Source organism: Ctenopharyngodon idella, chromosome 1 (assembly GCF_019924925.1).
Source record: "Ctenopharyngodon idella isolate HZGC_01 chromosome 1, HZGC01, whole genome shotgun sequence".
In the NCBI taxonomy this organism is placed as follows: Eukaryota; Metazoa; Chordata; class Actinopteri; order Cypriniformes; family Xenocyprididae; genus Ctenopharyngodon; species Ctenopharyngodon idella.
In genome coordinates, this window is record NC_067220.1 from 1 (window position 1) to 72089 (window position 72089).

Genomic DNA, 72089 nt, shown 5'->3' on the forward strand with positions numbered 1-72089 from the left:
CTCTGAGCAGAGTTGATTTAACTCTGGGGATTTTGCTGTGTACCAGTTACTATGAAACAAGTAATGATTAATTATTAATTATAATAAAAGTAGCCTATCATTAATTTAAAAGAAGGTATAATAGGCAGCACCCCCAAACTATTGGTATCGGTATCGGCAGATATCACTCTGAATAACTGGCTATCGGTATCGGTCGAGAAATTTAGTATCAGTGCATCTCTAATTATTATTATATGTACATGTAAAGACTAAGGCTGCACAATATTGAAAAAAAAAAAAAAAACTGACTTTGTGACATTTTGCTTTTCTACAAAATGAAAAATACAGGAAATATGACTTGAATAGCTATATTTGAAAAGAATTGATAATTCTATAATGATTGGGGTGATTTTGTTGGGGAGTGCAGCTGTATAGAAAATTTAAATAAATACATAAATAAAAAAGCCAAAACATTAAAGTGAAAAGTCCTTTTAGGACTGAATGATTTTGGAAAAACTTTTGGTGTGCATACTTGGGTTTATTCTTTATGAGAACCAACTTTAAAAAAAATTAAATAAAAAAGTCTTTCCACTTTTCATAGACCACATTCATACTTTTTTTGACCAATTCAGTATGACTATAAAATAATAATAATTATCTTTTTTTGTGATTATTATTAAATATATTAAACAAAATAAGAAATATTGTAATAATACTATTGTACTGTAAAATAAAAATACTTTAAAATTACAATACTAATATTTACTTCTTAATTTCTTTATTTTTCATACGTTGTACATCAAGTTTTTATTTTGATGGATTGCCGCATTAATTTGATAGTGAAGCTGCATTTACATGTGCACAGCTCACAGTATATGATTGACAGTAAATGAAGATGCGTAAACACTGTATCATGAATTACATGCATGACGCGCTTCACTCTGAAACCACTAGCGCGTATATTTACTTGATTAAATCGCTACTTGCGTGATTCGACAATCGTAAAAGCCATTTTGCAAATTTGCGATATAATTTTTTTCTGATATATTGTGCAGTCTTAGTAAAAACACAATTTATTACATTAAACATGTATGAATATTAATTTTTTTTTAATGCATTTATTATTTAAAATGTATTTATTTTAATATTTATAATTTCTTTATTTTGTTTTATCTTATTTTAATTAACTATGTATTAATTTATTTTAGAGTTTTTCCACTGTTTATCTGTAAACTTGTCGATGGACCCCTAAATCCCTGAACCCGTTCTGAAACCCCTGATCTAGATCACATGTGCGGGAAAATAATCTAAACCAATAGCCAAACAGTTACCTGGGCATTATTAGGCTACTGATGTAGGTCGTTTTTTGCAAATAGTTGATGTAGTAACTAATGCTGGTTAATGTAATGCAAATGACAGCAATAATATCCATTCTGGTATGCAACATCCACTTTTCACAATCTACTGATTGATAAAATCCCAGCTGAATATCAAAAATGATGTCACATCATGTGTTGTGGATGTTGTTTCATGTTGACTTTAATATGTTGGCTCAACGCTTTTACTCTTCTGCTGCACAGGAACAGCATGCTGCTAATGAACTTAGGAAGGGGTTAAATGTCAATATCTCAGCCAAAAGCAGGACTGAAGACATGAGGAGGGAAATTTCAGGAACATCAGCTACTAACCGAGAACAAACTCACCGTCCTCTCCTCGTTCCTCAAACCCTTCTCGTTTCCTTTCTGATGCCTCGAATCAATGGATCCCGTGCAATTAGATCCGGCACTGATTGTAACCGAGCTCCTCCATGTGCCTGTCTCACCGACAGTCCCACAATGCACTGGGGCTGGCGCCTCACTTCCTGCTTGGATCTCAGGAGCGCCACCCACAGGAACCCGCATAGCCAATTAAAACTCACGGTGTCTGTCTGAGAGGACCAGGACAGACGGGCGTGTTTATAATCGCTACAGACTCCATGTGAGTCGATGCTGAATTATCCGATGCTGTTATTTCCTCCACTCAGAAGTGATTCAAGATCAAGTACCAGCTTTACTGTTAATCACTGCTAATGAGTATGCCATCCAGTCTGTCCTAGTGAAGGAGAACCAGGTTAATCGTTTAATCTACTATGAGTTAAATGGTATATATCAAAGACACAAATAAATGAATGTTATTCACTTTTAACGCTAATTTTTCTTTCCCTCAGCTCTCAGAAAGAGTGTGTCTCGTGTCCAGCAGAGGTCGCTCTTTTTAAATCAGCGGTATTTGTTTTATGAACATAAATCAACATTTCCGTAATGTACCGTAAACTGAAGGGGTTTGATATTCAGATAAGCTGCCTTTCCAATATCTCCAGCAAACGACGCACCGGAAGTCGTTCATTTCCAGTGGAGATCTGTGTGTAGTTCCGATCATTAATGCAGAATTCTCGGATCTGATTTGAGCTTCGGATGTTGAAATATTTGAACTGTTGCCAGCTGACTGAATATGATGAATTGTAATAACTATTAGCGAGAGGCGATGATAACCAATATTTTCCCACTAAAACGTTATTCTTTAAACAGTATTTCTGTAGAATGGACGGTTATGAATAATTACAACAATTATTTTATAGTTGATAAAGAATTACTTTGATTAAGGCTAGAATACCTTCTATGCTTTTCTTTCAGACGTCTTGGCAGGCATTTGTTTTGGTTGTATATATTCATACGTTCATTATTCCTTCATTTTACCATGGTGAATAAGCGGAGGGATTTGAAAGTTTTATCCGACTGCCACTAGAGGGCGAAACGCGACAACCATGGTGGAAAGGTGGCTTAACTGTAATAATACATGGACCATATGCACAGACGTTCTTACGAGATTCCTCAATATAATATAAGCCAGCAGGAAAACTTCCAGTGAAATGTCACTTATTGGTGTGTCAGTATCTTCAATGTCCTGAGGTAGCTTTAAAGGATTAGTTCACTTTCAAATGAAAATTAGCTCAAGCTTTACTCACCCTCAAGCCATCCTAGGTGTATATGACTTTCTTCTTTCTGATGAACACAATCAGAGTTATATTAATAAAGATGGCAGTGAATGGGACCCACGAGTATGAGCTGAAGAAAATGCCTCCATCCACATCCATCCATCATGAACGTACTCCACACGGCTCCGGGGGTTAATAAAGGCCTTCTGAAGTGAATCGATGCGTTTGTGTAAAAAAATATCCACATTAAACAAGTTATGAAGTAAAATATCTAGCTTCCGCCAGATCGCCTTCCGTATTCAACTTACAAAGAAAGTGTAAAACTCTCACAGTTCAAAATGCTTAAACTAGGTCCTATGCCTTCCCTATTCAACTTATGAAACAAGTATCAGTTACGCTTTTTTATAAGTTGAATACGGAAGGCAGTCTGGCGGAAGCTAGTTATTTTACTTTATAACGTGTTAAATATGGATATTTTTCTTACTCGTTGGACCTACTTAGTGTCATTATAAAGCTCGGATGTGTCAGGATATTTATTAATATAACTCTGATTGTGTTCATCAGAAAGAAGAAAGTCATATACACCTAGGATGGCTTGAGGGTGAGTAAAGCTTGGGCTAATATTCATTTGAAAGTGAAACAATCCTTTACCAGCATCAGTAGTGTAATACTTAGTTTATTATTTAGTAATAATAATGTAATTAATGTAATACTTAGTTTATAATTTATTAATCAGAATATAGTCACTTAAATAGTCAGGCCTAGCGTTAATTTAGTTATTCAAACATAAGACGACATAAAAAAAAAAAATGCATCCGAGTGTTCCTCCTCTGCAAAACCATCAGTTTTGACACTTTCTTTTGGAAAAAAAGCTGTAAATTGAAGATTTGTTGTGCACTTTAATAAAATAAAATTTAATAAAATGTGAGTGCACTGACAGCTTCAGTCAGTGATAATAAAGGGAGAGGTGGTGCTCGCTTTCTGTGTAATTCATTCACAAGAAAAGTTATTGTTTTTCATGAGACTTTGTGAGTACTTCATACTTCACCTTCACAACATTTATTTTTAAACCTAGTGATTTTATAATGTCATAATATTTATTCAAAAGCGAAACAGAGAAAAACTTAAAGGAAATGGCTAACATATCAGCCAATGAATGCTCCTCTGCCGCCACCTGCTGGTTATAATTAATGTCTAAAGTGTTTTCTATCAAATATTGGATTTGCTACATCTTGAAACGTTCTGTTTTACAAATGGGGACAATCTCAGAAGGATGAACAAATAATGTTTGTGGTCATCACATTAAAAATAACATTTGAAGTGCTGGAAAAATGTTGCTTGTCTAATTACAGACACTGCGTTTCTTATTCAAACGTTCGCAGTAGCACCAAGTTTATTGAAATCAATAAAACTGGTTTATTGGCAGATTAGGCAAGTGTGATAACTGCATTAAAATATGAATACAACATTAAAAAGTCAACCACTGATGGTTTTGTGTCGATGTACAACGAGTACAGAATGATCAGCTAAAAATTAACCGGAAATGCCCAAGCTGGCTTAATGACAACCAGGAAGTAACTGTGCATATGGTCAAATCTATTGTGACTGTAAAAGCCATTAAGTCATTTAGATCTGTAAGACCTCTGAAACGTGTGTGTGTGTGTGTGAAAGACAGACAGGTTAAACGGTGTCCCTGATCTCACATGTCTGAACCTGCAGCTTTTTCAATATGACTGCACTTTTTTAGCGGTTTAGCAGGTTTCAGATGCACCTGCTTCACTCAGTGTGCGTCACTGGCACAAACCGTCTTGCTTTGGTGTACAGATATTGTAGAAGTTAAGGCTTATGTTTCAGTGATCTTCAGACAGGTTTGTACGACTAAGATATGAAGTGTTTGTGGACTCAAATAATAACAAGTAATTTCAAACCAGTTTTTTAGTATTTATTTTACAAATGTCAGCATGAAAATCTCATGAAACAAAAAAAAAAAAAAAATGCAGTGTTTTACAAATATAAATATGATTCAGTGCTTCACATGATGGTTATATAGTCGGTTATATAAAATAGTCTCATTTACAGGCTTTTTTTGACATTTCTGTGGTGATTTTCTGACGGCGAATTCTCTTCCTCAGATTGTGTTTGCTGCTCGTCTGTTTTCTCTTCATGTTGTGTTTTCCGTGTCTTTTTGTCCGTGTTTGACGCGCATCACTTGACGAGGAGGCGGAGACTTCAGTGGTGGAAGGGGCGGGGCATTCTACATCTGTATCTGATTTAACATCTGGAGAAGTGGAAGCTGTTTGCGTGAGCTCCATGTGATCACTCCGTTCAGACACGGGATTCTGGACTGAGGTGGGAAAGTTTGTTATTTGCTCATGAGAGACGTTTGAATCAGAGTAACTGCTGTTTGAGTTTCTGCGGAGGTCTGAAACACCGGACTGGGCCAGCTGACAGAGAGCAAACGCGGCCGTCTTCTCTACTGATAAATGATCATCCTCTTGTGATGTCACAGCACCCATAATTCCCTCAGTCATCAAGCAGCTCTGTGATTGGCTGTCTGATGGAGCTGTAGACATCTTAATTGACAGGTTCAGAGGACTGTCTCTTCTGGAGAGATTGAGAGGGACCAAAGTATCATCATCAAATCTTTCATTTTTACTGTCATTTCCCCCTCTCTCCATCTCCGACAACCTGCGCACAGAAACAAGAAATGAGTGAATATACATTATACATAGGATTATATATTTTATTTATTTTTATTTTTTATATATAATAAATTGTAAAATTAATTCTATGACATCAGGGGGTTAATTTTAATTTAATCTTTTGTAAAATTATCAATATTAATTTGTAAAATTATGTAAAAGTATGTATTACACTTATAAATTATAATACATTTTAAAATTAATAATTGATTAAATAATTAGCATGTAGAAGATCTGACCTTAAGGGGATTGTTTTATATATATATATATATATATATATATATATATATATAAAATTTTAATTTTATAATTGTTTTATAATTTAATTTTACAATTATCAAAAATAATTTGTATAATTATAATTTTATATGATAAATAAATTACAATAAATGTTCAAATTAATCTTTTTTTTTTTTTTTTAAATGGCCTAATGGAGCATTTTTTAAAGTAATTTAATTTAATAATTTGTAAAATTATTTTTTTAAATACATAATTATAATATATGATTAATTATAATAAATTAATCATTATAATAATAAATGATTAATTATAATAAATTAATCATTAATAAATTAATCATTTATTAAATAATTAGTATGTAGAAGATCTGACTTTAAAGGAGATTATTTTGTAAAATTATCCATAATAATTTGTAAAATGAGAAATATGTAGAATATCTGATCTCAGGGAGATTTGATTTAATAATTTGTCAATTTATCATATAATTATATATTATAATATAAATGTTATAATGAATCATTTAATAAATAATTGTACTTGGATCTCATGGAGATTTTTCATTTTAATTTAATAATTTGTAAAATTATATATTATATAAATAAATTATAATAAATTAAATGAATTTAATCAATGATTAATTTGTAGTGGATCCGTCCTCATGAATATCATTATTGTTTTAATTTAATTTGGGTGTTCTGACCTCTCAGGGGGGCTCTTGTCCTCTTGTGGCTGTGTGGCCACACCCCTCTCTTCTAATTGGCTGGCTGGTACTGCATCCCCCCCATGTGGTGGCTGCTGGGAATGATCAAAGCCGTCAGGTCTGTCAGGTGATCCAGCAGCGGAGTGTCCTGTCTGCGGACTCACCTGAACCTCCTTCCCCTTCAGATTCATTACGAGCGCAGCATACGGGTTATACAAGTGCTGCGGCGGTACTGCAAAAGCAGAGCTGACGTCCATCACCGGCCGGAATGAATACGGTGGATGGTAGCTGGGAGTCGGGATTGTGTAGTAGTACCTGAAATACTCCTCTGGCATCGGAGACATGGATGTCACTGGGAACAGCATCTGTGGAAACAGTCCACGAGTGTCCAGGACGTAAGGGTGAGGGACAGGCTCGTAGATGTAAGGGTTATAATGAGGATGGAGAGGTAAATGAAACCCCGGATGGTACGAAAAGTCCTCCGTTCGTTCCTGCAGGTGTGGCTTGTTGTTTTCGGTGGGAGTGAACGAGACCGGAGGCCTCCAGACGGACCCAGGACTGTGAGGACGGAGCGCTTCTGGTTTGCGTATAGTTAAGGCTGCTTCCTCACAATTTTCCAACGATGATGACACCGCTGGAGGATCTGACGGTTCAGACTCCACTTGGATCTCTGCGGGACGTGTTGCAAGGACGTCCACATCCTCCTCTGAAGACGCGTCTTCATCCACATGCGGTGAGAGGTTGGCGGAGCTGCGTCTGCTGTGTCTGGAGCTGATGGAGATGGAGACGTCGCACAGGTTGTACTTCATGTGGTTGAACAGGTGGGATTTCTGGTTGCAGGTGAAGGGACACTGGAAGCACTGGTATTTGAATGGCTTCCCGGCCGGACGAGGGACGTAGTGAGGCTTCTTCGGTTTGCGTTCTTTCACAGGGATGCTCATTGTGGCGATGGGGAAACTTGTGATAAAGTCGTGATCCTACGATGATCTTGTTTGCAGAGAAGGATAATGGTTGTTTTTCAACCCAGCACACATAAATTACCCTATAAAGAGAATGATTTAATCAATTAATAGACACCCGGGTAAAAAAACTGTGCAGTTTGTGGTTCATTGGGGCAATAATAACAACAAACAATCTTTAGTCTATTATATACTATTTCAAATGGTTGAGATTCACTGTAAAAAAATTGCCATGAATTTACAGGATTAAAGAGTATTATTTTACAATAAATTAATGTAGTCAGAAATTTATAGTGAAATTAATGCATGCTGGGGCATTTTCTTACGAATTACTGTTAATCAACAGCAAAATGATGCTGACAGTAATTTACTGCTATTGTTTTATTGTAAATTCACATTATAAAGTTGTCTTTAACCATGCCACTGTAAGAAATTATATTGCTTACTACTGTAATTGTTTTGAAGTCACCATAATGGCGATCAGTGTTCCCTTTGCTTGAAACAATCAGTACATTTACATGGACAATATCCCGATATTAACCCGATTAAGACAATACTCTGATTAAGAAACTACCATGTAAAGAGCGATTTTGATTACCTTAATCCAACTACAGTCATACTCGAAGTAAACGAATTAAGACATGTGGAGTATTCCTTTTTTTAGTCACATTATCGAAGTGCATTACAGACATGTACACACCTTGATCGCACTATTACCGTCATGTGGGAGTTTTCGCCACATTTTGCGACAACACAAATCTTCTTTCAGACGAACACAATCAGAGATATATTTAAAAAAAATATCCTTAGCCCTCCAAGGTTTATAATGGTTGTGAATGTGGTTGTGAAAAGTAATCCATATGACTCCAGGGGGTTAATAAAGGCCTTCTGAAGCGAAGCGATGCATTTTTGTAAGAAAAATATCCATACACTCTAAAAAAAAAAAAGTGCTATATAGCACTAAAAGTGGTTCTTGGCTCGTAATCATAGGGGAACCACTTTTGGTGCTATGTAGCACCATATCTTTAAAGGTGCTCTACGTACAGCACCTTTGTCAAATGGTGCTATGGCACCTCTTATGGGTTCTACATATCACATTTTATTTTTTCAACAAAAATGGTGCTAAGCAGCACCAACAGTGGTTCTTTGGCTCGTAAAGAACCTTTAAAAGGCCTTAACAGGTTCTATGTACGGCAGTGGTGCTATATAGCACCTTAACCACCCTAAAGAACCACTGAAGAACCATACAGGGGCTTAACCAGTTCTGTATACTGTAGCGGTGCTATATAGCACCTCAGTCATCCCAAAGAACCAGTGAAGACCTGCTGAAGAACCACTGAAGCACCAAGATTTGGTGCTATACAGCACTTAAAGTGGTTCCCCTATGATTACGAGCCAAAGAACCACTTTTAGTGCTATATAGAACCATTTTTTTAGAGTGTATTTAAATTCAAATAACTAGCTTCCACCAGACGACCGTTCGCAGAATGCACAAGTCGACTTGCACCAAATGAGTAACCTGTGATGCGATGTATGATGCAGAGTGTAGGAGTATCATAAGTTTAGACGCCTAAACTATATCGAAATCCTCCGACATTTCTCTTTAAAAATTATCATTTTAGACTTTTAATCCGTGGCCGGTTTTGCTCTATCCTCTGTGCCTCTGTGTTTGTCATTACGTTGTGCGTCAGGTCAAAGGATACTCTTCCGTCGCAAATCAACTTACACATTCTGCATACGGTCGTCCACTGGAAGCTAGTTATTTGAATTTGTAAAGTTTTAAATGTGGATATTTTTTTCCACTGGAGTCGTATGGATTACTTTTTTTTATGGATGGATGCATTATTTTTTACTTGAAAATGTGTCGAACGCCCCCCATGCACAACCATTATAAACCTTAGAGGCTAAGGATATTTTTAAAAATATTCACCTAGGATGGCCCTTACCTAGGAAGTAGTGACAATCTAGAATATAAAATAAACTAATTGGCAGATTTTAAAGTTGGCAAAACTATACTAATATTACCGTTATTTCAACATGAAGATTTACCATTATCCTAATTCAAATTCATAGCTGTTTGTAGATTGATATTTCACAATAGTAAAGCAGATTTATCTCTGAAATCTTGCAAAACAAGATTTGTTTCACCTAATGATGCACAGACATCAATACTCGACGTACAAAACACAACAACGGTGACACTCAACAAATAATAATAATAATAATAATACAGATAAATTCTGAACATTACGAAACAAACAAACAACACAAATTGCTAGAAGTGAACCAAAAATAAGTTCAGCAGCACAGATAAAACCAACAAGAATCAAGAAACTTCATAATCTATTCATGCCGCACTGCATGCTGGGTACCTTCATAATACATATGCACTGTATTGTTTGTTTACAGTAATATTTTGAGAGTGCAGTTAAGAAGTCCTACTGTGAAAGTCATGCGATTATTAACCTGGAATATACTGTAATTTCACATTAACAGTGTTTGCATTAATTGTAAAAGTACTTTTTTTTTTTCTTTTCAATTCTGCTTCGACATCCATTCGACAAACGTCTCTTTTAATTGACACATGCTGTGTTGGATCTTCATATGCTACCATTTTCTATGTGAAAACATTTTAAAATGTAGCCTAATGTATGTGCTTCATACCCAACAGGCCAGAAAACATCACTCGATGTGCTCTTCCTTCAGCGGGTCATTTGAATAACAGCAGTGCCGTCTTTAAAGTTCAGTCATGTTTGAATAAACGCTGTAAGCAGTCATGAAACTCTAGCCTGAGGTGAGTGAGTCTGAATCAACTCAGCTCTATGGAAATCAAGCGCGCGCTTCTTTTGCATCGCGCTAGTCATGCTAGTTTGCATGAGCTTCCGTCCAGACGCTGGACACAGGACACTTTATTTTACTTTTCCGTCTTATCTTTCCACTCTTTCCTCTTTTAAACCAGACTTAACTTCCAAAAACTCGTCCTGGGTCCCACCCGTCTGTCGCAACATGTCGTCGTTCAGGTTTCGCTGGTTGTGTGAGTCGATGTCACTCATTTTCTTAGTTCGTCGCAGGCGCGTGAAATGAGACTGACATGCACGGTTAATCTATTTTTGTATATTTAACTACTTTTACTACTGCTTAAACATATGTTACATATATATAGAGCACGTGCTTGAATAAATCGCAAAACAGTTTGAAAACGGCACTGTGAGGATTTACCGTGGTAAATAATTCAAAATAATTTCAAATAGTTACCGCAGTAAAATCACGATATAGCTTTAATAATACGGGATCTTCATCAAAACGATGTCTAAAACTATCAGATTATTTTTGTCATTTTGCTTGTTTATTTATTTATGACAGCAAATGCTTCATTTTGTATTAAAAGCATGCATAAACTGTAATTTAAACTAATCTGTTTTGCTTATTTTCACTAATAAATGTTGAAATGTAATTTCAGTTAAATATTAAGGGGGTTTTGTTCTTACCTGTCACTGGGTCCGGCAGCAGAAGCTCCTTCGTTCTGCTCTTGTCCTGTAACAGGTGTTTAGGGCGCGTGAAGTCTGCTGAAGAACGCGTCTGTCTGTCAGACCGGCTCGACCCGTCCGCTGGGGTCACGTGTGAAGGGGGCGGGGCTCCGCATCTGTTTGAGGAGCCCTGAGGATACGCCAACACACGCGCGCCTGCAGCTACACTGAAAAACACTCGGTGTTTTCACTCAGAAATCGCTAGTTAATTTCACAAACATCTAAAGAAACGGAAAGTAACACACATTGAATTAAACGTGAAGTTTTGAAGTGACAGCGATGCCATAGATGAAGCAGTTTTTTTTTTTTCACCCTTTTTTTAAACCTTCCAGTAAACAGTTCTTAAAAGAACCTTTTTTTTTTCTTAGTGTAAAGAAGATTTGAATAATCTAAAGAAGTATTCCATAAATGTTGAAGGTTATACGTGGTTTTATTTATTTTAATATCTTATATTTTATTTTATTACAGGTAAACCCAGAGATGTGTGTCTTTGTCTTGTTGACAGGTTGGCATGATCAAAATGTGGTTGATGGAGATCTTTCTCTGTCTGTAGGGCACAGACATCGGTGTGTGACCTCAGGTGATGTTCTCTCTCTCTCTCTCTCTGTGTGTGTGTGTGTGTGTGTGTGTGTGTGTGTGTGTGTGTGTGTGGTGAAGGTTTGAGGTGTGGCAGTTTCACTGATCCTTCAGCTCATCGTGTCACACACACTGTCACTCGACCGTAAACAGGTGTTGTGAAGTGAACAGGTGAGGACAGATGCAGGCAGGTCTGCACAGGGGAGCAGCTCAACAGGATTATTGCTGCAATAATGGCTCTATTGTTTATATTTATTTGTTTTATTTAATATTTATTTGTTTGTATAATGTTTTTTATTTAATATGTATTTATATAAATGTATGATTTTATGTAATTATTTAGTTTTTTATTCGGTTAATGAGTAATTATTAATATTTTTTTTTTATGTAATACTTGTCGACATGGTCACGTGTGGCTTTGCCGCAACACCCGTCCAATCACAGCTGCGCTCGCTGACTGACAGCGGTTCAGTCCAAGCAAAAGCCCGTCCGCGTTTTCTCTCAGCCAATCATCTCACTGCTCCCGCCCTGACGCGGAAGTGATCAGCGCGTCTGCGCTCATCCACACACGCGCGAGAGTGACTGAAGAACCAAAACAAAGCCGATCTCAACTTATCACGGGCTCTGCGAGAGCGGAATGGGTTCAGGTTCAACATCATCTGTGTGAGCACACATACGCGTGTGTTTGAGAGATGAGCGGCGCACAGGGGTGCAGCGGAGAGTCCGAGCACGAGGCAAAGCGGCTGTGCACGCGGAACGAGTCACATGACCGCAGTGAACCAGCAGAGGGCGGCAGCGCTGCAGTGGTGAGTTACTCAAACAGCGATTCAGTTTATGACATCACACAGCAAAATATCAATAGCAACGACGAGCAGCAATACAGTAATATCAAGCAATATCAAGCAATATCATGTACTGTAATATGTGTCTGAGCTAACTTTCTGTAAAAGCAAACCATCTGACACACATCCAGCGGTTAGTTAGGCATTAAAAGAACCATACAATATTCAAAGAATAAATCTGGTACTGGAAAAAAAAAAAAAAAAAAAAACATTTACATGTTACTTTTGTGATACGTTAGTGGAACATGTTCACACCTTTAAGTGTTTAATAATGCTAATTCATGTGTCAGAATTAACATTCCATTCTGCTCTGTTATATTCTGTTCTGATGTGCTGAATTCTATTCTGATACACTGTATTCTATTGTAGTCATTTGTGTTCTTTTAAATTCTATTCTATATCTTTGTGCTCTATTCTGTTGTATTCTATTCTTTTGTGCAATTTTCTATTCAACTCTACGTTGTGCTGTATTCTATTCTATTATGCGCTCTTTATATTCTGTTTTATTCCATTCCTTTGAACTTTATTCTAAGTATTCTATGCTGTTGTGCTCTATTCTGTTCTATTCTGATATGCTGTTCTATTCCTTTGCTCTTTTCTATTCTATTCTATTCTTTTGCGCTCTATTCTGTTGAATTCTATTCTTTTGTGCTGTTTTCTGTTCTACTCTACTCTACTCCATTGTGCTCTTATGTTGTGCTGTATTCTGTTGTGTTGTGTCCTATTCTGTTGTGCTCTCTTCTGTTATATTCTATTCTGTTGTGCTCTATTATGTTCTATTTGATTCTGGTGTATTCTATAATCTGTTGTGCACTATTATATTCTGTTGTGCTGTATTCTATTTTATTCTTTTGTGCTCTTTTCTATTCTATTCCATTGTGCTGTATTCTGTTCTGTTGTGCTCTTTTCTGTTCTGTTGTATTCTTTTGCATTCTATACTCTGCTCTGCTCTATTCTTTTGTGTTCTGTTCTGTTGTGCTCTATTCTATTTGGTTATATTCTATTTTGTTGTGCTCTATTATGTTCTATTTTATTCTGTTCTGTTGTATTCTATAATCTTGTGTATTTCTGTTCTGGTGTTATGTATTCTGTTGCGCTGTATTCTATTTTATTCTTTTGTGCTCTTTTCTATTCTGTTTTATTCCTATGTGCTCTATTCTGTTGAATTCTATTCTTTTGTGCTCCTTTCTATTTGATTCTGTTCTATTTAAGTCCATTGTGCTATATTTTATTGTATTATGCGCTATTCTATTCTATTTTATTCTATTCTATTCCATTGTATTCTATACTTTGTGCTCTATTCTATTCTGTTTTGCTGTGTTCTATTCTTTTGTGCTCTTTTCTATTCTATTCTATTCTATTCTACTCTGTTGTGCTCTTGTTTTGTGCTGTATTCTATTGTATTTTTGTGCTGTATTCTATTCCATTCCATTGTATTCTATACTTTGTGCTCTATTCTATTCTGTTTCACTGTATTCTATTCTTTTGTGCTCTTTTCTATTCTATTCTACTCTGTTGTGCTCTTGTGTTGTGCTGTATTATATTGTATTTTTGTGCTGTATTCTATTCTCTTTGTAGTGTTCTGTTCTGATTTGTTGTGTTGAATTCTGTTGTTCTCTGTTCTATTCTGTTCTGAGTTGTAGTGTTCTATTTCATTCCATTCTCTTCTCTTCTCTTCTGTTGTGTGTGTGTGTGTTTCAGTCAGTGATCATGCCCGTGTTTAATGCGTCTGATTGGCTGGACGAGTGTCTGCAGGCGATACTGGAGCAGGATTTCCCGGGCCGTATGGAGCTGTCCGTGTATGACGACGGCAGTACGGTACACACACACACACACACACACACACACACACACACTCAAAATGAGTATCAGTGTGAAGAAGAATATGTTCAAACAGCGTGTCGTGTGTGTCAGGATAACTCCAGAGAACTGATCGAGGGATGGAGGCAGAGGTTCGAGGACAGAGGCCTTTCCATGGTGATCTCCGGCCACAGCTCACCCAGTCCACGAGGAGGTGTGTGTGTGTGTGTGTGTGTGTGTGTGTCTGCTCTTATTCCTGGAGAGCTCAAGGACTCTGTCTTCACATTCACCTGGTTATCATGACACACATGTGTTGAACTCACGCGACATTAAACAGACACACACACTCTGTTCATGCGCTTCAGAAATCAAAAGAAGTTTCTTATCGGTGTTTAGTTGGTGTCAGGAGCTCAAAGCATCTCCGTGTTCTGCATACCGAGCTTTCAGCAACACACACACACACACCTGTAGACGAACACGTCAAGCACACACTGAGATCTGTTTGAGAGAGCGCAGGCCGTCTCAACCGGATTAACTTAACTAATGTAACCGATCCTAAGCAGAAACAGACAATGAGTGTGACAGCAGCCTGTCACCCATGACACTGTGTGTGTGTGAATATTTGGGTTGACAGCCAGAAGATTCATTGGTACTCATTTTGATTGACTCAGAATGATTCAGTCAGATTCCATACACTGAACACTGATTCGATTCAGTAAGTGTTTCAAATGCATTGAAAGTAAAATACATGGCTGCAAAATTAATCGAAATTAAACCGCATGCAATTTGTCAAAGGCTGCGATTTTTTTTTAAATTTTTTTTATTTTTATGCGCAGCTTCTCAGTGCAGCATGGCTCTGTGATCAGTAGTAAATGCTGCTTCATCTGAAAGCCAGAGGGCGCTCTCGCTCAGAATCATACTATCACTGTAGCTGAATAAACAGAAGATTGAAACACTTTGATTAAACATGATTATTAACACACGACTATGACAATATATCTATAAGTTCTTCGAGCCTTCTGGGGTATTTTCATGATAATGAAGTGTATTTATAATGCAATGCTATTCAACATAGCCTTTATCACTGTATATAATACTGTGAAATAATATGTTGAGTAAAAACATTATTAAATGTTGTCTTTTGTTGCACAAGAGGTTCTTAATTGTTTCTCATTTTCAGAAAGATGTTTGATTCGTGTTGCTTTTTAAATGCACATTATATGCGACTCAAACTCGCAGTGCTTTCAGATGGAGCAGCATTTCCTACTGATCACAGAGCCGTGCTTCACTGACAAGCTGTGCATGAAAAATAATCACAGTCTTTGCGATTTCATAATCGCACGAAGCCAAATCACTTTAAGCCCAATTTCATGTTAATTGTGAATTTATTGTGCAGCCCTGTTAAAATACTTCCCATAAAGTCTCTGAAATCGGAAAGAAAAACATTGTCAGCATTTCTTCTGTCATAAGTCGCACGGGTATATTTGTAGCAATAGCCAACAATACATTGTATGGGTCAAAATTATCGATTTTTCTTTTATGCCAAAAATCACTAGGCAATTAAGTAAAGATCATGTTCCATGAAGATATTTTGTAAATTTCCTACCGTAAATATATCAAAAATGTATTTTTGTGAGTAAATATACATTGCTAAGGGCTTCATTTAGACAACTTTGATTTTTTGCACCCTCAGATTTCAGATTTCCAAATAGTTGTATCTCGGCCAAATATTGTCCTAATAAACCATACATCAATGGCTTATTTATTCAGCTTTCAGATGTTGTATAAATCTCAATTTCAAAAAAATTTACCCTTTTATTTATTTATTTATTTTTGAGGTAAAATCCCTAGGCCACATTTTGCCCCAAAATCAAAAGAAAAAATTTTATTACATTTTACATTAAGAAAATATAGCCTATTTTTAGGACCATTCTAGTACATTATTTAGATTTATTAGTTTTTACAAATAAATTTAATATATAAAAATAACAACTACTCTATACTACTATAAATGAATACTTGATAATTTTATTAATTTATTTATTAATTAAGCTTTTTTTTACAGTAATGTAATGGGAAATTTGTAGGGTACTATACTTTGTTTTCATGAAAATAATATTACAATGCAAACTAACAGATTTATTTTTTTCTATGCAGAGAATATACTGTATTTATATTATTTTTTTTTATGTTTTGAATATGTGAGTGTGAAGACATTTGAGGCATTTTAATTAATACTGCTCCAACTCACTCATCACATTTAATTGTTGATATTTTACTAAATCAATATTAGTATGTCAGTATTCTAAGCTATTTTTACAAATGTTTATTTAATGAATCATTAGACCTCTAGTGGACAAATCATATTTGTTTATGATTGTTGTTTTTGTTTGTTTTTAGTTGGATTTGCTAAAAACCAGGCAGTGTGTCAGAGCTCTGGACGATTCCTCTGCTTTCAGGACGCGGTGAGTTTGTGTGTGTGTGTGTGTGTGTGTGTGTGTGTGTGTGTGTGTGTGTGTGTGCGTGTGTGTGTGCGTGTTTTTGTGACATGTCAGGACACAAATTTGTATAATGACATGGGTATGACAGGTATTACAAGGAGAGGGTGACTTATGAGGACATTACCCCATGTCCCCATTTTTCAAAAGGCTTATAAATCATACAGAATGACTTTTTGTGAGAAAGTAAAAATGTGCAGTTTTCTGTGATGGGTAGGTTTAGGTGTAGGGGTGGTGTAGGGCGATAGAAAATACGGTTTGTACAGTATAAAAACCATTACGCCTGTGGAATGTCCCCACAATTCACAAAAACAAACCTGTGTGTATGTAAGTGTGTGTGTGTGTGTGTAACATGTACCACCTGTGATGTAAATACGCTCCCAGCGCCACCGTGTGTTTGACAGGCCTGTCAGAGGAACTCGACTAATGACTGAAACGTGTGTGTGTGAAGGTAAAATAAGTTCATGTATGCCTGTAAATCTCATTCTGCACCCAAACTCTGTTCCAGTGTGTGTGTTTGAGAGCTCAGCATCATGACATCTGCCGTGTTTCATGTCGACTGTGATATTCAGTACAGAAACACATGCTTCAGATTCAGTGCTGTGAGTGTAAACCTCCCCTGCGGTGTGTGAAAGGCCTCAACGGGCTTCAGATCATGGGAAATTCACACACGCTTTTGTTTTTCTGTCATAATAGAGATTTTCCATTGACTTCTGCTGTTTTTATACTGAATCTTGTGCTGCCAGGGCAGGTTTTAATAATGAACTGAAACTCAAATCTATACGCTTGTGTTTTCGATTTAGTGTTGTAATATCCTGCAGTATCGTGCCCTCTGGCACATTGATGTGTCGCTCTCAGTGATGTTGTGTAATCAGATCCGTGATGGAGACGCTGATGTTTCTGTGAGAGTCTCTCCTGCGGAGCCGCTGGAGCCGCTCGAGTCCAAGTCTGTCGCAAGAAAGAGCGTGAGACCCGAAACACAGCGCAAACACGCCTCGCCTCGCTCTGCTTGACAGCATGAGAAAAACACTGTTGTTTATAGAAAATAATACAGAAACATCACTCTTTCTCCATCATATGAGCTCGGAGAGAAGAGTTGCATTATCATTATGGGAAATGTAGTTTGTGTGTTCAGCTGAAGCCTCAAAGCTCCTCCTGTGGCTGTAGATTCACTTCCTGTTTTGTAAGTGTGTGTCAAAGACATCTCATGTTTAACTGAAGCAAAACCTATAGTAACATGTTGATAAAGCTATCCATTAGCATCTCAACAGCAGTTGATTTTAGGAGGCAACAGATATGAGCCATCTGATAAATTCAATGATTTATGCAGCTACTTTTGAATGGCCATGGAGAAAGATGCTCTCTGGCAGCAGGTTATTGTAGTTACAACATCAACCAGCAGGAGTGAACAGATGAAACTAACCTGACAAACCTTGAACTGAACATCTAATGAGGAAATGATATACGTATGTCACAATTTGGGTCCATAAAGATGACAAGGAGAAGAATGAGAGTTCAAATAACAGCAAAGCTTTAATAACTGAGATATCCATGTGACAGTGTGTGCTAAAACACAACCGACACAATGAACACAGAGAACTGAAGGTCTTAAATACACAAGATAACCAACTCAAATGAAAGAAGGTGTGCACTAATTAAATAACGTAATGAATAACCATGACAACAAATGATGAGCGGGAACACAGGACACAAAAGTGTTTGAAAACCAAACCAAAACAGACTAAACTTGACAATATACACTTTAATAACTACAGACATACATGCACATACTACTACTACTACTAATAATAATAACAACTAATTTGTCCATTAAACTGCAGAATCTTCATGATGAGACATTCAGCTCTAAAAAATAATACATTTATTATACTTATATTATCCATAATCATGAAAATCAGCTGTAAACATATCAGCATCAACTGTAAAACTGCAGCAACAATGATAATCACAATAAAAAAGCATATTATATTATATTATAGTCACAGATGGCTGTAGTAGATAGCTCACAAATACAAGGGATCCTTGAAACTCACAGGGCTACACAGGAGAAAGAAACACAACCAACTAAACTCTCACGACAAACAACGCAGAACAAGAAACCAACTGAAACTGAGGGCTTAAATAGACAGAACTGAGGAGAACTAATTAACAAACCACACCTGAACCAAACGAACACAATCAATTATAAACCAGAGAAACAAACAGAGAGAGACCGAGGGAGGACTGAACTAATAAACAGACTATAACTATATTATAGTTTATGAACCACAGCTGTAAAATACAGTTGTTTCTGTGTCTCTGTCCTCTGGATTACAGTGACGTCCAGCGTCGCTGATCTACAGTCACAGGAAACATTAAGTTAGTTAACAGAGAAAATAACTCTATTTACAGTTTTAACACACAAATATAATCATTCACACACAATCTGCTGGAGATTCAATGTCAAAGTACTGAAGATCAGTAAAAACAGTCTCTGTTTCAGTGTCATTACAGTGTTGAGCCAGAATTAAAATCTGTGTTTCAGAGAAACTGCTAACAAAATTACTGCTGTAAAACACCTTGAGTTCAATAAATAACTACGATCGTCAGTTTCTGATGCCTCACCTGTTCATAAAACTCTGGATTAAACTCTTCCACGGACGACAGCAGACCTGTGAAATAGATCAATGTTAGATACTCACTTCTTCAATAATCATATAGCTTATAATTATAAGATCCTTTATTTCAGTGCTCACGCATGTCATGCCAAACCCATCCAAATATTTAGTGTAAAATATTACCTTTAGTCTTATTTTTCATTCGTACAGCCACTATAATCAGTGGAACTGCTATCAGGAGTAAAACCAAAGCCTCCGCAGTGACGATAATCACAACTAAACCTGAAAAACACAAGAGGAAACAGTCAGAGGAATCAGAAAATCACAGAATCAAAATAAAAAAAACAAAAATTAGTGACTAAATCAAAGACTATTGCATGAAAAAGACAGATATGAGGCTTATTGAAAGTCACGTTGCCATGACAACCATCTGCCAGACCTTTCACTTCCTGTTCTGACGGACGGTGAGATGTGGAGAGACGTTCACCTGTGTCCGGTGAGGAAATAACAGACATCATCCAGATATAAAGAATATTAAATTATTAAAAGATGTTGACAGAGGAAGGGTATGAGAAAGAGATGAAGTGACCTGTTGAGGAGATCTGATGGTCTGTGATTCTGCTGGACGGATTCATTTCTGATTCACTCCTGACTGAAAATGAGCTGATAATTGAAGCTTCAGTGGCCTTTTCATCTGAAGGTTGAAAGGAGGTCAAAAGTTATTACATTTATATATTAGTACACTCATCTGAAATCTGCATATAACCATGAATTAAGCAGTTTATTGGCCACTATATAATAACATAAAGCTGCTGACAGTTTTACATCTACATTACTACTATAGATACATTTGTATGTCACATGAATCACTTACCATGTTTAACCTTCAACAAAATCTCTGAATAGACATCAGTTAAAGGTAAAGTCCTCTTCACAGCACACCAGTATTGTCCTTCATCCTCTGTTCTCAGATCAGTGATGGTGACGGTGAAAACTCTGTTCGTCGTGTTGTCAGTCAGAGAGAATCTCTCGTCTTTAGCTGGAGATCCTGATTTAACCATGATGTTTTTATTTCCAGTCATACACTCACCTTTACAAAAATACTTTGAATTTGATTCATATCTAGATTCATATGAGCATCTGATCTCAACTCTCTCTCCTCTGTGTCCTGTAACTGTAACTGGAGCTCCTACAACAACAGCTGAAACACAAATATCATTATATAGAGCTGTTATGTGTGAGTAAGAGACATCAGCAGGTCAGAATAATAATTTACAAATATCATCCATATGAGTCTGATGATCATGTGATAACAGTGGAAAATCAAGAGATCATGTCAAACTGTGTGTAAAAGAGCTCAGAGTCTCAAACTCACCTGTACAGATGCTGGAAAAGAGCAGCAGAACGTCCCACATGATGAACTTTGACAAGCGTTTCACTAAAATAAAAGACCAAATTCTGTGTGACAAACATTACTGTCGTTCTCTTCCGTACTGAGTGAACAATGTGGCATCAGCAACTAATATGAACACTTCCTTCCCCTTTCTGTATCTCTAACCACATCATCTCTACATGACATCTTAAGAGAGCACAATTGTGATGTTTCACTAGTATCATACACAGGTCAGTCGTGGTACAGTGTTCCTCTCATGTTCAATCAACAGTAAACTCAATACAATCGCCTCAAATATTTAAAAATACATGCATTGTTTTTTCCACACTTGATCAAACTGCATGCACTGAAAATAATATTTTTAGATCTCTTTTGGTCTCTTTCATTACATTGAGTGTCAAAAGGCCTACACTAGACAGAATGGTAAATCTAAATGAACTGGCTTTATTCAAGTCTAAATTATTATTATTATAAAATATTAACATTACTGAATCAAGCTGAATACATTAATTGAAACTTTTCTGGGTTAAATCTAGTAGAAACAGCTCTTAAAGTATAGAGTACCTCAGAATGAAAAATGTCTAAAACAGTGGAAACAAACAACCAAACAAAGAAACAAACAAATTTGTGTCTTGAGGATGTAAAGCAACTGATTCCTTTGACTTCTGATGGACAACATGAGAAAATGAACCAATATTACTTCATCTTTATTGCATCGCTGAGGATACAGAAACAAACAAGATAATGGCGCAGTGATGCACGACTGTCAAGACTTCATAATGACCGATATGACAGACTAAGTACATGTATAGCTGTTTCTATCCAAAGTTGTGAATTTACTCGCGCACAAAACTGGAATATCACATAAAACACTTGTGAATAAAGCAGCGTTTTCATCAGTGAGACGAAGAGAGTGTGTGTGTGTGTGTGTGTGGTGAGTTACACCGGCCTCCTGAAAACCCCCTCACACTCTTCCACAAGTAATTCCATTAGTTCAGTTGACTTTACTCAGATACTGGCTTGTTTTATGGCTGCTGTCTGCGGGTCGGGTATTTCGGAGGGATTTTTCCGTGTGCTGGTTTCCAGAGGGCCAGAATCAGCCCTCCTTGAGGTTTACAGGAACGCCAGGAATTCTGCTCAAGCTGCCGTGACTGTGAACGCAGAGACACAGTGCTTCATTCTTTGAGACGTGACCAGCAAAATGACTGAATACATGTTTTTATGCTGCTGGAGATTATTTTATAGTCATGAACCGAATGTGTTACACTGCTGTTAAAATCACTGAATGTTTAAATGTGAGGAAGTACAGCCATCTTGATGAATATATTCAGTTAATATGCCAGTATCATATTTAGGTTGTTGATCTGAAGTAGAGTTTAATTCATATTTGTTATGTTTTGCATAAAAGATCAGTTGTGATGATGTCATTGTGTTTCAGGATGATGTCATGAGGCCTCAGAGAGTTCGGCTACAGCATGAAGCTGCCGCAGTCAATCCCACCGCCGTGAGTCCGGACACTTTTAACACTTTCATTTGCACATTAAATTGAACAAAAGTGACATTTATATTGTTTCAAAAGATTTCTGTTTCAAATAAATGCTGTTCTTTTGAATTTTCTGTTCATCAAAGAATCCTGAAAAACAAAATGTAAATCAGTTTCCACAATAATAACTGTTTTCAACATTGATAATATTCAGAAATGTTTCTTGATCATCAAATCAGCATATTAGAATGATTTCTGAAGGATCATGTGACACTGAAGGCTGGAGTAATGATGCTGAAAATTCAGCTTTGATCACAGGAATAAATTACAATTTACATCATATTCACATAGAAACAGTTATTTTAAATTGTAATAATATTTCATAATATTTGAAAAATGTACCACATTCATAGAACACAGTTTAATGTTATTTTTCATATGCAGCAGCAGTTATTTTTACAGTCAGTGTTCTGTGAGGGTTTGGTTTGTTGCTTTGACCTCTGACCTCGGGTCACAGCGGGCGTAACGGCATCAGACTGAAGACCTGCGGCGCTAAATAAACAGAAACACAGAGCTGAGATTAGACGAGCACGAGTCAAGCGCTGCCGCAGAGACGCCCACTGTCTGATCACGACAGAGAGGAAATGAGACGAGTGTGTGTGTGTGTTGTCTTATGTGTGTAACTTGAGTTGTGATCAGCCCTATCACTGCTGTAATGATGATTCCTGTCTGTAATTCATCTTAAACACACTTGTATGTGTATGAAACATTTACAGTATATCTTGTATCATATTTTACATATTGTCAGATGGTCAACATAAACACTAATGTCTTGTGTGTTTTGTCAGATTGTTGGTTGTAAAGTGTGTCGAGTTCCTGAAGGCTCCACTGAGCGCTACACCCGGTGGATCAACTCTCTGAGTCCAGAGCAGCTCCTCACACAGGTGACACACACGCACACACACACTTGTGTATGTGGTTTACGGGGACTCTCCATAGACGTAATGGTTTTTATACTATACAAACTGTATATTCTGTCCCCCTACACTATCCCTAAACCTACCCATCACAGGAAACTGTCTGCATTTTTTTTTAATTTAAAAAAAAAACACACTTTAGTTTGTTTTTTAAGCCATTTGGTTTACGAGGACACATGAAGTGTCCTCATAAACCTTGTACACAAGAACACACACACACTCACATACACATCAGAGAGATTAAAGTTGGCACGAAGAGCAAATTCACTCTCTTTCGCTCTCTTTTATAAATGCATCTTATTGTGCACGTTTCATTAATCCAAATATCATAAGTGGATCTTCCAGTTAAATTGCAGACTCTTTGGCCACATTTACACTGCAGGTCTTGATGCTCAATTACGATTTGTAATCGTATTTTTTTTTTTTTTGACAACCAGCTTACATCGTCTTTTAAAAGTGACCCATATCCAAAATCTCCATTTACACTATACAAAACAACCCAAGGTAGACGTACTGAAAAAAAAAAGCTTAGGCCAAAAAGGAAGTAAAAAAACTGCATGATTTGCAGTAGACACAGACAAGATGATAAAACAAGCTTCTACTTTCCGCACCATCTTTAAAGGTCAGAAAACATTAAAATTTCCTGATAATTTACTCACCCACATGTCATCCCAGATGTTCATGTCTTTCTTTCTTCAGTTGAAAAGAAATTAAGGTTTTTGAGGAAAACGTTCCAGGATTTTCTCCATATAGTGGACTTCAATGGGGTTCAATGGGTTGAAGGTCCAAATGTCAGTTTCAGTGCAGCTTCAAAGGGCTCTACACGATCCCAGACGAGGAAAAAGGGTCTTATCTAGCGAAACGATCTTCTAAAAAAAAAAAAAAAATTATATACTTGTTAACCACAAAATTTCCTCTGCGATGTGCCACGCATGACATGATCATTTTGGAAAGGTCACATGTGACGTAGCCGGTGAAGTGGGAGAAGATTAGAGTAAATGTTATAGTTACCTACACAATGTGTATCTGATATGAATAAAGCACCTTGTCAATTTATAATTGAATGGATTGTTATTGCCGCTTCCATAGACATCATTGTGTATTTTACAAACTCTAAATGTATTGTTTTACTAGTAATTATGTGTGTTTAAATGTCTGAAACCTAAAATAAACCTCATGTGGTTGAAATCACTGAATAGTGGTCATATATCTCAAGTGCTGAGAGCGTGCGTCTCTGGTTCAGCGCCAGCAAACTCGCTAAAGCACATTTAATTTTTAGCAGTTGATCACGTGATGCACTGAACGTTCTAATCACACCGGTGTCATCGTACACAGGGTTAAAACTTCTTGTCAAGACAACTATAGAATGATTAGCATTTAGCAATGGAGCAGCTACAATCCTTGTTTTTTCATTGCCATGTTTGATTTTCAAAAATAACGTCATGGCATGAACATTGTTTGAAATGAAAAGTGTAGATAACAATGAAAACATTGGTGCTGTCCTGTTCCGGTCTCCATAGGAACACATTGTTAAAATGTGGTTAAAAGAGCGACTGAATTAATTAAACAGAAACTTTCTGAACGTTACTTCGTCAGTACCATCAGTGTCCGACTCCGGTTTGAACAATGTAAGGCTGAACACCGTTACTGACAATCCTCATTTTGGCTGCGTGAGATAGTGCACTTTATTAGGGAAGTAAAGAGGGTTGATCTGGATTTGAAGAATGAGTGTGTGCGTGTGTGTGTCTGTCTCTTTTATGACAGTCTGTTTGATCTCTCTCAGCGTGTGTGTCGGCAGGATGTGTGTGTAGGTGTGTGACAGGAAAGGCGAGGCGTGTTGTGTTTTGAGGGGTCGCGTGCCTCGCGGTCAGTAGGTCGCCACAGAAACAGGATGTGTACCTGAAGACAGATATTTCCACGGAAACGGTAAGCGTAGCGCATCCACACGCGCTGGCGGGAAACGGATCCCGAGGGTCGTGAGGTCAGAGTGATGCGTGGAACGTTCCAGACGCCCAAATCATCCAAAAACACTCACATTGTTAACCAAGAGAGAGAGAGTTATGAGTGGTGTTTTCTAAGGCCACTTCAAATTCTAGTAAGCCCCTAGCAACACCCTAGCAACCCCTCACAACAGTAACCATCCTTAAAATCATTACAACTGCCTAGCAGCGCTCTAGCACTGGGCACACATCATGTCAGTAAACACTCCTTTAATGTGTTTCCTGATGGATTTCTGCTCTGATTTTCTCCTCCATATGTTCTTGTTCATTGAGAAGGGAGTTGTGTTTCTCTTGGGTGTGTTTGTGCATTCCAGCCGAGGTTATCCAGTGAAACACACACACACATCCAGTGGGCAACATCTCTGAGCCATTACGACACACTCGACCAGCTCAGTGTCAGTCTGAACACACACACTCACGCACACGTGACCTTTGAATCTGGATTAGTGAGATCAACAGGTTTTAGTAAGAATATTTGTACCTTGTGATGTGATTTTAGGCTTCACTGACAGGGAAGCAAGTACACACTGATCTCGGCGCTCTGCTTAGTTTCTTTGCTCTGTGAAATATCACTGATTTCGTCCCTTTTGCCATCTTTGAAATATTCCTCTCTTTCCTCACTCCAGCATTTTCAAACAGAACGACAGTGAGGGAGTGTGTGTGTGTGTGTGTGTGTGTGTGTGTGTCTCGCCCTGATCTTTAACTCTCAGACGAGCACAAGCAGCCAAAGTAAACTCATTAGAGCAGTGTGTGTGATTAGAGAGTGTTGAGAACATGTTAATGCTTTTTATCTTAACCAGACGCTGATGTGTGACGGGATTCGGTCTGATTTGTCCATCTAAACTGGAAGCAAAAATGCTGAATAACATAATCCCATCATTAATGTTTAATACACATGTTTATTTTACTTATTTATTTCAAAAAGGGACAGTGTACATTAATCAACATTCATGAGGGTAAATGTACCCAAATCAGCCTGAAGGCTAGTTTTCATTAAGTAGTCCCTTTGCCAGATGTTATCAGGCCTAAAAACTAGAGAAAAGAAACAAAATAGAAAAAAATAACAACATGATACAATCAAAAATTATAAACAGCCTTTTAGAAAAGAACATACGAACTGTTTTTGACACGTTTAATTTCAGATAACACTGATTGAGCCACGATGTGACTTTTGCCATAACATCTGTTAACTTATTTGCAACCTCTTCTGCATTTTTACCATGTGTGAAAATGACTGTATCGTCTTGCATACATTATGATATTACATTGTTGACACACCAATCATTAATATACATGCTAAAGAGAACTGGGCCCAATATGGAGCCTTGTGGAACACCAGTTGATTGTGGAGCAGGATTTTGCACCAGTGAGATATAAGGGACAGTTCACCCAAAAAAAATAGCATTTGAAGAATGTTGGAAATCAATCAGTTGACTTCCATAGTAGGAAAAAAATGTGGAAAAATAATATGTCTACCGTCAACTGTCTGGTTGCCAACATTCTTCAAATGAACTTTTTTGGTGTTCGACAGAAGAAAGAAACTCATTTGGGTTTAGAACAAATTAAGGGTGAGTAAATGATCACAGAATTTTCATTTGTGGGTGATCTAACCCTTTAATAGAGACCAAACGATTGATTTTTATCTTTTTGTTGTTGTTTTATCATGTTGTGCTGTGTTTGTTTGTTTTCAATAGTGTGTCTGCATCAACATTTGTGTTGTTCACTTGGTTTCAGTTTTATATACAGTGGGCTGTAGCTCCGCCCACAGTGAAATCTCATTGGTCTAAAAACACTCTCCACATAACTGTATATTAAACATAAAACATGCTCTGATTGGCTCTGATTGTAAAATTACCTTTTAAAGGATTTAATGGGGACCTATTGTGCCCCTTTCACAACATGTAATATAAGTCTCTGGTGTCTCCAGAATGTGTCTGTGAAGCTTCAGCTCAAAATACCCCACAGATCATTTATTATACCATGTTGTAAATGCCCATTTTTAGTGCGTGCAAAAGCATGCTGTTTTTGTGTATGTGCCTTTAAATGCAAATGAGCTGCTGCTCTCCGCCCCCCTTTCCAGAAGAGGGCAGAGCCTGTACCGCTTATGCCCTGGATACTGTGCCCTTTATAACTAACAAAACATCTGCTTGGTGTTCATTATCATCTATATCGCTGCCACGCTCTTCATCTTGAAAGTCTGCATGCGTTTTGAAGCTAAATCAGTCTAAATTTATCATTTTCTGAGCGACACACCTGAAGCACGCGCACAGAAAGCTGACTGTCAGACGGCGCATCCTGTGAGTATTACCCTACTCTTTCATGTCTTATTGTGTTTAAACTGTCAAAAAAACACAAAGTTCACAAACACAGTGGGTTATGTCTGTGAATGTAAACAGCAGGGACAGAAATCACATGTGTATATTAGATCTGTGGCTCATTTGCTTCAAAAATAAAACTAATCCACTGCGCCTTCAGCGGCTCTGATGTCGGGAGTAAATGAAGACTGTTATGTTCTCTCTTGCATCCAACAACAAAACACCTAAATTGCTTACGGGACATTCTTGTCGCTACGGAGGCAATGACGGACTGTGTACAACTCACTCAGGGCGGGTCTATGCTAATACCGCATTGTCCATCAGCAGTCATGGGCGGGGCCTGTGCAAAGTGACGTCACATTGCACAGAAAATGAAAATGGCTTGTTCTTTGAGACTCTTGAGGTTTTATGGGGATTAAAAAAGATATTTTTTTATCACTATAGGGTGGTTGTGTTCAAACACTACCAACACCATGTAAAAGTGAATTTTGCATAATAGGTGCTCTTGAATGTGTCCTTGCTGAATAGAAGCCTTCATTTCTTTCAAAGGTGTACACCTCTCACGGGCCGACGGTCATCATGCCCACCTGGTTCTGCTCCCGCGACTGGTTCCAGACAGTCGGTCGGTTTGACGAGGGAGGAAAGGTGAGGCTCTTCTGCTGAAACACACGTACAGCCCTCGAGCCGCCGCTAATCTGAACTCTCTCTCTCAGGGCGTTCCTGAGGATCTGCTCTTCTTCTACCAGAGTCTTCGTCGCGGGGGGACTGTGGTCCGAGTGGACGAGTGTTTGCTGGTTTATCGATATCATGAACATGCGGCAACACATTCTGTGCTGGAGTGAGTCTCTTACAATCCCTGATTATCAGTCAGTAAATGCTGCTTTTGTTTTAGGGCTGTCAATCAATGAAAGACTTTAATTTTACAGATATGCAGTGAAATTGATTTAGGATGTTCTTCTGCTCATGTGTTTTATAACAATTTCAGCTGAAATCTTACATGTGTTAATGGAATTTATTAGTGAAAAAAAAAATGTCAAGATACTCATATTCTCACAGGTCTCTTCAGTGTGTGTGTGTGTGTGTGTGTGTTATCTGTCTCTCTGTGGAATGACTGGCATCTTCCCGCTCCGTGTGTCTGGAATTCCACAGATTTTCACGCCGTCTGTCCAACAGGCCACAGCTGGATGTCAAACCCCAGCGTCCTCTCATTACGTGTGTGTGTGTGTGTTCAGGGTTGATTTATGTGTTTTAGTGTTTTATAATGCTCTCAGTTGAAGGACGTATGCAGAATGAATGGAAAGAATGCTCTTTAAATAACTCAAAACCACAGTTTCTCCTTCATCCATTGTCCCTGAAGTCATGGATAGATGATCTTCATCACGCTCATCCTCACGTTTATTAACCATCTCTGTCCTCCTGCTCTCAGAGACACTATCTGGGATCTCCGCGTGGACTTCCTGCAGGAGCGAGTGCTCAGCCAATGGGAATCGTTCACTATATGGAACGCTGGAAAACAGGGACGGAAACTGTACCGCAGCTTGAGTCTTACCAATCAGAAGAAGGTGATGGCTCAAAACATTCAAAATAATAATAATAATAATAATAATAATTATTATTATTATTATTATTTTTATTAGTATTATTAGTAATACACTATTATTAAACTATTTATTAACTAATTAATAATATAATAATGATTACTTATACTAAAAAGCTTTAAAACATACTAAAATAAATATAATGAAAAAAATAATTAAAATAAATAATTAATACATTGAAGGGACATAAAAATACTAAATAAATAATCATATTGAAGTTATGATAATAAAAATAAACAATCATATTGAAATAATGATAATAATTGGTTAAAATACTAAAAGCAGGTAAAAATACTTAAATAATAATTAATTACAAAATAATTAAAATAAACGAATAATTAAAATTATTATTAGTTAAAATACATAAGGGTCTTAAAATACTTAAATAATATTAATTAAAAATAATTAAAGTAAAGAAATTATTAGTAGTATTTAGTTAAAATACTAAATGAACTTAAAATAAAAAATATATATATAATAAATAACCAATAATAACTAATTAAAAAAAATATCAGAAATGTATAGTAATTGTTATTAATCAGGTAAATACTAAAATACATAATTACAAATAAATAAAATGAATAATTAAAATGATTATTATTCATTAAAATACTGAAGGGACTTAAAAATACTAAAATATAAATCAATTATAATAAATCAATAATAATAATAATTAATTTAATTAAAATAAATGAATTATTTAGTTAAAATACTGAAGCGACCTAAAAAAAAATCATAACTAATTAAAAATAATCAAAATCAATTATTGTTGTTTTTGTTGATAATCCATTAAATACTAAAATAATAATCATAAAGTCATCACTTTCAATTCTAGTAACCCCTTATCAACTGCCTAATAACACTCTAGCAACTACCCAGAACACCCTTGTAACCACCAAACAACTGAGCTGCAGTGATTGTAAGTTAATTAATATGTGAAATATTGAAGAGGTGGTGCTGCATCGGTTGATGTGTGTGTGTGTGTGTGTGTGTGTGTGTGTGTGTGTGTGTGTGTGTGTGTGCAGGTGAAAGCGTTCTGTGATGTGGATGAAAACAAAATTCAGAAGGGCTTTTACACATACGAGGAGTCAAAGGTGAGAGACGCGATGTGTCACTTCAGAACTCAATATAGATTATAATAGTATATCTGTTTATATCTGTTTCTAATAATAGATCTGTTTATACCATCATGAAACACTACAGAAGCATTACAGTCATAGTGTAATATAGGAATATATAGGCGTAAAATGAAGTACATCATGAATGACTGGCAGTAGTAATAGTGTATGTTATATGTAATGAGAATAACTGCATATTAAACATGCATTTTTCAATAATTGCATATTTGTAAACTTCTTTAAACATTATTTTTAGTTGGCACTATTATTTTAATGTTAGTGTATGTAAGTAGATCCACTGAAATGATCTGAATCTGAGAACTGGACGTCTTCATGGGAACGTGGTTAATGTAAATCTAGAATAGTGATTAGTTATGCAAATATAATGCTAGTAATGAATCAACGTCTATGCCTAGACACAGATCAGCCGTCAGCTGTTTTCAGAAGAACACGCCGTGACTAATTAATTTCCTGGAAAATCCATCATTAGCCTCATTAGCTTGATGAGAATCAGACGAACGATCACAGCGCAGCAGTCAAAACACTGGAGGATAATAGCAGGAACAGTCACATCCCACAGGAACATCAGTTATCACCTCTGAACACACTTAATACTGGAACACTTCAGAGCCGTAATAACACCAATAACACTGATGATACTGTGATTAACACACACACTCTCTCGATTTCTGTTTCCTTCAGGAGCGGCCGAAGCCCAAGATTCCCATCCTGCACTTTAGAAATGCATCGCCGCCATTTATCGTGTGTGTGAAGCTGGTGAGTGTGTGTGTGTGTGCGTCTTAGACCTTAATTTGACTTTTCTCTGAAACACACACATGCTCGTGTCCAAATGACTGTGAGGCTTGTATCAATCTCAATCATCATGTGTGTTTCCTGCTAATGAAACTCCAGCGGGATCAGATATTATCACACACACACACACAGCTGTTTCTGCATCGCTTAATATTGCATTCAATATGGATTCCAGTGAGCAGCCCAGTCGTCTGTGCCCTACATAGGCAACACATTAACTGACTTCATCCATCATTAGTGACTGATTTGAGACCCTCCTCATGCCACACAATAATCACATTATCTGATGCTAAGCTAACAATGTTAAGCTAAATTAACATATTAATACATAAATTATTGTAGTAGGTTGTCCAATATTTGTGAGTTTATACATTTTTATTTATATATACACTCTTACATTAGATTTTGGCCCAAAAGAGGGCAACATAGTTTAGCTACATTCACTTTGCAGGTGAATCTGTTTATGTCTGTGTTTTGAGTGTCTGTCTCTCTGTAGGATATGACACATGGAGTCCTGGAGGAAAACCTGCTGTCGCTGCAGCTGAAAGAGGGAATCCATTACTACCATTTCAACTGAACACGGTGTGTGTCCGGCAGGTTTGGGCTGCGCTAGGAGATCAAAATATCCTACAGGGACAGTCAAACCTCAGGTACTGTGGGACCTGCAAACAAGTAACGGACTAATAAAGCGACTGAATAATGTCTTAATTAAGATCTAAGAATGCAAAACCTTTTCTGTAAAGTTAGAGGCTGGAAAACATCATTAGCTCAGTGTGAAACTACAGAAGTTCATCAGGACAAACTTGATAAATCCTTATCTGAATGTTTAAAATATAGTTTAAAGTTTGATGGTTATATAGATGCAGTAAGAAAAACAGGCAGCACTCATGTTGATAGCATTGTTATAGCATGTTGCTAACATATTGTTGACTAACATGATATAGGTTGTATCATGTTGGTAATAATATACATGCTAACGTGTTATAGCACATTGCTAGCATGTTTTAACACGTCAATAACGTAATGCATGTTCAAACACATTACAGCTACTAGAGCCTGCAGTCTTTAGCCTCCTTGTTAACGCGCCCGCCTCCCACGGCAGAGACCCGGGTTCGAGGCTTGTGCAGAACATGGCGAATAGGACCAGAGAGGGGTTACATTGGTGCCGTGTCCCAGATGGGCCAGCTAGTAGGAGCTGTGCATGTAAACTTCATTTCCCTGGCCTCAAGAGGCGCATTAGCGGCTGATGCTAGAGGCTGCAGTCTTTAGCCTCCTTGTTAGTGCGTCCGACTCCCACGCCGGAGACCTGAGTTCGAGGCCTGCGCAGAGTGTTTTTGTAATGTTTCAAGCATGTTCAAACACATTACTAGCATATTTTAACACAATGCTAGTGTTTCTAACATTTTTAAGCATGATTTTATCATGATTTAGTATGTTGTTAGCATGTTTCTAGCATGTTTTAACTTGTTAGCTTATTGCTAGCTTGTTTTAACAAATCGATAACGTAATTCTGCATGTTTTGAACATGTTCAAACTCATTACTAGCATATTTTAGCACAATGCTAGTGTTTATAGCATGTTTAAGCATGATTCTATCATGATTTAGTCTGTTGTTAGCATGCTTCTAACGTGTTTTAACACATTGCTAGCCTGTTTTAACAAATCGATAATGAAATTGCATGCATGTTTTTAGCATGTTCAAACTCAGTACAAGCATATTGTAACAATGCTAGTATATTTCTAGCATGTTTTAACACATTGCTAGTATGTTTATAGCATGTTGCTAATAATACGCTAGCATGTTTTAGCACATCGCTAACAATTTTGCATGTTTCGAGCACACATTACTAGCATATTTTAGCACAATGCTGGTGTTTTTAACATGTTTAAGCATGTTTCTATCATGACTTAGCATGTTGTTAGCATCCTTTTAGCATGTTTTAACTTGTTAGCACATTGTTAGCATGTTTTATCACATGACTAGCATAATTTAACACAATACTAGTATGTTTCTAGCATGTCTTAACATGTTGCTAGCATGTTTTGTCATGCTACTGGCCTTTTATAGCATATTGCTAACATGATTTGGGGTTTAAGCCTGGAAAATATCTATAGTTTCACACTGAGCTAATAGAGACGATGAAAAATCTTCGTAATCTTAGAAAAAACAGTGTGTCAGAGCTGAGAACTGGTTCCTGCTGTCCTTCCCAAAGTTCCCAGCTTGAGAAACCTCTCACATCCCTCTCGCACCTAAACTCAAACACACATAGGTGTCTGTTTGCATTCCTGATGCCCCGTGTCACTGGATTTCTCCATCGTTCCCGAGTGACGCCACACTCAGAATAAACCCTTTTCCCGCAGACATGCTCTCAATCTTGCTGGTCGAGTGTGCGGGAATGGCCTGAAACTGTTGTGCAGACTTAATCTGTTAATCTCTCATTTAGTCTTTTTTTTTATTATTTTAGTTAGCTTTTTTATCTTATATTTATATTTTATTTTATTTCAGCTTTATTTAAATTACCAAAAAAGTATATTTAATAGTTTTAGTTAGCAACAACAACACTGTTTCAGTATTATGCTGTTGTATGTTAAATCCTTGTGATATTAAAGATGTATTTTTAGAATTTTTAAAACTCATTTCCTCCTTTTTCTTTGTGTATGTGTGTATTAGCTTATCACTTTCTGATAACAGCCAACTTTAATAATTCATGACAGTCTCTGACAGGTCTGGTTAGTTTTATCTGTCTTCCTCTCAACAGTCGTCCATTTTGCTTTGTGTGTGTGAGACTGGAATGTGTGTGTTATCTGAGGTCAGCGGCCACGTTCCTCCCTGTGTGTGTGTGTCAGGTGATGGAGCGTGATGTAGGTGTGCGTGTGCATGTGAGGGGTCGGGTCAGGGGTCATGGCCTGTAAATGTTTAGGATGGCGTGCAATTGGAGGGTCAGAGCTCAGCACGAGTCATTACACATCTGATCTGTAACACACACCATCACAAATAAACATGTCTGTACATAGAACTCCTGACACAACACAACACCTCAAGTTTTTACACAGATTATATTTCTACTGTTTTTACGTGTCTTTATATGTCCAAATTGCCTTTTTAATTATTTTTTTACCATACTAATTTGAATATTAGTATGTTTTTATTAATCATTTACAATTAGTGTTAAGAATATATAGCCTGAATATACACTGAACCAAACACTATAATAACATCTTGATAATTCAATATACTTTATTTTTGACAAAACATCCATGTTTCGCTCATGACTGCAGTTTCAGTAGTGACAGTAATGTGTTGGTAGCGACCTCATCACATTACAGAATTTTAAACATATTAAAATACAAATGATTTGCATAACTGTACTAAAATTTTGTTTATTTCCCCCAAATAAATGATTATGTGTTCCCTTTTGTCACTACCAAAACAATGATGTCACTACCGAAACGTGGTGAAGTTTCGGTACTGACAATTTTAGATACTTTTGAGCCTAGCTCAAAGATGCTAATCAGCACATGGTTAGCTAGCACACTTCTGAACAGTTGTACACATATAAAAACTACATTTTATTGAATAACAAAGATGTCACAACCGAAACTTCACCACGTGTTTCAGTCATGACTGTTTTGGTAGTGACGATTTTCGATACTTTTGAGTGAAGTTTCGGTACTGACAATTTTAGATACTTTTGAGCCTAGCTCAAAGATGCTAATCAGCATGGTTAGCTAACACAGTTCTTAACAGTTGTACACACACAAAAACTAAATTTAATGGAATAACACCCAAAAAGGTTTGCTTAATTGCAGAAAAAAAAGGTGTTTGGTAGTGACGTTCCTTAAAGTTACACACAGATTTTCTCAAAATGATGGACCTAGTATCTACTATGAAAGAGAGGCTATGAGAGGGAGGGAGGCTGCAGGACTAATGGACTAAAACTACACTGTTTCGGTAGTGACATGAAAATGGGGGAAACTTTTTTTTTTTTCTTTACATAAAGTTTCATGATTAAAAAAAAAATATATATATATATAATTTTTTTTTTTTTTTTTAACTTTTTTTTAAAAATATATTTTTTAAAAACAACAACTGAAAAAAACTGCAAAAATTTCAATATCATTTTCACAAGTTGAAATTTAGGGGTTAGGGATCGGCACAGGCAGCTCACAATTGAAGGTACCCATTAAATTATGATTTTATATAAATTAAGCTTACTGATATTTTAAATATTATTATGGGATTCAATGGATAATAGAAGGATCTTAGTAAACATGTAAAATGTGAATACTTAAATGCATTTTAAATCACATTCTGTATAATGGCCACTTAAATAAATAAATAATAATAAAAAAATATATATATATATATATAAAAATATATATATATATTCTTAAATATGCAGTTTATAATGTATAATAAATCAACAATCTAGTGCTTATTTGGAGGATCGGTCAGTGTCCCGCGAGGCGCGTGCAGCCGTAATAACAGCGCGCGACTCAGCAGCATCTGATACCAGTGTTTATAGAGCCCAGAATAACCACAGCCACCTCAAGACACACACACTGAGTTACACACCCTTACAAGAAAGTGCTGCGGCTCTACCCTATGGTACAGTAAATCTATCAAATGAGTATATCTGACTTTGGTGCTGAATATTCATTCGTGTTTCGCCAATGTTATGAATTTCAGTATCTAATATCTCTGACAAATTCAGTACCATAGTAATTAGGGACACGAAGGCACTTCAAATACCATGGTACTACCACTAAAATATGGCTTAAAATGTTCAAGTTTTAGTAAATAAATACTGCTGTAGGCTGTTTTTTTTAGTTGCGTCCCTCGTGCAGACGGGGCGTGGTTTAGGGGCGGGGCGCGTGTTTTGTGGGCGGGGCGGAGGTCGGAATGAGGGTGAAAGTTGGACTCACTATCAGTTTCTGTGGGTTCAGACTCACGCACGCGATCATGAGCGCTTCATTCTGGACTTAACTCTCATCTCTGATGTCTGCTCATGGTTTGGCCATGTAGTTTTTGAAGTGATCCAGAGCGGTGGTTTTTCTACAGACTGAAGGAGATTGTTGGGGTGTTAGAGGATGTTTTTATTCATTCTTTTCTCAGCTCTAGTCCTGTGTGGATGTGCTCAATACTCCAGCGACCAGTGCAGCTGGACAGGAAGGTCAGCCCTTTTCATTTGTGTAAAGGTTTATAATAGTTAAAAAGCATTTAAAAGCAAGCCTATTTTGTGATCGTTTGTATTAGGGATAATTTCGGTAATTATAGTAAACTATATCTCTCTCTTTAATTTTTTAAATATGGGCAAACAAAGGGTTTTTACATTTTAATAGTTTACTTGTAATATATCTGTTTAGACGTGTAATAGGTTTAAACAATGTAATTCTGTGAGAGGTGATGGGGAAGGTCCGGACATGCCCTTATCTTGAACATGCGCTGACATTTACCCTTAAGACTGATTCGCGAACCGATTCGTATAAACCAGTTCTTTCAATGTTCCTTCCGGAGCGATTCGGATTCGGAAGGAGTTTGTGCGTGAATTATTTCTCGGCTGTATTAGAACATTGTTTGGGACTAAACTTGTGAATGTGAAGTGGTTAATGAATCATAAATATCACTAAATATCACACATATATGATACAATCTATACTCTAAAAATGCTGGGTTAAAAACAACCCAAGTTGGGTTGAAAATGAACAAACCCAGCGGTTGGGTTAAATGTTTGCCCAACCTGCTGGGTAGTTTTATTTAACCCAACTATTGATTAAAAATGACTATATGGCTGACTTAAAATGAACCCAAAATAGGATGGAAATTAAAAATCAGACACACAATTACTAGAGGCAACAATAATAATCAAAAGGTGAACATTTATCAATAAGCAATTTAATAAATGTTTATTATTTTTTATTAAATTTATTAATAAATGTTAATTTCCAACATACTTTGGGTTCATTTTAAGCAAGAAATACAGCAATTTTTAAGCAATAGTTGAGTTACCCAGCAGGCTGGGCAAACATTTAACCAAACCACTGGGTTAAAACAACCCAGTTGCTGGGTTTGTCCATTTTCAACCCAACTTGGGTTGTTTTTACCCCAGCATTTACTTACCAGAGAATCTAAACAGTGGTATTTAACTATTTGAAAGTCTTAGGATTCTAAAAAAAGAACCGTTCAAAAGAATCGATTCACTGAAATGATTTTGACTACTCAGCGCTAAAAAGATAAAACAACACCGATTTGTTTTCGCTCGTATTTTCTGCGCCCACAGTGACGTTAATCTCCGTATGTTTTCTCTCTCTCTCTCTCTCTCTCTCTCTCTCTCCCTCCATCCCTCTCTCCCTCTCTCTTCATTGGCTGTAATACTCTGGTTTAGTAGCTGACTCGCACTTTTCTTTTCAACTCCTTCATTTAACTCTTTGAACCAGACCGCGCTGAATCTGGCCTCTATTATGCGCTCCGCGGCTTAATGGACTCCAGAAAATGATTTAATAACGTTAATTAAAAGCAAGCCGGATGAAATGGAGGGAATTTAGGGGTCATGTGTGCGGGATTCGGTTCTTTTTCTCTGGAAGACATTTGGCACTGATTTCAGTAGAAACCAAACCCCGTCAGTTTAATTATAATGCTAAGTCATGAACTCCAGCTGTAGCTGTGAAGTTTAGTTCTGCCATCATTTACTCACCCTCGTGTTCATCCAAACCCTCTATATTTGGTGGAAATACAGGAATACAATTAATCTGCATTTTAGAATCAATCAATCCTTTTTTAGACTTTTGAGTTCCAGCAAACTCAATGGATGGGATGGGACATTAAATGTTTTTGAGGACATAATGTTTCAGAGAAGTGATGTTCACCAGGTGAAGAGTGTAAATCTCAAAGCCTCTGCACACCCGTCGGCACCAGTCCAGCTGAAACAGGCACAAACACTGTAATCATCCCTAAATACGCCAGCCACAACCACTTGAAAGCGCTGTAGCGGGGAAAATGAAAATGTCACATCTGGATGACAGCTTGTGTGAAATCTTTCATGTGCACATAACCCTTCTTCTCGTACCATAAGCTTTTTAAGACCTCAGGTTGACTTAATATCCCGCACTTTCGACATCCAATCTCTCCTCATGTTGCTGAAAGCTCTTGGAGATGGGGAGGAGGTCACGCTCACCCTGAAGGTCATGGGATGCATCAAAACTGTGGACATCCCAATTTGTCAAGCTCTCAGATTTATGTGTCGTTTGAAAAACGAGAACCTCTGTGTTGAATGAGAAGCAAGACACAACTAAAACGCAAATGTTTTGGCTCCATAGTTTGGCTCCAAGCTGTTAACTCTTGTGTTGTGTGTCTGCAGCGGGCTGACGCACGAGTCTCACGCGCGGGACGTGGAGCAGGTGTACCTGCGCTGTGCTGAAGGCTCTCTGGAGTGGCTCTATCCCACTGGAGCTGTCATCGTCAACCTGAGGCCCAACCTGCCGTCCTCTGCACACCTCCACGCCTGCGTCAAGCCCCGGACGGACTCGCGCGGCGCCACGCTGTACGTGGAGCGCGCCGGAGAGCTGCGGCTGCTGCTGTCGGAGGCGGAGCAGGCGGCCGGACTCGTGCGCTGCTTCAGCCTCCAGGAGGGGGCGCTGTTCGTGGAGGCGTCCGCGCGGCGGGACATCAGCCGGAGGATCACGGCCTTTCAGTATCAGCTGATCTCCACGCAGACGCCCGGAGACGAGTCCTACTCGCCTGCAGGTAAGAAAAAAATCGGACGGGACATTATCTGTTAAGTATATCGGCCACATTATCGGTATCAGCCGATATATGTCCATTGTTAATGTTATCGTTATTGGCTCGATAAGAAAATTTGGCCAATATATTAAAACCGATAAATAATGGGTTACAATATCGGATTACAACAACAGAACAATATCGGTTATCGGCTTTCAAATATAGAGATCAGTATCAGTATCGGCCAAAATTTTCAGATCGGTGCATTTCCTTTTAATCCTAAAACACAACACAATGTGTAATTCATGTAAAAATACATGAAAAATCAATAAAGAACATTTCTTCATATTAACACAGTATATTGGCCACTATTTTTACAGATTTATCTTATGATATTCAGTCTTTATCTTCATATGCATTTGCTCTGAAATGCGCTTAAAATAGAGATGCACCGATATGTCGGCCAATAATCGGTATCGATAGTGTGAAAATGTGCTTTTATCGGCCGACATCGATTATTGGTTATCGATACCGATAGTTTAAAACAGTGATAGTCAGGGCCGATATATATCCTGTAAATCAAAAGAGGGCAGGAAAATGCACTGCATTTGGGCTTTGTGTAAAGAAAATGCTAAGAAACCAGTTTGATGTTCAATATTAATAGTAATTATATTAATTAATCATTTCATTTTCAGAATTTAGTTAATGTGTGTTCATATTAATTTGAGTAATGTGTTTGTTTATAACTGATACCAGTTACTCTGAAACAAGTTGATGAAATGGAGAGAATAAAGTTTTTATTTGCATTCTTTCAAAATATAATAATTAAAAATATAATGATTAATTATTAATTATAATAAAAGTAGCCTATCATTAATTTAAAAGAAGGTATAAAAGGCAGAACCTCCAAACTATTGTTATTGTTATCGTTATTGGCAGATATCACTCTGAATTATCGGCTATCAGTATCGGTGGAGAAATTTTGTATCAGTGCGTCTCTAGTTCAAAAGATTTTTTTTTTTTTTTTCATTCAACAGAATCATAATCACAGCTTAGACAGACATTAAGTAGATTCAAAATGTTTAATGCAAGTAAAATACAACATCAACAACAATAATTATTATTATTATCAGACATGTTTCCACATTTTATTTTCACTAAATGAAACCAAAAATGTATTATTTTATTTCACCAATTTAACATTGCACAATAATATTGTTTAAAATAGAAAAAACAGTAATATTTAAGTACTGTTTTCTACAAAATAAAAGCGTTAAAGAACGTAAAATGCAGTGTTGTTTTAGTATTGTTTATATACTATTGTAGTGTTTATTAATATTTTTGAATGAGCTTTTTTAAAAGTTTTAATATAATTTTCATTTAAGGTTTAGTCATTTTCTTTCATTTATATTTTTATTCGTTTTTTTTTTTGTGTGTGTGTGTGTGTGTCAGTAATTTTAGTGCTTCAACTTAATATCTCATTTAGTCGCCATGCAGTATTACATTTTTTAAGTTAAATTTTTTATCTAATATTTATATTTTATTTAATTTCAGCTTTATTTGTTTGACTTTTAATAGTTTTAGTTTAACAATAATAACAACACTGCACATTTTTAATTCATTAGGATGCAAATGAATGGTTGAATCAGAGTGTGCACAGATTCATTAAAGGAAATGTAAGAAAAATAACTGAATCGCTATTTGCGTACTCAAATATTCATGACACAAAGAGCGGCTGTGAAACTAGCACACTGACGTGATCTTACGGGAAACCTCATTGTAATATTTATAATGTTTGTGAATTTCATATCATCAGAAATATAGTATATTGTAAATATTCGCCATATCACGCAGCCTTAGTGTGTTCAGGAATATCTGTGTGACCGAGAGAGAGAGAGAGAGTGTTGGGGGTGGAATAACAACACTGTCAAATGGCCGTCATTCACATGAAAGAGTGCTTTAGAGAGGTAGTAAAATGTCTGCTGGCGCTGACCCCGTAAAACCTGAAGCCCAGACAGAACCACCAGCCCCCGCGACGCTCCATGTTCAGCCTGACATAAGAAAATAAACAGTCTAATCGTGAGGTCTCGCCGGGGTCAAGCAGCCTGTAGTGCTGTCAATCACAGCGGCCGCTGCGTGCCATTGGTCCGATGGTCGCTGAGGTCGACTCTCGTTGGCTAGTTGCACATGAAAGGTGCTGTTGTATTGGCTGTGCAGGTGAGATGAGCTCTGGCACAGCAGCTTAATACTTTCAAGAGAGATTTGTAATAATATAAATCTGTTCACAGCTGTCTGTAGAGAATCACAGTCTAAATACTGAAAAATCCCATTTTCGTAATTTTTCGTTCTTCTTTTTACCACATACCCAGCTAACAGAGAATGATCTCAGAACTTTAGTTAACGTTCTGTCAAGGTTCTCTCAAAGTTCCTAACAAACGTTCTTCCCGTAACGTTTGAATGTTAGAACAATAGAATGTTCGCACAATGTTCTCTGGTCTTTAATAATGTTCTCAAAATGTAAAAATGTTACTACTTGTTTCAGAACATTCTCATAATGTTTGCAAATGGAATGTTCCCTTAACGTTTGTATAACCAAGAAGAACGTTTTTAAAACATTTAAAAAACATTCAGGGAACATTCATAAACCATGTTATCTTAACTTAATGGGAACATTGGCAATACATATTTTTGTTCACTGGGAAGCTACCAGGTATTCCAGAAAGTCTCTTTCTTCCGTTTCCCTTCCCCCGCTCTCTTTTCCCTTTCTTTCCCGCTCAGCATTCCCAGAGGGTTTGTCTTTATAAACATGTAAGTCTTGAGGTGTCCTGAGCTCCTCACCTGTTGGTCTCACTCACACTTGAGCTTGGGTGGGCCTCCTGATTGGTCTACAGGAAGAAAGCATGTGTTAGTGAAAAGAGTTTTTTTTTAGGAATATCTGAGCTGTTCTCTTAAAGCAATGAAAGTTGACCCTGATTTATACAAGCTCAAGCTCCAAAAAGGGCAAAAAAACTGCCATAAAGTGGCCAGTATGTCTTGTCAGATTTGCAGTGAACAAAGATTTGCAGTCTTTTCATTATATGGCTATCAATTGGGATTTATTTATTTATTTATCTACTTATTTATTTATTTATTTATTGCTTTCTTATACTTAACAAAAACTTACTGCAACATTCTGAGAACTTTATTTTATAGTTTATAGTAAAAAAAAACAACAACTAAAAATAACCATTACAGAATATTCTGTGAAAGTTATTTTATAACTGTAAATATTAAACATAAAAAAACAGAATATTCGGTAAATGTTACTTCATAGTTGTAAGGATAAAACCTAAAAATAACCACATTCTGTGGAAATTATTTTGTGTAAGTTGTCTAAAAAAATTTTACTGAGAACTTTTTTATAATTCTACACTCTAAAAAAATCCATAAAAATAGGGCACAATGTACTGTCTTAATTATTTTTACAGGTGTTTTACCTGTATTTTGAATTTTGAACTTCATTGTGTTGTGTTTAAGGGTTAACTGAAATGTCCATAAAATTACTGGATAATGTCCTGGTAATTTTCTGTCAGTACATTATCCATTTTTTATGTTTTTTGTTGTTGTTGTTGTATTTGTTTTTGCAGTGTAAAAATAAAACCTTTGAAGAACATTATTATGTGGTTTCCAAAAAACTAACCAAATGAGAACCAAATACTAACATTAGGGGAACGTTCTGTAGGGGAACATTCAAAAGTATCGTTCCCATAATGTTTGCAAAATGGAATGTTCCCTTAAACATTTTTAAAACACCTAACAAACTGGACATGTGGAATGTTCAGAGTATATTCAGAAATAACGTTTTCATAACTTTAGCAAAATGTTCTAAGAACATATTCTTGTTAGCTTGAAAGTCACACAAAATAACAAAGATAAGTCGCACCGGTGTACAAGTCACATTTTGTTATTACATTTTATTAATTATTACTGGTAAATAAAAAACAAATTTATCTTACAATTCTAAAAATAAAACTTTGAAGAACATTATTATATGTTTTCCAGAAAACTAACCAAACGGGAACCAAACACTAACGTTAGGTTGTGTTTGCCGGGTTAAGAATGGTAATTGTTATGTAATGTTAAAGCTGTAATGATCGTCTGGTTTCACTGAACGTTCTGTGTTTATTTTCACGAGCGTCTCCAAACAGCTGATCTGAGGTCTGAGCGTTAGTTTCGAGGCTTCAGCTGTGATCAGTGAGAGGCGTCCCCCTCCACCCGGTAATGAGCCGTTAGCGGCGGGGGGTGGAAGGCGTTGAAAGTCGTTAAAGAGTCGTTTTACTTTAATGTTAAATCAGGTGAGGAATCACATTTACATCAAATCAATTTGCAAATGCTTTTGTCCTAAAGGCGAATCTGAAGAAAATGCTTTACATTTACATGATGCTCAGTTTGTGAGTCTTAATGTGATGAGAAAAAGATGATAAATACACTAAATGTCTTTCTATCATACTGTCTTTGCAAAAACAATCAAAAACAGTGTGTGTTTGAATCACTTCAATGTGATTCATCTGATTCACTTGCTTGAAATATGACAGCCTGTTGCAACAGTTTTGTAATAAATTATATTGTCATTTTAATCAACATTAAACCACATTAATACTACTGTAACATGAAACTATGAATCTTTAAAACATTGAAATTGTTACTAAAATATAGGTGTCTTTTGCATTGTGTAGTTTTTTTTTTTTTTTTTTTTTTTAATAGTTGTAAATATAAAACCTAAAAATAACCATTTGTTTTGAGGAATCAGTAGCACAAATTGTGTAGGACAAATTATTATTTTTTTTCTAAAGTTTAAATATTTTTAATTATTTACAATTCAAGCTTTTACAGCCTTTTTAAATGCACATCTGTTTATTTTACAGCCCTGTATGTTCAACAAGCTTTAATGTGGTTTAAACTCAGTCGAGACACTTGGTTTGGCAGTGGGGGAGGCAGATAATGATGATAACGCTATCAAACGGGGTCAGAGGGCAAAGGTCAGAGATCACAGGAGCTCAGACACAGCTGGAGTCTGACGGGTGTGACGCAGCGCAGTCCAGACGTGTCTGAGGAGGAAATGCGTCTGGATTTCCTTGTGCTCGTGTGTCTCACACTAATATAGTGTGTGTGTGTGTGTGTGTGTGTGTGTTTCAGCTCCCTGCAGACCCTGCGCTGACGACGAGCTGCTCATGGCGCTCTGCACCAGTGACTTTGGTAAGAAACTATACTCCTTAGAAGTCATGATGTACCATGCTTTCCTGAAAATAAGTTGCCCCTGACTATAATAAAGCAAAAAAGGAAACATTCTCAGAACTTTGGCTAACATTCTGATTATGAACAAACGTTCCTTTAGTAACGTTAACAGAATGTTTGTTCAAAGTTATCTGGTCTTTAATCATGTTAGCACAAAAAAATATTTATACATCATTCCTGGAGCATTTTTTGTTCTGAACAGTTTTAGTTGGACATTCATCTAACATATTTTAAATGTTACTCCTTGTTTTGGAATGTTCAGAGAACATTCAAAAGTAACATTCCCATAATGTTTGTAGAATGATAAAATGGAATGTTCACTCAACATTCAAATAACCAAGAAAAAAATGTTTTTAGAACATTTAAAAAATGCATGTTTTGAACATTCAGAGAACATTCAGAAATAACGGTTTAATTAACATTATGGTAACATTCTAAAAACGCTCTTAGAACATATTTTTGTTAGCTGGGGAGTCACACCTGGTCAAAATTTCATTGTCGTGAGAAATGTAAGTCACATTGATATATCAGTCCAGTGTTGGGGGTAACTTGAGTTACGTAATCAGATTACTTTTTCAAGTAACTAGTAAAGTAACGCATTACTTTTTTCAATTTACAACAAAATATCTAAGTTACTTTTTCAAATTAGTAACGCAAGTTACTTTTTTACATTAATTTAAAATGAATAAAAACAGTGAAATGCAATCTCAGAATTTTATGCAAACCTGTAATAATTAACTATATTAAATTACACAAATATACTTTATGTATTTAATCTCACTTTATTAACCAATGTCTTCAATGATGTAATTCAACCATACTAATAAGCTAAAATTACTTTAGGTTTAGAAATAAGAGTGTTAAACTTCCTCCTCCTGTATCGTATTCTTCTTTAATCCAGAATGGCAGCACATCTGAAAGGTTTGTTTGAGCTGCGCCCTCTACTGTACAGGAGTAAATATGCTTTTCCTTAATCCTGAGGCTTATTCACTTCACTTTTGGTGTGAAAGGGCCTTAACATTTGCCAAAAATAGTACTTTTTTGTTGTTTTTAAAAAACAAACAAGCAAGCCCAGCCCAGGTGAGAAAAAGTAACGCAAAAGTTAAATTACTTTTCATAATGCATTACTTTCCATAAAACGTAACTAAGTAATGCAATTAATTACTTATTTAGGAAGTAACGCAACTTTCTAAAACTAACTAAAAGTAACTTTCCCCAACACTGTATAAGTCACAATTTATTATTGCATTCAGAAATAATGTAAAATACCTGTAAATAAAATGAATATTTTTAGAAACACTATAAACATGTATTTTAGTTCCTCTCACTTCACAACAAATCCTTTAAGTTGAACAGTATTCAGAACAGGATTGAAAACTACTATAAAACAAACATAAATTATAGTGGCATTCATTGTAAACAACGTTTAGCCTAAACTCATTTTTTAGAGGGAAATTGAAACTACCAGTGTTTACACAAATAAACTTGGGCTCATGTGTTTGGCATGAATAGAAATGTTTTGACATTAAATGCATTATATAAGCCACTTTGGAATATAAGTTGCAGCACGTTTAAAACATGTGACTTTTATATTCTGGAAAATACTGTGAATGCTTTATCTCTGTCTCTCAGCGGTGCGCGGCAGTATTCATCATGTGGAGGAGGAGGAGGATGATGAAGGTCAGGCCTCTGTGGTGGTGTCGTTGAGTCACGTGTACCGTCAGAAGAGCCGCATGTTTGTGTCTAGCGGCGGGGGGCGCGGCCGCGGCCGGTGGACGGGTCGCGTGAAGATGCCGCAGCGCTGCGGCCCGCGGGCGGGACAGGGCGAGTTCCTCTTCACGGGAGCCGTGCGCTTCGGAGAGGCCTGGCTGGGATGTGCTCCACTTTATAAAGACTTCATCAGACTGTACCGCTCGGCTCAGGTCGCAGGGACGAACCCCTGCCACATAGACACAGACTGAGAGACACACACAACAAACCTCTGCTGAAGTTCAAGTTCATGACACGTGTCCAGTTGTTCATTCAAGTCGAGGTCTGGGTCACATTTCACCCCAAAATCAAAATAAATAAGCAAGAAATTAAATTTAGACCATTTTATTTTAGAACAGTTTTAGACATAATTTTTTTCATAACAAACACATTTCCCACCAAAAGTATCAATTGCATCCAGATGTTTTACTTTTTTAATTATTTTTTTATTTTAATTTGTAATTTATTATTTTCAGTACTACAATTATGTATAAATATTTCACTTTTTTTAAAACATTTTTCATGGGACATTTTTCTTAATTGTCATGAGACAGTAATTGTCACAATTTAATTCTGTATTTTTTCATGCAGAATATCATTTCTTATTTTATTTGTGTTGATTTTGGGGCGAAACAAGGCCTGGGTGTGTTCTTGGCAGGTTTCGGAGATGGGATGTACAGTGGTTCCAGATGGACGGATCTCAGTCAGGAATCCTCCCTGAAGTTGCTGTTCTTGGTTACAGACAGAAGTTTTGTTTATTTGTTTCTGTCTGTTCTTGTTGCCTGATTTCATACATCTGAAACCGATGCAGAGAAATTGTGTCGTAACACTTGGATCCAAGTGTGTGTGAGTGTGTGTATCAGCTCTTGCCTGCTGCGAGAGGATGGCGGTGCTTTTCTTAAAAGCTTTGTTTATAGTTATAGAGCAGTCGATTCTTCTGACTGGAGTGTGTTCACATGTGAATTTGTGTGTGTTTATGGTGTGTGTGTGTTTTGTTTTGTTGAGTTGCCTTTTCTGTTCCTTGGACTCAGAAAGAGTCTGGAATAAAACACTCTTAATGGACAAATCATTGTTTATGTGGGTGTCATTTTGTGTGTATTGCTGGGTGTTTTCTGTCCAATCTGCCCAACAGTGGAGAAAATTGCGAAATGTTCAAATTATCGTGTGAATGTGAGTTCTTCCAGCTACACAAGCCTGATGTCGTAGTGCAGCGTATAAACATTACCTGAGCACCGTTCAAAGACTTTATAAAAAGACAAGCACTCATATTACTTGTGTATGGAAGCTTGTTTCTGCCACAGAATAAAACACTTAAAAGATAATTGCAACTTTTTATCTCGCAATTCGGACTTTTTTTTCCCTCACAATTGACAGTTTACATCTCTTAATTCTGACAATTGCGACTTTTTATCAATCAGTTCTGACTATATTTTGCAATTCTGACTTTATAACACACAATTGCGACTTTAAATCAATCATGTCTGACTTTATAACTCGCAATTCTGAATTTATAACAACCAATTCTGGCTTTCTAACTCAATTCTGATAATATCACACAATTCTGACTTTATAACTCGCAATTCTGACTATAACTCGCAATTCTGACTTTATAACTTGTAATTCTGACTTTATATCTCGTAACTCTGACTTTATATCAATCAATTCTGACTTTATATCTAGCAATTCTGACTATTACTCGCAATTCTGATTTTATATCTCGCAATTCTGACTTTATATCAATCCTGACTTTATAACAATCAATTCTGATTTTATATCTCGCAATTCTGACTTTATATCAATCCTGACTTTATAACTCACAATTCTGACTTTATAACTCGTAATTCTGACTTTATATCTCACAATTCTGACTTTATATCTCGTAATTCTGACTTTATAACAATCAATTCTGACTTTATATCTCACAATTCTGACTTTATATCTCGCAATTCTGACTTTATAACAATCAATTCTGACTTTATATCTCACAATTCTGACTTTATATCTCGCAATTCTGACTTTATTTCAATCGATTCTGACTTTATATCTCACAATTCTGACTATATCTCGCAATTCTGACTTTTTAACAATCAATTCTGACTTTATTTCAATCAATTCTGACTATATTTCAATTAATTCTGACTTTATATCAAGCAATTGTGACTTTCTAATAATCAATTCTGACTTTATATCTCACAATTCTGACTTTATATCTCACAATTCTGACTTTATTTCAATCAATTCTGACTTTATAACAATCAATTCTGACTTTATATCTCACAATTCTGACTTTATATCTCGCAATTCTGACTTTATTTCAATCGATTCTGACTTTATATCTCGCAATTCTGACTTTTTAACAATCAATTCTGACTTTATTTCAATCAATTCTGACTATATTTCAATTAATTCTGACTTTATATCAAGCAATTGTGACTTTCTAATAATCAATTCTGACTTTATATCTCACAATTCTGACTTTATTTCAATCAATTCTGACTTTATATCTCACAATTCTGACTTTATATCAATCAATTCTGACTTTATATCAAGCAATTCTGACTTTATAACTCGCAATTGTGACTTTGTATCTTGCAATAGCAACTTTATATCATGCATTTCTGAGAAAAAGGTCACAATTACTTTTTTTTATTTCACTTTTTATTAAGTGGTGGAAACAAGCTTCCATACTTATGAATGGGAGAAAGTATGACGCGTAGTAAGTCCCTCCTTATAAATAAAAGAGCCAATCGTTGATTGATAAAGTCATCGTGTCACTGCAGCTGTCATTGGAAGCTCCTGTTGCTATATTTTCCCGGGTTGTTTTTGTAGTCCGCGGGTTGAAGCGGCCAAGCCCCGCCACCTTCGGTTCTGAGACCTGGCAACTCTGGATGTGTTCAGTTTGAGATTTCAGGATTCCCCCATTCAGATAGGATTTGATCTTGGATACCCGAAATAGCTGCCTGGAGGCGTTGCAAATATGGCTGCCGAGTGAACAGACTTTCCTTGAAAGAGACTTTGGCGTCATTATAGCAGGATTTCTAGTAAACTGTCTTTTATCATGATCTGTTTTCTCTTTTAGATAAACTGCTGTCAGTAGATTAACCATTTATCTAATTTACTATCAAAGCAGGTTAAACATGTTGATATCAAGATATACAGCTGGTTTAATGACACATTTGAAGGGAACTCTAGTGCCTCCTACTGACCACCACTTGAAGTCTATCTGTGCGCGTACAGTTTATCATTTTTGCCATTGGTGGATCGGTGAATTTCTACTGCCCCTAGTGATTAGCAATATCTGGATGAGTGTTTTCCACCAAAGTTCTGTGAAAATCTGCGTTATGTTTTCAGTCCAATTAGAGAGCCAGTAAATGTAGTGTAGTGTTTGATCCTCTACTCATCCAGCATCTCACACTGGAATGCCACTGTGCGGTCATTACACCAGAACCATGACAACAGTTAACTGTGTCGCCATGGACACCGGGTGCTCAAGATGTCATAGCAGCATTGTTCAGAGTTCCGAAAACTCTCTGACCGAGATTTCCTGTAATGCATCCAGTCAGAAGTGGGCTGATCTCCAACCAGAGAGAACACATGAGTCCAGCGCTCATCCGATCCGTGCGAATGTCTCAAATGCTCGTCGTCTTAAGACTTTCACCCACTCAGCTGTCTCAAGCACGGCTGGAATGAAAGCACAGATAACTCAGACACGGCTCTGGGTGTGTGTGACGGGTTATTATTAACAACACAAAAAAACACTGCTCTTTCCTTTTGCTATTTCTCTCTCTGCTGGAAGCCAGTAAAATCATTACGAATAATTGTTTGTGTTTTAACTGTTGGCACTGTTCGCATATGTTCTGTATTAAAGGGTTAGTTCACCCAAAAATGAAAATATTTTTGATGACATCCGAGGGGTATATGATTCGTCCATAGACAGCAATATAATCAACACTTTCAAGGTCCAGAAAGGTACTAAAGACATCGTTAAAACAATCATGTGACTGCAGTGGTTCAACCTTAATGTTATGAAGCGACGAGAATACTTTTTGTGCGCAAAACAAAACAAAAATAACTATTTTAAAGTGGTTTTGGTCTATACAGCTAATTTTGCCCTTCATGACAACTCTGAGGGGGGTGAATTTTTGTCTAACTCATCCATTTAAAATATATCAAGCCTTAAAGTTCTGCATAATTAAGGGCGTGGTCACTTGAGTGACAGGTGGATTGCCGTCAGATTTACTACAATGACAATGGCTGGAGAATATGCCTCTCAAGACACCACAAACTCTGACAGCACTGCTTGGATATTATAACTAAAACTGCTGCACTATTTTGAAAAATTATACTTTGGACGCCGGCTCATTTGTTTGCGAGAGTCTTTACAACATAAACGCTGCTCAAGTTGCATAATTTCTTGAAGAACGATGACGGAAAGCAGGTCGTTCAGAAGAAATGTGATGCAAACAATGGACAATATATCAATAATTCATGAATTTTTGTGAACAAAAAGTGCTATTGGATGTTTTTCAATGGACGCTCATGGACATTTTACCCAAGTGCGACGGATTACATCTCGTGATCTCTATTTCATTACAAAGATATGAAGTCCCGTTTTGATTTTGCGTGTTGTCATTTGCACACCCGACACAAATTACAATATTACTGTTTCTGGAGCATCTATATCGTAAAAAAGACACCACAGACTGACAGTAAACCCTTAGAACTTTCAAATGATATAACTTATTTTTATTAATATTTTAGATAGTATCTAAGATAGATAGATTGCTCCTTAGCCTGAGCTAACATGATCACGTCAAGCTATAGGCGGGTGTGGTTTCCAGGCGCCTCAGCTCCAACCACGTCCCGCCTCTTTGCCTATTTTCAGTTATCCAGGAGTGACGCGCTGCCAAGATGGCGACGGCCCACTTTAGCCTTCAAAAATGCTCTTCAGGGTGACGTCACAGGCACTATGTCTTTTTTTGTTTTACAGTCTATGTAATTTCCTATAGCGGCCAATGTTTTGGAAGTCTCATACATTCACAGGTATAGCAACTCATAATGCAAAAATTATTACATTATGAGCTCAAGATTTTTTTTACGTTTTGAGAAAATTATTACATTATGAACATTTTATTACAATAATATGCTTTCCTGGAAGAATTTGTTGTTTTATGTATGTTTTTGTATATTGATTGCTTCTTAAGAAATGTTTTATATTATTGTAAGTAATGTATTGAAATTATATTGTAATTATATATATATATATATTTTAAATACTGCTAATATAGCCATTGCTGCTAATATGAATAAGTATTACATTATGTGCAGTTATTACATTATGAGTTGCTACAACAGGAAACAGCTGTGAAATTGAGCTAGATATCCGTGTGTTTGTATTTTGGTCAGAGTGAAGCACACGCGCCCTGCACACGCTATCCTGATCCTCCAGACACCCAACACCTCGGACACACATCCCAGAGCCGGACACCCAACACTCCCTCCGGCACACGCGCTTCATTTAGGGCGAATCTCTGCTGTCAGGGTCAGTGAGAGCTCAGGTCATCATCAACATATGTGTGACCGGAGGTCAGCTGGAGAAGAGCTGAGCGAAGAGAAACTAAAGACGGCTACATGCAAAATAATTCTACTCATAGAATATAGCGCGCCCTGGTGGGTGGTATAGGTAATACATGGAAGCCCAGTTCTGCCACATAATGGAAAAGACATGATTTTGTAAATCATAATTATGAAATAAAATGATGATTTTTTTTTTTTTTAATCACTTTTTGGAGTGTTTTATGTAACTTCAAATGATTTCCTGTAAAATGACACCTAGATTTTGTAATTAGACCACTGTATATATATGTACGGGAAGCTTTTCAATTTGGGTACGCCAAATCCAGGCGGAAATCGCAAAAATGGTTCCAGTGCTTAGGAGGTTAATGATCAGGCAAGTTTAATATATGATGGTGGTCTGATGGTGAGCCTGAAGTGGTGGTCCGATGTCTGGAAATCTGATCTTACTCTCTGGGCTTTTGCTTACAATTTGGTGCCCCCCACTTTGAAAATGTCTCCTGTCATTTTCATATATCATGATCTATGGAGTGATAAAAAGAATCCCTTCTTTAAAAACCTTTGACTTTAATATGTCAACAAGAATTTTGAATCTGGCTTTATTCAATGTTCTTTTCTGGAAATGTATGCAAATTAGTATGCATTTACATTTGTATATTTAAACAATTTAATTTCAGAAAACTTGTAATATATATATATATATATATATATATATAAATCTTTGCAGTTCTTAATGTAGGCCTGATCAACTAGGAAAGTATGGCTATAGAGTACCTCAGGGATGATGTGTTTTTGTAGGCCAACAGCGCACGGGTTCCCTCAATCGAAAGCCTATGCATTTTTCCCATAGATTTTTGGAAAATTGCAAAAAATAAGCTCTGTGTTTAACAAAGGGTTATGACACACACATTTTGTCTATCAAGATAATCTTTACAAGTTAACACAACATTTATATACTTCGAAGCCTAAATAAAGTGGTCAGATATAAAAAGCTAACAGTAGGCTATAAACGGACTACAGCACACCATGGTCGCGGATCAACGTCACCACCACCAAGCTTCCTCAAACTTTATTTAAAAAACAACTTTATTTAAAAACATGCTCGCTGATTATGATCTGCGCTGTGTATGAATACTTAACCACTTTTTCATGAGAAATGCTGTCCAAATGTCCTGTTTGTCATGATGACGTCTAAAGTCCCCGCCAAAGGAAGTAGTCCCTTTTAGCAATTTGTTGCTAAAACTGCCGTTTTTAAGACACAATAAAGGTTTAAAAAATCACAAGCGGGTTATAACTGGTGTGTTTTATGTCATAGATCAAAACGTGAAAATATTTAGAGGCTTTGTTAACCACAGACTTTATTTCAGACGATTTAGCAAAAACCCATTCAAAAAACCCATTGACTTCGGGGCGATGGAACCGGAAGTCCTAAAATGCTAACTCTCTTCCGGGTTTTGCCTACAAAAACACGTCATCCCTGAGGTACTTTTTTTTACCCCATTCACCTAGGGTGTCTTGCCTTAAAAGTCAAAATTCTGACTTTAAAATTCATAATTTTGACATAAAAAGTCGAATTTGTATGTCATAATTATGACTTTTTATCAACACTACATTTCTTCAGATTACAGTTGGCCTGAAACGATAGTTTAAAAAAATAGAAAATTGTACCAAATAATGAAAGATAAATGGGTCGACAGCCAATCAGAATCAAATTGACTTTAAAGCGCGCGCTGCATTTGCGCGCTTTTTCTCCGCACATGCGCATGTAGTTTTCGTTTGCCTCAGAAAAGACGTGCAGTCACATCACGTTGTTAGAAATGAAAAAAGAAAAAAAATCCTCGTTGTCTAAACGTATCAAAGGGAGAGGAGCCACTCAACATCACGTCATCAGCGTTTACAAGGTGAAACTTGCATGTTATTGTCAGGCTGATATTCAAGAGCAAAACCATATCAATCAACATAAAAATGAATTGAATTCACTGTCAGTCAGAAGTGATTCTGATGTGTTTGTAATGTATTTCTAATGTCAGACATATTGTGTCACTATAGAACTTCATCTAAAACACAATTACGTATTACAAACAAAAACATTTTATTGCATAATCTTTAAGTCTTAAAATATACTGATAGCCTATACAAAACATATGAATATATATATATTTACGTGTGTGTGTGTGTGTGTGTGTGTGTGTGTGTGTAAGGCACAAGATGGCAAAATAACAGAGAGACTGCAATTCATGGAAAATTACACAAAACTTCAGAAATGTCACAAAACATGCTATTAACAGAAAGTGTTTCGAAAGGTGCTTAATTTTAGCTAGTAGATTCTGTAACTTCCCACACAGACGCACCAAACCACAGTCTTGCAAAGACCTACACAATGATGTAAATAACTACCATGGAAAATTTTGTAGCCTATGGTATTGGTACATCTGACTGATACTTCCTACAGACGGCCAACAGCGAAGGAGAAGTAAATGATTTAACTAGTGTAATGACACACATTTAAATCGCTATTATAAACATCTGAATCAAAGCTGCAGTAAATGAATGGAAAAAATGACAGCATTTTCAATCAATTTGACGGGTCCTGGATGGGTCCTTTGATCCGGCTGTAAATCACCTTCGCAGCACCGGATCTGTGGAGAAACATAATCAGAGATGAAGTGTGAATGACCATTTATAGTAATGCAAGAGCTGATCAAAGTCCAGCAGTGCTCAGTATGAGAACCAGATCATGTAAGTTATGTTATATAAAAATAAGTTTCAATATTACATGAGCAATTGTGTTTCAAGCCTGTTTTGTTTCTCACCTCACAGCAGGATCAGGATGGTCCATTCTCAGATTTTCATACGTGTCTTCATTGTCCCTGGTGTATTGGATGGTTGCGTAGCTGATCTTCTGAGAATCTGTGGACTCAGTTTTTCCTGCGGTCTGATCTGTTCTGGTTCTGGGTGAGACCCTGGCGTACAGACCATCATCACAGTGGTTTCCGTCAGAGCTGGAAGGTTGTTGAACCTGGAGAAAGACATCAAAACCTTTCAGAAAAGTGCTAAATCACCTAAATGAGCGAAGAGCTTTCTGTTCCTGTAAACTTTAGTTACTTGTAGTTACAATGACTTCTCATTCACATACAGTATTGTTCAGAATATATATTTATATCAAAGCACAACATAAATGGTTTATAATTTCATTTTGCAGATAGAAACAGATGGATAACTTCTGACCTGCTTCTGTTTGACTTCCCATACTCTAGCACATTTTCTCTTCCTGTAGCGGAGATAAACATGTAAACACACACACATTAATAACTATAAATGAATACTTCAATGTGCATTATTTAAACAAAAGATCTCACCTTATGAACATGATGATGCAGACAAAAAATAAAACTGCACATACAGCTACGATCACAATAGCTGCGCTCAGGAATGTATTGTGTCCTGAAACAAAACCGTCTGGAAAAAAAATAATGAATACTAAAGTATGATCTCACATCTGCAAAAAATGGGAACATTGACAGCGTTTATTAGATGCAGAAATCAGAAAATGTTTGGTGGTAGCCTTGCATTAAAAATATATGTAAGCCAGTGTATTCTGGCAGGTCTTTGGATGATGAAATAAATGTGAGAAAAATGTAACATTTTTACGCACTTGAAAAAAAGAGAAAATGCCAGTATTTCAATTTCAGTTCATTAACTGAAATTATTTACTTAAACTATTATGCACATGTTATTTCTAAAGTTTTACTTTGAGGTTACATTGTTGATATTTGAATTTTGACCGTCTCAGAGAGCAGCAAATTTTCTACTACAGATCTAAACTCTCTATATCATGTCATGTCACAACCAGCAGTTTTGCAAATGCTCAACTTCAAAACCATTATTTTTTTTTTTTCAGCACAGATATTTAAATGAGTTTACCTTTAACAGTCACAGTTACAGCGTCTGATCTCTGAGATCCATGTTGATTGTGAGCCTGACAGTAGAAGCGTCCACTCTGTAGTGCACTGAAACTCTGTCCAGATCCAACAGCTGAGCTTTCATTCTCCTTAAACCAGCTGAAGTTCAGAGCAGGAGGGTTTGAATCACTGCTGCAGATCAGAGTCACTGAATCTCCTGACACTATTTCACCAGATCCAGATATCAACACTGAGACGTTCCTGGGTGGGTCTATAATAGACAAAAGAAAGTGTATATTAATGTTTTGCTAATGTTAATCCATTAATTTGAAGGTTACCACAGTTACTGAATCATCATCAACTCACACATGACATTTAAAGTCACAGCATCAGAGTATTTCTCTCCATGTTTATTGATGGACTTGCACTTGTATTCTCCACTGTCATCAGAGCTGATCTTTGAGATGTTGTAGATTCTTCCAGATCCTACAAACGTTTTTCCTTTAAACCAGCTAATATTTGCAGGAGGGTTTGAATCACTGCTGCAGATCAGAGTCACTGAATCTCCTGACATTATTTCACCAGATCCAGTTAGCAACACTGAGACGTTCCTGGGTGGGTCTAAAATAGATGAAAGAAAGTGTATATTAATGTTTTGCTATTGTAAATCCATTAATTTGATGGTTACCACAGTTACTGAATCATCATTAACTCACACATGACATTTAAAGTCACAGCATCAGAGTATTTCTCTCCATGTTCATTGATGGATCTGCACTTGTATTCTCCACTGTCATCAGAGCTGATCTTTGATATTTTGTAGATTCTTCCAGATCCTACAAACGTTCCTCCTTTAAACCAGCTGAAGTTCAGAGCAGGAGGGTTTGAATCACTGCTGCAGTTCAGAGTCACTGAATCTCCTGACACTATTTCACCAGATGGACTGATGGACACTGAGGCACTCTTTGGAGGATCTAAAAAAATGAACATCAAAAAATTGCATGAAACATAAATTTGAGATCACAGACTACAGTATATTTAGAAAATGTGTTGTCAACATCATCAGCTTCAAGAACTCAGGATGTTTTCACAACACTGCATTTTGGTTGCTGTGAGGTTACACTGCAGTATAAAAATGTTCTAGAAACCAATGCCATGAAAAAAATAAGATATTAATGTATAAGATACAGTATATAAGATACAGCATAAGATGTGCGATTTACATGTTTGGCTTATTTAATACATTTGAAAATCTGTGAAAAAAGTCACCACGATGCCAACTACAAAATGCTGTCCTTGCAAATTTGTCTTAATTTTATGATTAGACTGTTGATTTTGTAGGCGATACACAATTTTACGAGGCTACACAGAAGGAAATCGAGGAAGAAGGTTGTGGACGAGTTATGTGTTTATTGTCAGAGTTGTTAGAGATACATACATATAAATTAATTACCTGTGATGTGATTGGACAACAGCATAAAAAAAAAAAAAAAAAAAAAAACTTTTTAAAAGCCAGAAAATAATATATTTATGATAAATTAAAGGAACCCAAAAATTTTAAATTGTCATTATCGGTGTTGTCCTAATGCTCTTATATTTTCAGACCAGAAAAGGAGAAACTGAAAAAAGTCATTCATATAATGACTGTGAACAGCAACCAGCTTTAACAAAGGATGCTCAAGAATGATCACATATGCGACTAGTGACATTTTCAAAGTGTTTTGGAGGCATTACGATTTCGGCGCTCTAACACCCCTAAAACAACCCCCAGTTGTACAAATTCAGTGAGGAATCCGGCTGCCCGACAGAGAAAATTACATTGGGCTTTTTTTGGGCTACTTTTTTGCACAGACCAAAGCATTATTTTTTCATTAATCTTGATTTTTGGAAATGGCACATATGTGTTCTTTTCCTGCGCTAATAGACTCATGAACACACATTCGTTCAAGTCAGACCAATGGCCAAGGTCGGATTTTTTCACGAAATAATAAAATTGTTTTTGTTAATTAATTTTCTTTTCCTTTTTATAACCGAATCCTATCATATACCCCCAGAACACTTGGAATATGCGACACGAGTTGTATGGGTTCATTTAGTGATACTTTAGCATATTTTTTAAAAAGCTGGTCACAATTCACTGCCATAGAATTATATGGAGGAGCGTGAGCAGGACATTCATTCATTCATTCATTCATTTATATATAATTTCTCAGTTTGTGGTCTGAATAACAAAGAAGGTAATACGACATTAGAACAACACCAGGGTGAGTAAATAATGACTTTTCACTTTTGGGTGAACTCCCTGTAAGGGCCAAGCACCAACAAAATCAATCAGGAGGTGTTTCATTTGAACCATTTCCCACACGATGCATGTGTGATGCTACTCATCTGAAAGATCAAACCCTACAGACCAAACGGTTCTGCCCACAGCCTGCCATGGACATTTTCAATATCTAAACACATACATGTTGTTTTTGAGCACTATCCTCAGCTTGATGCCCTCTTTAGGTGGGGAGGTATCAACTGCATTATAAGGAAGCAAATAAACATAGCCATAGTCTATAGTTATTAAACTGTAAACACATTACTCTTAGATGTCATTTGGTGTTCCTAGAATATAGAGGGTGGTATGTGGAAATAATGATATTTCAAATTTACACATTTCAGCTATAAAAGTCAACTATTCTTTTTTTTTATTATTATTATTATTATTTGTTCAAATAATGACCAAATCTGTACTCACACATGACATTGAGCTCAACAGCAGGAGAGATGTGATTGTGTCCGTGTACAGCACAGCTATATCTGCCTGCATCCTCTCTTCTGACTGACTGCAGCAGGAGTTCATTGTTTCTGTCTCTTCTCTCAGTTAATGGCTGTGAGTTTCTGTACCAGATGAATGTTGCTCTGTCAGTCAGAGTGCAGCTGCTTTTACATGTCAGACGGACTGAATCTCCCTCTGTCACTCTCTCAGGAGACTCCACCTGAAGATCTGAACACAACACACACATTATATCTAGTGCTGCTGTCATACACTGATTATTATTCAACATAATGCACAGAAGAAGAGAGAAACCTCATGAAAGTCACCTGTGACAGCAAGAGTCACTCCTGGTTTACCAGTCCATTTACTATCATCCTCATCAGTGATGAATCTGAAATAGTACTCGTGTGAATCCTTCAGTGTCACATGACTCAGTCTGATGGTGCAGTTCTTCAGTTTATCTCCCAGATACTTAAACCTCTGTTTGTATTCAGGGTCCTTAGACAGATCTGGAAACTCTTTACCCTTTTTTACAGTGCCTTTGGTCCAGAACACTTTCTTGATCTTATGTCCAGTAGGGTATGTATATGTGCAGTTCATTATCACTGATGAGTCCTTTACTGCACAGATGTGTGAAGGACTGTAACTCACACCCCAATCAGCACTGAAAACTCCTGAAAAACAAAATGTATAATAAACAAAGCAGAAGTAACTAATAGAATATATTTATATTTGAATGTCTTGTGGTTGTTGAAGAAAATCAGAATTTAACATTTGAGACAGAAGCATGAAAATGGAATTGAATATACTAGGACTGTTTAAAGATATTATTCCTTTTTGTATATAACTAATTGAACTAAATTAGCATGTTTACTACCAATGAGCAACAAACATGCTACTTCATTAAAGAATAACAAATGAAAACAGGACAGGAAAGCACTGAACAGAACAGGCAGAAAAAACATTAAAGACTTACCTTGAATCATGAGGAGAATGAACAGAGGAAGAGGAGCCATTTTGACTGACATCACCATAGCAACACCTACAACACAATCATTCCTGAATTCTAGTAGGCCGAGATTGTCAACATACATAATCAATAAGAGCAGCAGTCCTGCTGAATCTGTGTTCTTTATTGTAGTCTTTTTCAATGTGATATCAATGAGACCGCATATAGAATCATTTAAAATGTATGACTCTCAATTGATTCAAAAAACAGATAAGAAGCTGGTCTTACCATAGAGCAGGACACCTCATGAGCTGTAACCAAATGACACTTGAGAAGAAATAAGGAAGGTTCAAGTCTACCAGCCTCATTTATAACCAGAACTGCATCATTTCCTCTTCCCCTCACCCCCCTTTTTTCTTGCTTACTTTTGGCTATAGTGACATACAAATATTATTTTTTTAAAAAGTTTTTTTTTCCCCTGTCTTTTTAGATTTTTTCAAAATACTAAAAACATCCTGTTTCTTTCCAGGTTTTATTTCGATTTCCAATCCGAGATACCAACACATACATATAAGCTGGACTTTCATGACGCATATAGTAAACACAAGTGAAAAGCAACCTAAAGTCTTAAAATATCAAAGTCTGCTGACATGCGAGGACCCACGCAGATCTATTATTCATAGATGCTGTGAAATCCCAATAAAAGGCAAACTGATGGTGACTGTAGTGTTTCCTGTTGCACATAGACGTGAGTCATTTTCAGTGACTGGTTCATCTTCAGAAAGTTTTGTGGCTTGCGTCACTATGAACATGTGACTATTTATGACATGCTGTTATAATTTTGCATATATATAAGATTATTTAATAAATTCAGTTTCAGTTTCATTGGTAACAATAAAAATCAGTTGCATGTGCATGTTACCCATCTATTATTTTAGACATTAGACATAAAGCACATTTTTAGGATGCAATTTTTTCAAAGCACGTACACGTTCATGTTGGAAAATAGGAAGGTTTCACTTCCCTGACCAGCGGAAGCTATAGTGACAATTTAGTCTGCAGACGAATTACCAACCAATGCCAATGTTATTAATAGATTTGAATGTCAAAAACTGGTCTGAAAGCTTTGAGATAGCAATAATTAATTTCATGTAACAATGGAAAAACTTTAAATTGTCATCTGCATTGTTCTCACAGGTAAACTTGATGTTTATACTTTCAATGGGCAACTAATTTTGGTGCTTGACCACACGTAAACAGATATGAGCTGTCTGATGCCATTACTGCAAGAGGATGTGAAGGAGAAATGACTGCTATATAAGGTGATATACGTTTGCTGGTTCAAACTTCTGCCCAGTCAGGTCAACTAGTATCTATGAAACCCCCTGTTTCAGCACCAGTCTATTCTTACCATGGTTTTAAAAAATGCTACAAAAGTGTGTGGTGAGCTGCGGAGTGAAGGGGGAAGAGGGGAGACAGACAACACAGCAACATCTTCTGATTCAGACAGTTTTATTTAGCTCTCAAAGCTTCCCACAAATGCATGCTGCAATTTACCATTACGCAAAACAATAAGCATACATGGTTTTGTAAGCTCACCGTAAATTACACAAATACATATCCTGTGATAGCTATAATTTAATGCCCAAATAAATGCACAGCCGTTCACATTTGTACTCTCCATCAAAAATACATATGAACGTGCTGTTGCATCTTTAATAACTTTTTTACTATATATAGTACACCAATAACTTATCAGTGTCTTATAATTGTTCATGAGACTTTAGTATAAGAAAACGTCACGTCCTGTGACGCTGACACAAAGACAAATTTAAACCTGGAGAATGAAAATAGTACCAAATTACCAAAAGGCTTAAAATTAACACATTTTCTCTTATGATTAAAACTAACAGATGGTAACTATGATGTTAAACACACATAACTCTATTGAAATCTCAGAAAATGTATTTTTGGGTTTCACGACCCTTTAAGATAAATGTGCTCACAGAGTATATAGATGAGCTTTGGCTGAAAATTTTATAATTTCAGAGAAAAGGTTTTGACAAATAATTTCTGTTTGCACGTTTTTGTCAGAAGTGTCTCTAGATGTCTTTTTATCGCCAAAAGATATCTCCAACAGACAGTTGCAGTTAAAAATAAAGCTGCAAGCAGCGATTAAAGGCCCAAGCACAAAGAAGGCATGATAAGTCATGCCACCATGGCTGTGTCAGACCAACTGCAACAATGAGCAATTAAAGACATTTTAAGATGTTTGTAGGCAAGATGGCTGAAAAAGCATTAATACTAAATCACTAATAATATAATTGAATGGTTATCATTTTCAACAAATAGGTGGCGCTGTGTCCAAACTGATGTGGTGTGGTCACAGTAGGTGTCAATATGACAAAGCATTGCAGAGATATAGCCTCAGAGTCTTTTGGCTTCATTCCATCGAATTTGTCGATGCAGTATATGAAAACTGTTTCATCTATCAACATGAAATCCATAACTTTTTGTTTGACTGTTCTGAAGATGATCTGACATGAATTTGGTACAAATCAGACTAACAGTCTAGGAGGAGTTTGAAAAAGTAGGTTTTTAAAGAAAATCAAAATGACGGACAGGAAGCTTGGCCAACTATGGCAACACTGGTATCTGTGTTCTCGGCGTGACCCAGAGAGTCCATTAAGACCAGTTTCATGACAATATTACGGAGTCCCACACATGACATGCAAGAAAAAAAAAAGTAAATTGTGCGCACAATTTACTAATTCGTTATATTGATTTACTAATTCGTTCCCTTGATTTGCTAAATCGTGCACACGATTTACTATTTCGTTCCCTCAATTTATAAATAATGCGCATGATTTATAAATCGAGGGAATGAAATAGTAAATTGTGCGCATGATTTAGTAAATCGAGGGAACCAATTCGTAAATCGAGGGAACAAATTAGTAAATCGTGCGCACGATTTAGCCTACTATTTTTTTTTTCCAGCATATCATGTGCGGGGCTCCATACAATATGAATCAAAAGCTTTTATCATTTTTTTTTTTTTTTTTTAAATTTCATTATAACTTCTGACCACAACGTGGTGCTGTCTTTAATTTTTTTGAGTACCTTCAGGGTATGGTAACAATGGCATACCACGTTTCATGCATGTAAATAATTTTTTTTCACCACTAGATGGTGCTGGTCCAAAACTGCACAGACGTCTTCAGGCATTGTGCTGATGACCCATACCAATTTTCGTAACGATATGTTCATGCTTTCATGAAATACAGCATTTTTCAGCAAAATTCAAAATGGTCAACGCCCAAAATGGCCGACATAGAAAAATTAGATATCACTGGACTCAGCATGTTGCTCCTAATCTTATGAGACCACTTTTATGATTTTTCATATCTCTGGACCAGCAGGTGGCGCTGTACCGAAACACTGCACATTGCCTCAGATCATGCTTGTGAGGACATGTTCCAAGTTTGGTCCAAATGCGATAAAGCGTTGTGGAGATATAGCCTCACATCTATTTTCACAAGCGCTACATAAAATTTGTTTGCAAATTTCACGATAACAGGATGAGATCGAAAAACTTTTAATAACAATTTGGCAGCATGGTCTAAAGATACTGTGAGCCAATTTTGGTGAAAATCTGACAAACCGCCTAGGACGAGTTCGAAAAAATATTTTTTTCACAAAATTCAAAATGCCATTTCTAGCCGTTATGGTTCAAAAGTTATTAGCATAAACGTGAATGAAACTTTGAACAGGTGGTGGCGCTAGAGGGATTAAGCTAGAGATTCCATATTAGCTGTGGTTAATGACTGTCCTTTATCAGTGTGCCAAATTTCATAACTTTCCCACAAGCGGTTCTATGGGCTGCCATAGACTTCCAGAGCGGAAGAAAAAGAAAAGGAAGAAGAATAATAAGAAGAATGCAAACGGATACAACAGGTACCTACGCACATTCTTTGCTTGGCCTCTAATTAATCAGACCAAAATTCTTTAAACAACACTTTGAAAGGAGGCTCTCTAGATTTTGTACAAACTAGATGAATAATTTAGGACTTCAACAAACATCACAATCAGACAACCGGTGCACATGTGAGAGAGAGAAAAGAAAACAATAAGCCAAAGCAGCTCTTAATTAAAGCTAAATGGGAGTAATGAAAATCCAGCATCAGCAGAGCCACAGTCCAACCACATGAGGGAGTTGTTATCATGGAAATCTGTTGATCATTTGACTGTGCTGTAAATCACCGATTGATCCTCCATGATCTGATCAGCAGATCTGTGAAATCAATACATTAAGAGATATAGGCATCAATGACCTTTACAGATCAGTACTGACTACAAATACAACCTCAACCAAAACAGGAGCTAAATTAAAACTGGACGAGGCTCAAAAGTTCTTTGATTAAATTCTAAATATGTTTTAATATGTCATGAACATGTCATGATTTTGTTTCTCACCTCATGGCAGCATCACTCTGGTATGTCCTGATATTGCCATACTGGCTTTCGTTCTCTTCCGGTCTGTTCAACTCTTTGTTTCTGTGATGCAAGACAGTCGCATACTGGATCTCGTCTGTATCTTCAGAATCAGAAGCTTTTCCTTTAGTCTGATCGCCAGTGAAATTGCTGAGGGTAATTAAGGCGTACAGGGCGTCGTTTTGATTTGCAGCATCAGATTCAGACTGAACCCCATCATGAGCTGATACTCTGCCTGTTACGTTGACATACAGATCATCCTAAAATAAGAGAAAATGACACTTTATTAAAGAAAAGCTTTGAGTATAACAGGGTGGTTTTTTGCATTTGTCATTTGATAATTTGATTTACCTGCTTTTGTTGGATGTGATCAGCTTTGTGTTTTTTCCTTCTGCAATAAAAAAATATCTAAAAATTATCTAATTATCTAAAAATTTAAATTTGTTTATAAAAAATAATCAGCTTGGTATACTAATGTGCTTTTTGACAGAATTAACTTACATGAACACAATGATGAAAATGAAGATTAAACCTCCAGCGAATCCAGCAACTGCATAAAGAAACTTCCTTTCTACAAGACAAGTGACAGGACATTGTTTTTATCATTGTCTAGAACCACAGAAACAAACAATAAATCCTAGTGATTTATAAATCCAGGAGGATGGCAGCATTTCAACACACTCATGTTTATCTCCATAGTCAAAGATCTTGTGACTGAGGCGGGGAGACAGTGCCACCTTAAACAAAATAATGTTTAATTGACAATACAAAAACAAAAGAAAACAAGATTAGCCTATAAAATATGATTATTAAGAAATCAAACAGCGATTTTGTAAAGTAGCGCCAGTCGTGGACAGTAACGAAGTATTTTTAATTCGTTACTGTACTTAAGTACATTTTTCAAGTATCTTTTCTTTACTCGAGTATTTTTATTTTGAGCAACTTCATCGTTACGCCACTAGGAGGCGACAAGACTGTTAATATGTATTTGATATTGAATGATTTATTCAAAAGATTTGTTCAAAAACATTGATTCATCCAGTAATGAAACAAGTGAAGTAGTTATGAGTGAGTCATTGAATCATTCATTCAAACCCATTTTTTAAATAATTCAAATAATTAAATATTTTTAAAATCTTGATTCTCATTTTATCCAGAATCGTGCAACTCTAACACAAATTACAATAACGCATGCACGTTCATCTTCCCCGCTGCTGTAGCAATTTCTTAAAATGTGATGTATTTAGCCCTATATGTTTCATCTGTTTTTATATTGTTTTTCAACACACATTACATATTATGTATCTGCATCCACTAATCTTCACTGACTATAGTGCTGGCTATTTGACATAATTATTTTGAGCAATAGGATTATATAAAATACATAATATGAAATTAAATTATATAAGTGGCCTATATAAAATTACAAAATAAACATTCATCAATTAGTACTTTTTTACTCAAGTACATTAAAAATCAAGTACTTTTGTACTTTCACTCAGGTAAAATTGAAAAGGAGCACTAAATACTTTCACTTGAGTAATATTTTATAATACGTATCTGTAGTTTTACTCAAGTACTTGATTTGTGTACTTCGTCCACCACTGAGTAGCGCCATCCAACAGCGACCACCAGGGGGGAATATAAAGTGAGAATCATGAGATCCAAGTGAAAAGTCATGTGAGAGAAGACAATAGGTGTGTTTGACTTGAAGAGGCGCTGCACAGACTGATCGGTGTATGACATTAAAGCACTATGAGAGTGATTAGAGAGCAGACAGCTCTGTAGAAAAACTTTTTTTTTTTTTTTTTTTTTTTTTTTACTGTACTATTGTAGTTATTTTCCAAGCATAGTAATTTAAAAAGCACATAAACTAGATGAGACTTTGAAGTTGTTTTAATAAATTATGTATTCTTATAATCATAGAATATTGCAGTATTGTCACGTGCATGTTCTGTTTTGGTATAGTTTTAGTTCCTGTACCTGTTTCCTTTGTTCTCATTTTCCCCTCCACTAGTTTCCTTGGTTACATATTAAGTTGACCTATAGTTTCCTAGTGCATGCCAGTTTGTTCCGTTAGTTACTGATTATGTTCACCTGCTGTTCATTTAGTTACCTCATAATTCCCTGTCTATTTAATCCCTTAGTTTCCTCAGTTCACTGTTCTGTGTCGTTGATGTTTTTGGTGTGGTTGTACTATTTTGAGTCCTTGTGATTCTGTAGTTGATTTATTATTAGTAAAAGATGTAGTTTTGTTGTATTCCTCATGATCATGTGCTTCATTATATTTTATACCCCCATATTCTTTCCAAGTAATCAAACATGCTAACTGAAAGTGCATAGTATGTTTATTTCCTGGAGCCCATCAGTAGCAGAAATGCTCATCCAATCACAGAATGACTGATACACACCATGTACAATGACAGTTACAGCGTCTGATCTCTGAGATCCATGTTGATTGTGAGCCTGACAGTAGAAGCGTCCACTCTGTAGTGCACTGAAATTCTTTCCAGATCCAACAGCTGAGCTTTCATTCTCCTTAAACCAGCTGAAGTTCAGAGCAGGAGGGTTTGAATCACTGCTGCAGATCAGAGTCACTGAATCTCCTGACACTGTTTCACCAGATCCAGTTATCAACACTGAAACGTTCCTGGGAGGGTCTAAAACAGACAAAAGAAAGTGTATATTAATCTTTTGCTAATGTTAATCCATTCATTTGAAGGTTAACACAGTTACTGAATTATCATTAACTCACACATAACATTTAAAGTCACAGCATCAGAGTATTTCTCTCCATGTTCATTGATGGACTTGCACTTGTATTCTCCACTGTCATCAGAGCTGATCTTTGAGATGCTGTAGATTCTTCCAGATCCTACAAACGTTCCTCCTTTAAACCAGCTGAAGTTCAGAGCAGGAGGGTTTGAATCACTGCTGCAGATCAGAGTCACTGAATCTCCTGACTCTATTTCACCAGATCCGTTTATCAACACTGAAACGTTCCTGGGAGGATCTAAAACAGACAAAAGGAACTATATTCATATTTTGGGATTGTTAATCCACTAGTTTGTTTGTTGAAGCATCATTAACTCACACATGATGTTTAAAGTCACATTATCAGAGTATTTCTCTCCATGTTCATTGATGGACTTGCACTTGTATTTTCCACTGTCATCAGAGCTGATCTTTGAGATGCTGTAGATTCTTCCAGATCCTACAAACGTTCTTCCTTTAAACCAGTTGATTTCTGCAGGAGGGTTTGAATCACTGCTGCAGCTCAGAGTCACTGAATCTCCTGACACTATTTCACCAGATGGACTGATGGACACTGAGACGCTCTTTGGAGGATCTGAAAAGGCCAAAAATTAAATCCTTAAATAATCTCATTCAAACACAATCTCCAGTTTTTAAAAAGAACTAATGAATCTGTACTCACACATGACACTGAGCTGAACAGCAGGAGAGGTGTGATTGTGTCCGTGTACAGCACAGCTATATCTGCCTGCATCCTCTCTTCTGACTGACTGCAGCAGGAGTTCATTGTTTCTTCTCTCAGTTACTAGCTGTGAGTTTCTGTACCAGATGAATGTTGCTCTGTCAGTCAGAGTGCAGCTGCTTTTACATGTCAGACGGACTGAATCTCCCTCTGTCACTCTCTCAGGAGACTCCACCTGAAGATCTGAACACAACACACACATTATATCTAGTGCTGCTGTCATACACTGATTATTATTCAACATAATGCACAGAAGAAGAGAGAAACCTCATGAAAGTCACCTGTGACAGTAAGAGTCACTCCTGGAACACCAGTCCATCTACCATCAAGATCATAAGTAATGAATCTGAAATAGTACATGTGTGAATCCTTCAGTGTCACATGACTCAGTCTGATGGTGCATTTATGCTGTTTATCTCCCAAATACTGAAGCCTCTGACTGTATTCAGTGTCGTTAGACAGATCTAGAAGCTCTACACCCTGTTGTATAGGGCCTTTGGTCCAGAACACTCTCATGATCTGATATCCAGTAGGGTATGTATAAGTGCAGTCCATTATCACTGATGAGTCCTTTAGTGCACAGATGTGTGAAGGACTGTAACTCACACCCCAATGAGCACTAGAAACCCCTGAAACACAGAATTTATATAGTTGACAAAATAGCAGTGACTTTTGCAATAAAAAATGATCACCTAGCCCTGCTCGACATGCCAAATCTAGCCCGCATGCTCCCGAACTGTCTGAAGTGATGGAAGAATTGAAATCATTAAGAAAAGAAAATCAAGAGGGGCATAGATAAATGAAAATATCACTGACAAAATTGGAGACTTCGGTTCAGGACTTAAAATGCAAAATAAATGGTTTGGAGAGCAGAATCGGGGAGATGTAGGAACGGATCTAGCTGCTGAGGAGACTGGGATGAGGCACGAAAGAGCACTCCGATATCTCCTGGAACGTGAGGCAGATCTCACAGGTAGATGCGAAGACTCGCAAAACAGACTTCACCGGAATAATCTAAGAATATATCAAGTTCCAGAGGACCGTGAAGGAGAAAACACAGCAGAATTTGTCATGGGTCTGCTCACCACAGCTCTACAGCTACCTCAGGACATAGATATAAAGATCAGAAGGGCACACAGGGCACTTGCAGCCAAACCAAAATACCCCGCCACACCTCCTAGATCGATAATAGTGAGATTCCTGGACTATGCTGTTAAGGATAACAAGCCTGGTCACAGAAACAGGTCCTGTACAACGCGAAACATCTACTTTGGCAACGACTACACGCCTGAGTTGCAGAGGAAAAGAGCACAGGTGCGAGACATAAAGAAACATCTCAAACTGAAGAATGTGTGAGCGCAGTGAGTGTGTCTATCCATTATAAATAAGGATCTACCTGGAGATGGGAGTAAAAACTTTCCTTACCCTGATGGATGCTGCATTACCGTTGCGGGACCTGGGAATAAAAGTTCAAGTGGACAAACAAGACCGACAAGTAAGAGAAATATCGAAGGCAAGATGTTCAGTGCAAGGTGGACGTGGATCGAGCACAGCGTTGTTGTCTGATGCGGATCTTCAAGCATTTTTGCAGAAGGAGTGAATGTTTCAAAATATGTAAGCAGTACATTTAAAGGCACAATATGTAAAAAAAAATGTAATTAAAATATCCAAAAACCACTAGAACAATGTTATATATTTTTTTGACTTGTGTACTTACATTATCCCAAATGTTTCCAAGAATGTTTAAATCCAGAGAAATAAGCAATATTAACCAGGACAAGAATCGTGTCTGTGAGTCACCTATCAATGACATTATACCTGCATTTCCCTCAGTTTCCGGTTTTATTTTGCAGAAACCATGGAAATACCAAAGATGCTTTAATATATTATGTGTTTTATTAGACAGGTGAGCAACTGTTTGGTTACATTTATAGATAAAAAACTAATCATGTTATATAGCTCAACACAGTAAGTCTTATTGTTTAAATCTTGTTTTCTTGATTTACAGTGAAGTACCATGTTTTACCATGACTAATATCGATCTAGCTTACTGCAGTGTGCAACAAGTGTCTCATAGTAGCCGCCGAGCGAATGCAGAGTAGCATACAACTTTCAACACAAATGTTTCTAATATGATAAACAGCACTGTGTTACCCCACATACGCTTGACCAGAAGAAGCGGAAGCGGCGACTGCGGCATAATAAAATCTCCACAGCTCACGAGGCATGTGTTGTGTTCGTCTCTCATTAACAATCGCTCCATCTGCCTCGTTTCTGCTCTCACAACACTCGGTCCTGCTCTGCTTCATAATCTCACTCATGTACTTTTCCACCAGCTGTGAGGTGAAGACGACATCTCCCAAAAATCCGCGCTCAATCTCTGCGTCATCAAGCTACGCCTTTGTTTTGAATAAGCGATCTCTAGCAGCGAAAATCTACATAGTGTGCCTTTAAACTGGATATTTCTGCTTCAGAATGTGAGTAAACTCTGGTTAAATTATAGAAGAGACTGGCTCTTTGTAGAGATGCATACATTTAAAGAACATATTGCAAGTTAATTTTTTTTTTTTCCAAACTGAATATATAACCTTGTACAAAAATACTACATGAAAAGTTAGTGCAGGATTTACAGGATACGAGGGTACAAATTTAGTAGATAAAATGAACGTTTCTTTGACTGTTTGTAAAAAACATTTTTTTTTTTTTTTTTTTTTTAACATTGCGTCATTTTACGTCACGAGAGTTGTTCGCCGGGCTCTGGGTTGACTAAGTGCAGATAAGGTTGGTATGCAGCAGGAGTGGTCATGGGTCAGTGTGTTTTCGGCAGTTTTTGTATTTTGTACATCGTCATGGTTTATTAGTGTCTGTGGAAGTTGCACAAACTCCAGCCTGTCAGGACATCGAGTCCACAGGTAACAAGAAAAAGGACAGTGCTATCTTCTGTGCCTGGGTGCGTTTTGTGCAGGTGAAGAGACGGGACTTCACTTCTGCATCTGCTCCGAAAAACAGGGTGGTGTGTAGCATTCACTTTAGATTGGAGGATTATCATTTCGGCCATATGATGGAGTTCAACATTGTAATACTCCTGTAAAGTATGATATTAAATAAATAAACTTCCACACGCGATGTTTCTTCACTGTTGTTTTTACATGAATCAATTTCAACATTGATGAATACAGATTATGTACATTAACACAAAAGCATACAGTCTCACACTTTTCAAAACAGTTTTGAATTTTAAATACTCCAATTTCATTCATGCCATGTATGTACATTCAAGTTCACTCAACTACATACTCATGGCGTCATATACATCCTCACACTATCAGTCAATCGACACGAAATAAACTCATAACACAGAATTAATGAATAAAGTGTAACATGAAACACATACAATAACACTATACTGTCTGTGGTTCGGCCGTCGGCGGAAGACATGATGGTCATGGATCCGTCAGGGATGCAGCTCGACGAAAACATTTTTATTTTTTTTTTTTTACTTCTGCTAACTTCCAAATCAGTCGTGATGAGAAACCGCTATATCACGTAACGTTAATGTGTAAGGATATTAACGAGTGTGACATACGCCTGATCAAAGCTTTTTAGTTTCTGTTATTGGTAAGTATGAATACTCCTAGATGACCAATACTAGCTTTGCTGTTGTCTGATACATGATAATAATCTGTACAATATTGTGATCTGAGCACAGTGTTAAATATCATTAGATAACGTGTATCTACAAGCTAACACCGGTCTCCTGCCCTGTTCTCTACTGGTTCTCTTCACACCACAACTTAACCTGTCTCCTCTGACCGTTGTTCTGTCACTACACAATATTTTTGTCGGTCATGATAGTCACTGTGTCAGATTCTACGATTTTCACTTCTAAAATCTTGTTGTGTCATGGACAAGAAACATGTCTGACTACACGTTGCTACCCGACCATTCATCGCGTGCCGTCTTTAACCATGTGCATGTTGTCATCGAGAAGGCGGGACTATCGACTGACAGAAGGCGCTGTGAGTGTAAACAAACAATGGCTAGCATCGTGTTTTGCTCTGTCTTGTCGCCAGAAAAGCCTAAAAATGGACACATATCTGGATAGCTCAGCATCGGTTGTAGTCCACTATGACACACTGCACGAGATGAAAAGATTGAATCTTGCGTACCGATGCCCATTGTCATTTACGAATCCCCACGACACCCTACGTCAAGAAAATCATGGCAAAATCAGGCTAAAATTGTGTAGTCTGAACTGGGCATAATCCTGGCCTGTCCCTGCTCTCTTGGCCGCATATCAGGCTAATTGTATGGCTGTGGTCCATCATACAAGTATGAATAAACATTTACAATTTCCTCAACGTCCGAACTGTCATTGCAATCCATTGTTTTCCTATTGTTTAAATTGACCGTACTCCCTCCTGTTACGTCACTTCTGGTTTGGCATTTTTCAGATGTGGAAGTAAAATTTTCTCACAAAAACGACTTCAGAAGCCTCAGTAGCGTATTTATAAGTATATTTTTTAAAGAAAAAAATCAAACACCCAAATACCTCAACAACGCTAACACAACCATATTATATAAGATTATTATAAAAAATATATGAAGGCCAGAAATTAATAAATAAGGAGAAAAAGGAAAAAAAAAAAAAAATGAGACCAATTGAATTAAATAAATAAACAGAAGAAAAAGCAAAGGAAATGATATCCCCTATTGCAGAAGAAGAAATAAGGGAGACTATTGCAATTTTAAAAACAATAAGTCACCTGGGGTAGACGGATTACTCAAGGAATTTTATAAAGCATCTGTAAACAGATTGGCTCCTAATTTATGTAAGGTGTTTAACTATCTACTGCATAATGAAGACCGCCCCGAACTCATGGTCTGACGCAATTATTACTGTAATTCATAAAACTGGAAAAGACTCTATGCAATGTATGGCTTATAGAACATTAAGCCTACTATTTCAGGATATGAAACTTTTAACTCAGCTTAGATGCTGAGAAAGCATTTAATAGGGTGGACTGGGTGTTTCTGGAAGTATATGGGATTTCATGATAC

General features: G+C 36.8%; 5 protein-coding genes across 11 annotated transcripts in view; 2 read left to right on the forward strand and 3 right to left on the reverse strand.

Annotated features, from left to right (window-relative positions):
• Positions 1-4757: 4757 nt before the first annotated feature.
• Positions 4758-11580, reverse strand: LOC127515509 (zinc finger protein 750-like). Its single transcript, XM_051899225.1, has 3 exons — positions 11040-11580; positions 6593-7634; positions 4758-5638 (listed from the first exon to the last, which is right to left on the reverse strand). The coding sequence occupies exons 2-3, from the start codon at positions 7531-7533 to the stop codon at positions 5020-5022; spliced, it is 1560 nt and encodes a 519-aa protein (XP_051755185.1). The 5' UTR covers positions 7534-7634; positions 11040-11580; the 3' UTR covers positions 4758-5019.
• A 564-nt stretch (positions 11581-12144) lies between these two features.
• LOC127515515 (UDP-GlcNAc:betaGal beta-1,3-N-acetylglucosaminyltransferase-like protein 1) lies at positions 12145-38614 on the forward strand. 4 transcript variants are annotated; one of them, XR_007930832.1, is made up of 13 exons: positions 12145-12460; positions 14198-14314; positions 14411-14510; positions 16697-16761; positions 22244-22309; positions 23137-23232; positions 28130-28225; positions 28294-28418; positions 29007-29142; positions 30204-30272; positions 30999-31073; positions 31606-31759; positions 38468-38614. XR_007930832.1 is itself a non-coding variant. In XM_051899239.1 (12 exons), exons 1-12 carry the CDS (start codon positions 12347-12349, stop codon positions 31684-31686), a joined length of 1140 nt encoding a protein of 379 aa, XP_051755199.1. In that variant the 5' UTR covers positions 12145-12346; the 3' UTR covers positions 31687-33918. The 4 variants fall into 4 exon arrangements, 3 of the variants coding, with proteins under 3 accessions (XP_051755199.1, XP_051755214.1, XP_051755223.1); XM_051899239.1 differs by lacking the exon at positions 38468-38614 and having other exon boundaries at positions 31606-33918; XM_051899254.1 differs by lacking the exons at positions 12145-12460; positions 38468-38614 and having other exon boundaries at positions 14198-14309; positions 31606-33935.
• On the reverse strand, positions 18303-20915 carry LOC127515531 (CMRF35-like molecule 8). Its single transcript, XM_051899291.1, has 7 exons — positions 20788-20915; positions 20287-20613; positions 20002-20106; positions 19852-19899; positions 19596-19694; positions 19420-19466; positions 18303-19151 (listed from the first exon to the last, which is right to left on the reverse strand). Exons 1-7 carry the CDS (start codon positions 20825-20827, stop codon positions 19074-19076), a joined length of 744 nt encoding a protein of 247 aa, XP_051755251.1. The 5' UTR covers positions 20828-20915; the 3' UTR covers positions 18303-19073.
• LOC127515527 (meteorin-like protein) lies at positions 36027-46917 on the forward strand. Its single transcript, XM_051899276.1, has 4 exons — positions 36027-36283; positions 38468-38853; positions 44005-44064; positions 45736-46917. The coding sequence occupies exons 1-4, from the start codon at positions 36201-36203 to the stop codon at positions 46062-46064; spliced, it is 858 nt and encodes a 285-aa protein (XP_051755236.1). The 5' UTR covers positions 36027-36200; the 3' UTR covers positions 46065-46917.
• A 6577-nt stretch (positions 46918-53494) lies between these two features.
• Positions 53495-72089, reverse strand: part of LOC127496939 (B-cell receptor CD22-like) — a 24076-nt gene continuing 5481 nt past the window's right edge. For 2 of the 4 annotated variants that reach the window (XM_051865059.1, XM_051864976.1), the window contains 9 exons: positions 67310-67657; positions 66969-67211; positions 66627-66881; positions 66288-66545; positions 65944-66192; positions 64034-64103; positions 63884-63923; positions 63515-63792; positions 60537-63332 (listed from right to left, as the gene is read on the reverse strand). In XM_051865059.1, coding sequence (XP_051721019.1) covers positions 63278-63332; positions 63515-63792; positions 63884-63923; positions 64034-64103; positions 65944-66192; positions 66288-66545; positions 66627-66881; positions 66969-67211; positions 67310-67657 — 1796 coding nt within the window. In that variant the 3' untranslated portion in view covers positions 60537-63277. Of the gene's footprint in view, positions 54066-54239; positions 54446-54654; positions 54698-54785; positions 54886-55350; positions 55600-55694; positions 55950-56044; positions 56303-58071; positions 58321-58418; positions 58767-59068; positions 59135-59329; positions 59577-60536; positions 63333-63514; positions 63793-63883; positions 63924-64033; positions 64104-65943; positions 66193-66287; positions 66546-66626; positions 66882-66968; positions 67212-67309; positions 67658-72089 lie in introns of those variants that run through there. The other 2 variants (XM_051865135.1, XM_051865220.1) reach the window with 2 other exon arrangements.

What these genes read in the sequence shown, in the direction of transcription:
- LOC127515509 (XM_051899225.1), bottom strand. Translation starts at nt 7,533, where the DNA reads ATGAGCATCCCTGTGAAAGAACGCAAACCGAAGAAGCCTCACTACGTC. An exon ending in GACAAGAGCCCCCCTGAGAG is followed by an intron (nt 5,639 to 6,592) that starts GTCAGAACACCC and finishes TTCTGTGCGCAG; the next exon opens with GTTGTCGGAGATGGAGAGAG.
- LOC127515527 (XM_051899276.1), top strand. Translation starts at nt 36,201, where the DNA reads ATGTTTTTATTCATTCTTTTCTCAGCTCTAGTCCTGTGTGGATGTGCT. An exon ending in CGAGTCCTACTCGCCTGCAG is followed by an intron (nt 38,854 to 44,004) that starts GTAAGAAAAAAA and finishes TGTGTGTTTCAG; the next exon opens with CTCCCTGCAGACCCTGCGCT. An exon ending in GCTCTGCACCAGTGACTTTG is followed by an intron (nt 44,065 to 45,735) that starts GTAAGAAACTAT and finishes TCTGTCTCTCAG; the next exon opens with CGGTGCGCGGCAGTATTCAT.
- LOC127515515 (XM_051899239.1), top strand. Translation starts at nt 12,347, where the DNA reads ATGAGCGGCGCACAGGGGTGCAGCGGAGAGTCCGAGCACGAGGCAAAG. An exon ending in TGTATGACGACGGCAGTACG is followed by an intron (nt 14,315 to 14,410) that starts GTACACACACAC and finishes CGTGTGTGTCAG; the next exon opens with GATAACTCCAGAGAACTGAT. An exon ending in GGTTTGACGAGGGAGGAAAG is followed by an intron (nt 28,226 to 28,293) that starts GTGAGGCTCTTC and finishes TCTCTCTCTCAG; the next exon opens with GGCGTTCCTGAGGATCTGCT.
- LOC127515531 (XM_051899291.1), bottom strand. Translation starts at nt 20,827, where the DNA reads ATGTGGGACGTTCTGCTGCTCTTTTCCAGCATCTGTACAG. An exon ending in AATGAAAAATAAGACTAAAG is followed by an intron (nt 19,467 to 19,595) that starts GTAATATTTTAC and finishes TCTATTTCACAG; the next exon opens with GTCTGCTGTCGTCCGTGGAA. An exon ending in ATCCAGAGTTTTATGAACAG is followed by an intron (nt 19,152 to 19,419) that starts GTGAGGCATCAG and finishes CTGTGACTGTAG; the next exon opens with ATCAGCGACGCTGGACGTCA.